The 71492-nt window shown below is 46.1% G+C and overlaps 1 protein-coding gene and 1 long non-coding RNA gene across 8 annotated transcripts; both read left to right on the plus strand.

Annotated features, from left to right (window-relative positions):
* The first annotated feature begins 8390 nt into the window (after nt 1-8390).
* Nucleotides 8391-14505, plus strand: LOC120847420. Of its 2 annotated transcripts, XR_005717369.3 has the most exons (5): nt 8391-8545; nt 9911-10014; nt 13559-13709; nt 13805-13905; nt 14446-14505. It is a non-coding gene; the product is annotated as an uncharacterized LOC120847420 (long non-coding RNA). The 2 variants fall into 2 exon arrangements; XR_006077954.1 differs by lacking the exons at nt 8391-8545; nt 9911-10014 and adding an exon at nt 12220-12298.
* A 3911-nt stretch (nt 14506-18416) lies between these two features.
* On the plus strand, nt 18417-54881 carry LOC8026275 (serine/arginine repetitive matrix protein 1). Of its 6 annotated transcripts, none has more exons than XM_029981567.4 (16): nt 18417-18480; nt 19066-19155; nt 22167-22292; nt 24211-24381; nt 24934-25211; nt 31312-31434; nt 32549-32674; nt 34844-34952; nt 40874-41038; nt 44571-44662; nt 44752-44930; nt 45791-45995; nt 46951-47173; nt 51335-51520; nt 53456-53602; nt 54386-54881. In XM_029981567.4, the coding sequence occupies exons 1-16, from the start codon at nt 18457-18459 to the stop codon at nt 54506-54508; spliced, it is 2367 nt and encodes a 788-aa protein (XP_029837427.2). In that variant the 5' UTR covers nt 18417-18456; the 3' UTR covers nt 54509-54881. The 6 variants fall into 6 exon arrangements, with proteins under 6 accessions (XP_029837427.2, XP_029837428.2, XP_029837429.2 ...); XM_029981568.4 differs by having other exon boundaries at nt 18425-18480; nt 46954-47173; XM_029981569.4 differs by having other exon boundaries at nt 18426-18480; nt 54246-54881.
* The last annotated feature ends 16611 nt before the right edge of the window (nt 54882-71492 follow it).

A 71492-nucleotide genomic window follows, 5' to 3' on the forward strand; every position in this document is an offset into this window, starting at 1 on the left:
ATGCCAAGAAAAAGCTCAAGCTCAGTCAGCAACGAGAACGTCGACTGAAGAGGAGAGTAGAAACATTTAGTGAAATTATCGAAGACCTAAGAAAGAAACAGCTAATTTCAGAAGATGCTAGTGCAATGCTTGAGAGATGTTTCTCAGGAGTCTCCCTAGCAGTGATGCAGCGTTTGCTCAAACAAACTCCGGTCGGAAGTGACAAGCTGGCTAAGCTAAACCGAGAGAAATACTCGCCTGCACTACGTATGTTTGCGCTCACGCTGCAGTTTTATTCAACTAAAGCGTACAATTATGTAAGAGAGACTTTTGAATGTGCCTTGCCACATCCATCAACGTTGACCAAGTGGTACAGTTCTCTAAATGGAGAACCTGGTTTTACAGGTGAAGCTATGGATGCCATCCGGGCAAAAGCCAACGAAGTGAAGCAGAAAAACAAGGAGCTTCTTTGCAACCTTGTTGTTGACGAGATGGCGATCAGAAAACACATAGAATGGGATGGAAAAAAGTGCAGGGGCTATGTTGACATTGGTAACGAGCTTGATGATGACAGCAATGATGTCGCTACTGAAGCCCTCGTTTTTATGCTTGTATCACTGGATGCGCACTGGAAGATCCCCTGCGGATATTTTCTGATCAATGGACTTTCAGGAAAGGAACGCACAAACATAGTCAAACTGTGTCTGACAAAATTGCATGATGCAGGAGCATTTGTAACATCGCTGACATGTGACGGACTCCGTTGTAACTTTACAATGCTCAAGAATTCGGGGGCTTCACTTGAACACAGATCGATTATGGTGACATCATTCCCTCACCCTGTCACAGACGGGAGGGTATACTGTTTCCTGGATGCATGTCACATGATAAAGCTGGTGCGGAATGCTCTCTCTTCACTGAAGTGGCTCAGAGATTCAACCGGCTCATTGGTAGAATGGAACTACATCCGACAACTGTATGAGCTCCAGGAGAAAGAAGGCCTGCATGCTGCAACGAAGCTCCGTGCTGCACACATTGACTGGCAGAAGCAAAAAATGAAGGTTAATCTTGCTGCCCAGACCTTGAGCTCTAGTGTTGCAGATGCCATAGAGTTCTGCCGGGAAGATCTGAAATTCCCACAATTCAAGGGATCGGAAGCAACTGTGAAATTCATCCGGCTCTTTGATCGACTCTTTGATTGCTTAAACTCGCGTAACCCCCTCGCTAAGGGATTCAAGGCTCCTCTCCGACCTGGCAGCAGAGGCACTTGGATTTCTTTTCTTGAGAAAGCCAAGGATTACATAAGAGCACTCACTGATGCTGCAGAAAGACCTATCTTCGACACACCAAGGCAAACTGCTTTTCTTGGTTTCCTGATCACCATTGAAAGCACAATCGGCCTTGCATCCTCCCTCCTTTTTGGTGAAACCCCACCACTGCGCTACCTCCTGACCTACAAGCTTTCGCAGGACAACATTGAGCTTTTCTTTGGTGCCGTTCGTTCCAAGGGAGGCTGGAACAATAACCCTACGGCGCGTCAGTTCATAGCAGCGTACAAGCGACTGGTTGTCCACAATGAGGTAAAAGGTGGCCTGGGAAACTGTGCTTTACTAGATAAAACACGGATTTTGTATGTGAGCAGTCAGTTCTGCGCTCCTGATGAACTGGACATGACTACAGCAAAGCAAAATGATACAGAAGACCTTGTGCAAAGCGTAGACCTCCCTGACGAGAGTGAAATGGAAGGTGAACTTGAAAATCTTCCTCTGCTGTCACCCTACTTGGGAGATGTTGTAGGCTACATCGCAGGGTTTGTATGCCGAATGGTTGAAAAAAAGATACCTTGCTCAACTTGTCGCTCAGCATCTAAGGCTGAGGCGTGCTCGTCAGCACTTCTGAACAGAAAAAATTCTGGTGGCCTGACCAAGCCATCGCCTTCCACAACATACATCTGTCAGCTGGCGGAACGGGTAGTTCGACAGCAGGAGAAGGTGGATGGTGGCAGTTTTCCCAAGAAAGGGATGACTGCCGACACTCTGACAGCCAGAGTTATGAGGGAGCTTTCGGGGCAATTAAACATGCTCTATCCAGAGCTACATGAGCACATGTTCCAATCCGCAGTCGACTCAAATCATTTTGTTCGCCTCGTGAAATGTGTCATTGGATGCTACATAAAGATAAGGATGCACCATGCTGCAAAAAGAGCAACTATCAAGATCGCTGGTCCGAACATGCGTAAGCGCTTGACCAAACTGATTCTTTTCAACCACCAGTAAAAACCAAGCTGTCTGAAACTTGCTGACAAGCGTGTCAGTTTTGCACAAAATTAAGTTTTTTTTTTTTTTTTCTTTAAACCAGAATTTTATTTCCTTTTACATTTAGTATGCCCCCAGGGCCAGCAACCAGGTAATGGCCTTTGATGGGGCTCTTATATGGTGTCATTTCTAGTAATAGTATTATGGCCAGAGAATGCTAAACCTAAATCAACATTTATTTTTACAGTACTAAGGAAATCAGTTAAAATGATTGAGAAAGCTATTATACTTTATAATAATTGCAGGCTGCAGCATATGCTGCTCCCCACGCGAGGTAGCAGACTGGTTCCCTGTCTCTAAAAGCAGTTAAAGCTACTGGATACCGCGCAGACCACTTTACTGACAAAGTTGTTTTCTACGTTACGGGTGCGTGCAGCGACTTACGCCCGCGACTTGCCCGGACATTCCTACGAGTAGCTGGCACGCGGCGTACGAAGCCCAGGTATCTCGGTTGCATATCTACGCAACTGTCAAGTCCGAGCCAGCCCTTAGAGCCTTTAGGTATAGGCCCTGCTCATGAATGTAATCGTGCATGGCATTTCCTTCTACCCTGCTGGAAATGGCAGGCCTGTTCCAATTGAAATGCATAGCCAAAGCCTATGAGCATGAATGTGCAATTGGCGCCGATGAGAAAATCCGATGTTTTGCACATCGGTGCGACTGGAAATGCTGCAGAGAAGCCGCAGCACGGGGGAAGGCCAAAGAATCGGTTGAGGGAAAGTCAACTTTAGGGGCCAAGCGCCATGATGCCAATTGTGTCAATGTGCACGACACTCAGTTTGCTCATTACCGCTCATTGCAGCCAGTGGCGCTATGTGGCAGAGCCATTGTACGGGAGATAGCAAAGAGCCATGCACTGCAGAGAAGTGAACTCGGTGCAGTATGGCAGTGACAATGCTCAATCGCCAAATTAGCACACCCTTGCAAAAATTTTCTATGGGACCGATAGAGATTTTTATGCGATCAATAGGATTTCATCGTACCGATGGGCATTTCTACTGGGCCGATAACAAGTTATATCGTACCAATACAGACTTCTCTTGTACCATTAGGAACTTCTGTGGGACAAGCAGGAACTTCTATGGGACAAGTAGAAACTTCTATGGGAACAACACGAATGTTTTCTGGTCCGGAATACAAGTGCCTATTGGTCCTTCAATAGGATCAATAACAAGTTGTACTGGTTAAACTGAAAGCTTCATTGGTGAAATGGAATGCATTTCGGATCGAGAACTTTTAATGGTCGACTGGGAATACAGAACATAAAATCTATTAAGTGGGCATCTATCAGGTTAAACAGTATGCTTAGTGGAGAAATTAGAGTTGTTATATACTAAAGTTTTATGTTTTGAGCACAGGAAAATAATTTTTGCCGCAAATATACCCGATGGCAGGCACGCAGCCAGGATTTTGATGCGCCCATGACAAAATACCGTATGAGGGGGAGGGGGGAAAGGAGGCCCCACCAAATGAAAGGTTTGGGAGGAGGGGGGGGGGGGTCCCATGGTCCCCCCCCCCCCCCCCCCCGTGCAGATACGTGCGTGCCCGATGGGTTCCTCTCTGTCAAATAACCATTTTTTTTTTAGCTATATAATTTGGTTGGGCCATGTAGACACTAATTAAATAAAACATTCAGTTAATAAAGTGAATATGAACTCTTTTTTGTCACGTGTTTTAGAATTTCCTGATTACGTACTGTCCTCCTTCGTATTATAAAACATGCGGCTGCCAGTAAAACATAAAGAAAAGACTACGGGGAACGGGAACATTCTGTGTGCACATAGTATGCACAAGATTCATGAATAATTATATATAGGCAAGCCACGAAATTCAGGTATCATCGGAACTCTGCAGTTTTAGCGGTGTATTCTGTCCTCTTGTTTTCCAGGATGTCTCAGTAACAGTAATAGCGTAAACGATTGCACCAACTGGATTATGTATTCACATTAGACTTTGCTCCGTTTTATTCAGTTTTACCTGGTTTCGGAGTGGAACCTTCTCGTTTTTGTATAAATTTCGCTCCAGAACCGAGCAAATCAGTGTAAAACCGGGTCAAAAACAGAATAACACTGACTCGAAAATCCTATTATCATCTTTCACGATTGGTCCAAAGCTCTCCGACTTCCGACGTCGGGACTTTTAAAACTTTGGCGGGGTTGGCGAAAAAATGCGATACTTCAGGCTTCCATTTTGCCATGTGAACGTATCCTGTTTGAGCCCTAGTCGAGGCTACGCGCTCGTTCTGGGGCGGCAGATCACGTGCACATTCTATCGTGGGCATGCTTTTTATTAACAGAAAAAAAAAAGCCGGTAGTGCCGAATAACATCCAATAATTATTAACACCATAGAAGTCATTAAAAAAAAGCATATAAAATGCGCGCACACACACACACGAAATAAGGATGACCTTCCCGAAATTATGATTGCACCTTGTTTCACGCACAGTAAGTGTCAGGCAGCGCTTTCCACTTTGTAGTTGAGCAAGGAAGTTCCTTTTTGAAAGGCATTTTACGCGCTTGTTGGCAGTTTGGGCCTTTAGTTTGGCTTCTGGCTTCCCAATGTTGTAGTTTTCCTTGATGCCGGGAAGAGTGTACACTCCAGCAATGAAGTTTTCGAGATTCAAAAGCCCTTCATTTTGCGTCCAATTAAAATGAAGGCCAGCCGAAACAGGGTACGTCAGACTCGTTACATCCGTCTTTGGCAGTAGCCTTTTCGGAAACTTGGACAGGAAATTGGTCTTCAAATCTCCCGTCCCTTTCACAATTTTATCACTTGTGTCTTCACTAACTGGCCCAGTACTGTGACCGCTTCTGGTTTCTTTGTTACTACTTAGTTCACGGGGAGTTTTTGTCTCACTGTGTTCCGAGACAACCGAGCTTACAGAAACTGCTGTCGGCGACGTCGGTTCTGGTCCCTGGCCTGTTGTAGCATTTTTCAGGACACAACTTCGTCTCAGGACTGTTGCCCTTGGCAAGCTGGGTATACTTAGTGGCTCCAAGTATATTTTTTTGTTTGGGTTCATGGTCGCACAGCGCGACACCCTACGAGTCTCAAATCCAAATTTTAAAATTCGCACCGACGTCGTCCCGCAGCAAATGCAATTTTTTAATTAAAATGACAAATAAAAATTACTCCGTTATAAGTTTAATATATATTCAGTATTTACATTTGACAATTAAGTAATACCATAATTTTTAGAAACGTTTATTATTTTCTTAAGTGCATCAGTCACACTTGCGGGCTTGCGGGTTACACCACGTGACAATATAGAGTGAGCTGGAGTCAATAGAGTTAACAGTGGGGTCACCCGCATGCATAGCCCGCATGACATATAAAACCAAAATAAGTTTTCAAAGTGCAATTTATGCAAATGTTTTGCTAAATTAAGGTCAATAAGTAAATATTTTAAGTATTCGTTTACTTCAGCAAACAAAAACAAGAGTTAAAATACGAAGTATTATAGTCACGTGATACATCCCCTGCGTCAGGAAGTGGCCGGACGTGATAAACCGAACGGTCCGGCCGGAGGACAAGGAAGCGTGGAAGAAGAACCTAAGCTGCCGAAGCTAGAGCACTATATAGCTCCTTCGTAGGAGCTATATAGGGCTGTGCGGCTGAAGTTTCGCCGCGCATACGCAGCGCCACTCCTCCCCCTGGCGAGGCGCGCCGATACTTGTTAGAAGTACGAGGAGCAGACGACGCGGGAGGCTGGTGCGCTTGTCGGGCTGGATTCGCGCTTCGTTAAGTAATGTACCGGATGCAAAGGGTACCCACATGTCACAGCATCGTATTAAACAATCAACGAAAAGTTTTGTTTGGTTCCTGGGAGGTGATTCAAGAAAGATCGCCAGAAGCATGAATCGCCAGCTGTGCGAGGAACAGGTTTAATTATTGTTTCTCTACCTTGTCGCGTGATTCAGTAATGCAGCTACGCTTGCTTGTCACATTTAGGGACTTCTCTTTGGTCACACGCGAGAGCATGCAGGAGTTTTGCGTTGATTGGGGGCGGTATAGCTGGTGCTCGTGGGGCCCGGAATCCGACACTGACGTTCTACGATAAGTCCCTAATGTAATAACTATGATGGTTCCCCATGGCTGTCTACAAACGAAACTCGAATATGCAGTTATCGTTTTTTTATAAAAGACTTCAAATTTGATAACCAAGCTCACTTTGCTTACCCGTTCATTTTGTTCCCCGATGTTAATAAGAAAGCGAGTAAGCGGCAACAGGCTTGGGGAAAAATTAGGCAGATAATCATAGCCCCTATTGCGTACTGACTTGAACGCATAATTGAAAAAAGAAAATTGAGGGCTGTATTCTAGTTTTTTTTATATATTATTAAAATTATGTAGTTATTCCACAACAGGTATAATTACTTCCTAAGCGCCTCACAAAATTAAACACTAGAACATCCCTGGGTCGACCCATTTGAGAGTGTTAGCAATGTTAGGTATATATATGTTCCTAATGCAATAGGTAGGATGGTTCCCCGTGGGTGTCGACAAAATAAACCCGACTATGCAGTGACTATTGTTTAAACAAGTTTAAATTTGATAACCCAGCTCACCTTGTTTACTTGCCAATTTTTCATTTTGATGAATTAGTGGAGGCTGGGTCGAGAAAACTAGAAACATCAACCGTGGACAGAAGGAGGTATCTCTCATACACGGTTGATATTTTTAGTTTTTTCTCCACAGACTCGGGTAACTCATCCAAATGGTTAATATACACACCAGCTCGCCTGCGCTCTCACATAAATTTCAATCAATCTTGTTCCCTTATGCTTACAGCGAAAGACATGAGGGCCAATGAGGCAGATAATCATAGCCCGTATTGAGCACTGACTTGAGCGCATAGTTGAAAAGAGATTTACACTGACGGCTGTACTCTAGCTCTTTTTTATATTATTAAAATGATGTAGTTAACCTTCAAGAGGCATAAATACTTTCCAAGGAACTCTAAAACATCAAACCCGGAAATTCCTCGGTCAACCAATAAGGGTGTGTTGGCAATGTTAGATGTATAAATCGAAAGCACCACTAAGAGGACGAGGACAGGGCACATACTAAAGGCCAGTAACTAAACATTCATGACTGAAATTTAAAATTAAATAATCGTTTCTTACAGAGAAAGAGTGAAGGAATATTGACGAATCTGTCCTGGCACACAGACTCAAGATATTTCAAGTTTAATTGTACCTAAACAGCAAACAAAACAAAGAGTGACGCAAAATTTTTATTAGTTGTGAACCGGAACAGTGTTCGAAATTATCATTGTGCGGTCACATAAAAATAAGTTTAAAAAAGGACACGCTTTACAACGCAAATGCAAGTCGGTTGGAGATCCCTCCCTTCACTAAAACAATTAAAAGTGGGTTACTGACGCACGTGCGTGAATTACGAGTCTACCGTTTTGACGGCAGCGACAGATGCGCGCAAACACAGCAAGTGTTTTTTTTTTTTGGACCCGTTCAAAATAAAAGCGGCGGCCTTATTGACGTGCCGTTTCGTTTTTTTATTAGAACTTGACCCAGTGTTGCGATCAGGCTGTGCGTGCCTTGTCATTAACTTCATTCGGATGAATTAGAACAGGCGCGGCAAACTTCCAGCAGCCGGTAGCCTGAGTTCAAGGAGTGTATGCGACAGCGCATCCTCATCTTTATCCGAATAACCCTGACTTTGAAGAGCTAGCGAAACCATAAAGAAACAAAGTATTTATCTCGAGGCGGATGTTACAGTCGACGCTGTCTTGCACTTGCGAGACACACTTCGCAAACGACAAATATTCCTATGCCTGGATTATTTCCTCCACCCCGGAGACCTGACACACAGGCAACCTTTCCTTTTGTGGAGGTTCGCCTCCCTAAAAAAATTATCAGTTTTTTAGCGGACAGAAAGCTTCAACGCGGAGCCCTCCATTGCAACTGGCAGCGCGATGGGACGAGCGAACGGCTAAGTAGGGCGAATTTGGGCCACGGCGCGGCGCCACTCGTATCGCTCCGGCGCGCCCCCTGGCCCAGCCGAACGGTCCCATAGTGCTCTAGCCGAAGCAACGTTCGCGGGAAGTCTAACCGCTTGAAGCACGTTGCAGAGTCGAGACCAGTTGAGCGGCCTGAATTTTACGAACGATTATGCAAGCGTACGTCTTGAGGACGACCATGAGCCACATATCATCTCAAATTTCTGCCCGTCAAGCCTTGTGACGAAACGGAATCGGACTTCTTCAAGGCGCGGATCCTAAAGTTGTTTGGTAAGTTCTAGTCTCCACACGCGTTGTGCCCAGGGGTGCTATGTTGCGCTTTTTGGACTCCCAGGAGACTAGGAAGAGGGAAGTGACGTCAACGACACAGCAAACGCAGATTGGGTGTTGATTTCGTTTTCTTCTGTCAACATCCAATCTGTATTTGCTGAGTCGTTGACGTCACTTCCCTCTCCCTAGTCTCCTGGGAGTGCAAAAAGCGCAACATAGCCCCCCAGGGTAAGTCCTATACTCCCCATGCATTTGAGGCCATGTTGAGGAACATTTTTCTCGGTGACTATTAGGAGTATTCCTGTCATGTAAATATCACTTTGTTCGAAATATTGTGTTTTATCCACTGAACTAGAATTATTTGAACCAATCTAAAATAAGTTTTTTTTTTTTTTTTTTTTTATTCGAGTACTGAAATTTTAGTTGTTTTCACCTATTAAAAACTTCGTAACTCAAACACTGCTAGGTGCAGATTTTTAATTTTAGTTCAGTATTTTTGAACACCCATGTATGTGGTAGGAATAAAAAATCAACCCTCTATAATGTCAGGTTAAGGAAAAAATGGTACCTATGTACTAAAAAACACTGTTTTGAGATAATTGAGTTTAAAGTAAAAAAACTGGTGAATAACGAATTTCTATTGGCACCAACAGCCTCAGAGTCATTTTTTCAATAGCCGCCAGCTTGAAAGGCATTGCTAAAGTCATGTCTTCGCCTTCAGGCTTATCGCCTTGCTTGCCGGGCCTCTTTTGTGACCTGCCATGTCGCTTGGTCCGTAAAGTATATTAGAGTGACGTCAACTTCCCTCAGCCACTTGATGGCTTTCCAAACAGGGTTCCATCCACAAAACTTCAAAACATTGGATTGTGCAATGCTGCCACCATTGAATAAAGGAACAGCATTCAATGGCGCCATTTTGTCGTTACGAAAACACAAACGCTTGAATGTACACACGGTACACACCTGGAAAAAACGTGCACAACGTCTCGTGATTGTCTTGGTTGAAAAAAAGCTATGCAATAGTTGCAAAATAATTTTTTGAGATTATCTGTTACTGAACAAGCTTTTAGGTCTTGTGTTGATTTTGTTTTGTTGGAGAATTCATCGATAAACAGGGAGTGTATCCCAAAAGGAGGCGTGGTCACCTGCTACTTGCTTTCGGAAGAAGTGATTTTCAGCCCCAAATATAGCTTTCTAAAAACACTGGGACAATGGAAAATGTGCAGAAAGAACTAAACTTTTCAAATTGCGAAAAAAACTAAAATTGAATTTTTTTTCAATTTTACCTTACCCTGTGCCCTTAAGTTAAAAATTGCAGCTTTAAGCACAATATGTGGGAGTAACTCTCGGCGCCGGTTGTTTCAGGATCGCAGAGTGACGCGGAAACCCAGCGACAGTAAGCGGGTGCTAGTACCTCCGACGAGATGAGTGACTGCCCGGGAGGGCTGGAGGAAGCTTGTATGAGACAGGTAATTGTAATTTCATTTTCGCGCTTGCGAAGCAATTTATAAGACGTATTTTAAATTTGAGATTTTCTTTAGTTATGCCGCCACAAGTACAAGGAATTTCATTGATAGGGGTGCCGTGTGTTTGTTTTCATATGCCCAGAAACTAGGTAAAGGTTATGTGTTTTAACCATTTCGTCGTTTACCCTGAGACTGGGTTTTTTTTTTTTTTTTGAAGAGCAGAAGTAACAGAAAAAACAGACAGAAGACCTGTCTGTTTTTTCTGTTACTTCTGCTCTTCAAAAAAAAAAAACCCAGTCTCAGGGTAAACGACGAAATGGTTGACTTCCACCAGCTAGCCTGTACTTTGACTCTTTTCTCGTTAATGTGTTTTAACATTTTTTCTGTGCTGATAGGCTTAAGGTTAGAATGAATTATATCTGTCAAGGCGTGGCGCAGTCTGTGTCTATTTGGAGAAGAGGTATGTGTGTGTGTGCGTGCGTGCGTGTTCGTTTGTTTGTTAGTTTGTTGGGGAGAGAGAGAGGAGATGAAGAAGAGGAGAAGGGTGAGGGATCACGTCGAATCATTCAAATCGTTAACTCTGACAGTAATAAGGTAAGAAGGATACCTGCTAGTTACACCGGTTCGGTTTTGTGCCAAACTCAAATTGCGTTTTGCCGCGTAAATATTGCTACAATTTTTTTTTCATCAACAAAATTAATTTGGAGGCATGCCGTTGACAAATAGGACCCCTGTTTTCAATCCCAGTCCAGGTTATTCGCGACTCCAGCGAACTATAGATGGCGCACTGCTCAGGCAAAATTCGGACGAAAGAAGGTCGTTTTCGTTGTTCAGCATGCGGACCATCACAAATTCCTGCACTGCAGCGCAAAATCGGTGTTACATTTGAATGCAAAGCGATTTTTCGACCCTAGAAACGTTCGTCTACTCAGTGCGTAGGAAGGACCCGGTGGAATCATTAAAATAATTACTGGAAACAATGTTTGTTTTTATGCTGCCTACGAGAACCAAGCAGCGATAGCAGACGACAGAGTCAGGACAACCTCCTCTCCTGAGCTTCTCGGCGCTGCCGCTATGCGGCGTCGATTTCGCCGGAGTCACGAATATTGCGCTGGTAAATTTCCTGTACATAGTGCTGCTTCAAAGATGAACTGAAGTTTATGTCTTCTATGTGTGCATTGGCAATGGCATGTGGCTCAACAAGACTTCACACACGAAAGTTCTCAAATAGAAGAGGGAATCAATGTTCATCCGGTAAGGTTTGGTAATTATCTCCGCCACAGATGGCCTCCTTGGCGAATTGTAACCGGCAGACCTTCAAACCGCACAAAGGCTAAGCAAAGCCACAACTGGATGCAGCAAGACTAAAAGCTTTATAATATACTGTAAGGACTATGGCTTTATAATAAGCCTTCTATAGCAAAACATACTGATCTGAAAAGCGTTGTTTGTGGTTATTTTAAAGTGGTATACGGAAACTTCGTCGTATTGTATTAATTCTGGTTCACTGCACAGTTAAAAGGTTTGTCTTCGTTTGCTGCCAGAGAAATATAGCTTGCGATGAACTAAATCAAAGTTATGACTGCTGGTGTCATGTACATATTCAGAACTTTTTTTATTAAAATAATTGTAATCAAGTGTTTTTATGGGTTTTAGCACTGTGATTAAGATACGTCAATGTGTTTTCTAAGAAAGACTACTAATTTGCAGTTTGTATCTTCTCCTAAAATATTTTGTAGATCTGAGCATGTATTCATACCTGAATATGTGCCAGGCATTCCCCTCTATGTGTATAATTGTTTACTAGGCCTGTAAGCTTCCCCACTACATCATTGCCGCTATGTTAGCGCTTCCCAGCTATTATTCGAGAGAGATAAGTGTTTCTCATGATCAATTAGGTTGAGATTGTTTAGCGTTAATGTTTTTGAGTCCCCCATTTTTAATTCCTGACAGAGCGCTTCAATGTCCTTTTATTTTTAGTTTGCCGCTATTCATCACCAAAGGCAAAAACATCACGCCACTGGGATTAACCTGAAGCTCACCTCATGATTAACGACGCTGCCGTCCACTGTCTTAAGGTGGGCCTACGTTCATGGGTACTTGTCTAGTGGTTCTGGAGTTGATGTTGCTGAGATAACCGAGACGCCGATTTCTACGATGGCCTCTGTCAGCATCATGGTCAATTACAGCTGGCCCGAGCCCGAACCAGGCCAATCAACGTGCTGGCCCAAGCCCTGCCCGGGCCCACAGTCAAAAGTCCGAGCCCATCCCAGGCCTGGGCTTTCGGGTAAGCCCAAGCCCGTGCCCAGTGGTATAATCTTTAATCCAATCGCCATATTGAGATAAAGACGTCAAAATTCCTCAGTTTAAATGTCGGAAGTGCCTCAATAAGAGCAGGTATAAATATTAGTAGCAAATTTAATGATAAAAAAACTGCGCCGACTTTACTCAACAAGATTAACAATTTAATCAAGCGTTTCGTCTCCCATGCGGGGAACATCATCAGTGAAACCTTCAAGCAGGAATGAGCGAAAAAACTTCAACAATCTTATTTAAGCAGGTCCGCATAAACATCGGGGGAGGGGGCCGCGGTTGGAGTTGCAAGCTGATGAGTCACTTCAGATGAACCATGATTCCACCAACCTTCGTGGACCCCACCTTTGTTCACACGCCAGAGTGGACGCATTCTCAAAGTCGAAACTGTGACCCGTATTCCAACAATGGTCTACGAGTTCCGTCTTCGCTCTTGTCGCATGCGTGGCCTTTGCCATGTCCCTTTTGTGACTTTCATTTAGCTTTAAACAGCATTGAATCATCAATCCAATTCACACATGAAGTTGAACAGAACGGTGCAAAGCCTTTTCTGTATGTTAATGTGTTCCGAAATAGTACCGGTCACTTATATACAACAGTGTACCGCAAAGCTGTGATACAGGCAACCTCTTTAGCTTTAACTCGCATCATTCTGTCGAACATAAAAGGGCTGTCGTAAAAAACCTACTACACCGGTCCGAATGCATTTCTTCTAATCCTCAATTGCGCGCTTCTGAGAAAAAAGTCAAATTTGGGGGATTTACGTGCTAAACCAACGACGGGCATGCCCCAGCATGCCCGTCGTTGAGGATTAATTTGAGGCACGTGAACAAAGGTGGGGTCCAAGCAGGTTCGTAGGATCATGGTTCATCCGAAGTGACTCATCAGCTTGTAACTCCAGCTGCGGCCCCCTCCTCAATGTGTATGCGGACTTGCTTAAATAGGACCGTTGAAGTTTCTTTCGCTCATTCCTGCTTCAAGGTTTCACCGACGATGTTTCCCACATGGGAGACGAAACGTTTGATTAAATTGTTAATCTTGTTGAGTAAAGTCGGTGCAGTTTTTTTTATCATTATGATTCCCGGCTTTTGGAATATTTTTGCAGCACATTTAATGAAGAAATGGATGCCGATAAACACCTGCCAAGGTTGACTAAAAATAAACAGAAACATCCAATCAATAGTTATGATTGCACTAAGCGGTTGCTATGTGGATGTTTTTTTATGTTCGACAGCTCAGCAAAGTCTGCGGATCTGGTTATGCTTCCTGTACGAGACAGATCACGAAGCGGTTGCTGACTGACCAGTTGGGGCGAAAATTTTTGTGGGAAGGACGTGAGAGAAAGTTGACATTCAGGAACCTTCACCTTGCTGAGTGCATCATAAGTAAGTAATCTCTGGAACAGTAGTGCAGATCGCTTCACATGGAACCAGATTTATGGAATTGTTGGTGTCGTACTTCTGTTGCTTTCTTTTATCAGATGCAGTGCAGAGCTGCCATAAATGTGAAGACTTCAAGGTAGAAACCATGGTCACGGATTAACTTCGCCACGCACCTGCCTGACATCAGTCATCTCAAATGGTAAACTTGTCTTATTAAGCTGATGTTAGCACAAAAATCAAACTTTTCTAGAACAGTAAGTATGGTGTGCAATTTCTTCAAAGCATAATTTCTATATGAGAGTATTTGAATGCTTTAAATATTAAAGCCAGTGACACCTTTTTTGGTTTAATTTGAGAGCAAATACTACAGGTGTGAACAGTATTGAATAATTTTAAATAAAAAAAAATTTTCTTTGGAGTGTTTCTCTAAGAGGAAAAATTTCATTATGTAATAGTACCTTATTATGGATTAAAAAGAATGCATAGACAACGAATTTTAAGAACACTGATATTTGATGTAAATCTAACAAACAAAAGTTGGCAATACAGTACACACATCCAGCATGAATGTGCTTTAAAAACAACGCATAAAATACTTGTGATTTATTTACATCAGTTCCAATTCTTGCATATTTGAGTCACTTCACTTTGAACTTCACTGTTTTATTAGTTTTGTTTCAAAGAATGGTAAACCACTGCTCACATATCTTTAACGTAACATTTTTTCGTTGCTTTTCAGGAACATTCTGCACCACAGGAGAGAGAGATGTGAACTGCCTTAAGTGGGCCTTGAATGTGCTGAGCTTTTTATTATGTTTATCCGACATTTTTTTTAAGCAAAGTATCCTGCATGGTTCAGTAAGTATACTTTATTTTGAAAACCTAATGCTGTCTATGCAGCATTGTTCAAAAATTATACTTTATTTTAAAAGCATCAAGCACTGCTCGTCTGTCTAACAGTAGCAATAAAGAGTTAATGGCGATTTGTTTGGCACTGCAACTTTTTCTACAGAACGGATGTGCATGCCTGACAGGCTGGGCAGGAATTTAGTGCGCTACTCACGTTCAAAGTTACGCTGCAAGACTGCAGCGGCATCTTTTGCCATGCAGTCGGTGCTACAGCTCTCATGGAATTCTGGTGTCCTCGTCACTAGAGCACATGACTACTGAAGCCTTAGACTTCAGTAGTCAATTCCTCAGGGCCGTTCGTCATAGCTTATGACAATGTTTGTGTCCAGTATTTCAGTTCTCTCGCATGTGGCGAGGTCCACCTCACTAAAACGAGTCAGCATCAGTAGTGTCGCCTTCCTTGTCAGTGTCGTCTGCATTGATCCTGTGGTAAAGCTTCTGAGCTTGATGGTGAAAAAAAAACTTCAATATAAGGAATGTCTGCTGCGGGCCTGATTGCTACATTATACATCTGTAATGCGCCATTTGGGTATACATTGAGAGCATGCACGGGCCATACAGCAAATCTGCCCTCTGAGCTCTTGTTTTGTAAAGAATTGGACTCTTATCCGTTTAAATTTTTCTGTAGGACAGTTTACACGCTATATGCTAGCATAAAATGAAGGCTGCTTAGGCACTTCCTTGCCCTCCTGGCATAGGGCTGGTCCCTATACGAGGAAAGGTAATATTTCTGAGGTATGTACTTGGTACATCCACAGGATCAGGCTGAACATCCTACAATGGTCCTGAATGTCCAGCTGCATCAACCAGATTGTGTTAGTGGTACGTTTTCTGGGGAACCGTTTTGCACTGCACAGTAGATACTTTCAATGTTGGATGAATCGTAGCAGATATCCACTGGATATGTTAAATGTCCGAACAACACATCTCTCGGATGTTTAATAGACGGTTGCTGGTTGACTGGGTACCATCAAACCAATGTGCACCGGGGCACCTGTTGTCAATTGCCGCTCATTGGTTTTCGCCCCCTAAACGCCATCAACCCAATGTGCACAGGGGTGCCTGTCGTCAATTGCCGCTTATTGGTTTTTGCCCCATAAATACCACCAATCCAATGTGCACAGGGGGGCCTGTTGCCAATAGCCGCTCATTCGTTTTTGCCCCATAAATACCATCAACCCAATGTGCACAGGAGCACCTGTTGCCAATTGCTGCTCATTGGTTTTTGCCCCATAAATACCCTCAATGCAATGTGCACTGGGGTACCTGTTGCCAATTGCTGCTCATTGGTTTTCGTTTCATAAATGCAATCAGCCCAATGTGAATTCCCTAAAGGATTACCAATTCAGCCCAATGTGAATTCCCTAAAGGATTACCAATTGGTGCACATAGGTTTTTGTTTCATAAATGCATATTGCTCAATGTGTCTGGACCTACAGTTGCACAGTGGTTCAATGTGAATTTTGGCCTCATTTCACATCGCCCATTTCCAGCAGGGTAGCACATCTAAGAACATCACTTCATGGTGACTATACTTCGCGCGCGCACATTCAGTTACTGACATTACAGTTACTGACGTTTCGGGTTAGCCGTAAACCCGATATAGAAGGGCGGAACCCGTATAGTCTGATGTTACTAGCTGAGGAGCGGTCAATTCTTCTCTACTCTCCGGAGGCCAAAAAAGGCTGCGCAACACTGCCCCATTACGCTACCGTATACCGTACCCTCTGTCGACAGCCAAAAAAACAGCGGTGACAATTGTTTAAAATCATGGTAGCGCTTTTAGACCAGGACGAAGAAGAGACAAGACACACACGAGCGCTCGTGTGTGTCTTGTCTCTTATTCGTCTTCGTCTAAAAGCGCTACCATGATTTTGACATCCCAATACCAACTAGCCCAGCGTTCAGCTTTGACAATTGTTTCTTTGCAATTATTCAAACTTTCCTTCATTCGATTTAGATATTTTACATTCAAGTGTACTATTCTAACAGTACGATGCTAAAAATCACAATTAGACCTCAAGAAATCGCGGGCAAAAACAGCGACTTCATATGTTCAGAAGCTCAGAGAAGTGTAGCAGACGCTCGACTTCCGGGACAAGCACCAGAACTTCCGGTGGGGGTTGTGTGTGTGTTTATACAGCCTAGAACTTGGTCTGCCTCACAAGGGCGACGAGTCTCCCAGCTGTAGATGAGAAATTTAACCAGTGCGGTACAGCCGCTAGCCTGGGGTCTTTAACGTGTATCACGCAGTAGTGATACACGACCGCACGCCGGTACGATGCTCATCCAGATCGAAACGGGCAGGGGTGGGGCTCGAACCCAGGATCCCTGGGTTCTGCAGCGCGAGCTTTCGCTCCACGTGCTCCGAGCTGGTGTGCTGACGGGAGGCACTCACTTGATCGAATGACGTTTTAGCGAACGCCCACGTTTCATCGAATGACACTTCAGCGAATAGTCGGACGCCGCGAAGCGGCGTTTTCGGGTGGGCCAAGTGAGTTCATATTTTTGTAATGAGTTGCCGCAGACTGTCGCCGCGAAGCGGCGTAAAGCGCAGCGCGACGGATGGGTTAACGCGCGCCCCCGTTATTCGCTAAAACGACCATTCGCTCAAATGTCGCCGTTCGCTAAAATGTCATTCGCTCTTGTGATATGGACCCGCGCTAGACCACTCGGCCAACTCGGCCACCGATCCCGGTGGCTTCATGCGCGCCCGGCTCGAAGAGCGGCTAAGCCGGCTAAGCGCCATCCAGCCCCCTATAATAGAGATCAGTGGTCTGGCGTACTCTCTGGCTCTGCCCATATATACGGCTCTGGGTTAGGACAATACCACCTAGAACACAAGGCCTGCGCGTTTCCTCCTCTAAACGTCATCACTAGTAGATCCCCTCAGCGCCCCCTAGCTAGCCCGGATGAGCAACATCGTCTGCTACATCGTCTGCTCCATCGCCTCCTTCAGTGGTTTGTGTAACAGATAATGAAACAGATGCTCACGCCGAGTGTCTTTTGCAAAGAGCATACGATGAAGTTAGACGTTCACGTGGAGCGTCAAATGCATGAGCGAAATTGCCTTACTGCTGCGAGAAGGGCTGAAAAGCCCTTCGTTGGACGCTGGACGCTGACACTGTACGCCATTTTCGAGGGAGCTGCTTCGAAGCGTTCTGCCGCAGAACGAGCGCGCGCGCTAGAAATGCGCGTCTCAAAGCCAGGAGCGCGTGCTAGCTCGCGCTCCTGGCCGAGGGAGCGTTCGCGTGCACGTCGCACATGCACTGGAAGCTCGCTATCAGCTCGCGCTCAGCAGTCACGCACACAGCTGCGGCCGCAAGTGACTGCGACGTAGTTGCGACGCGGCCCCTACTCTCGTCAAGCTTCGGCGTGTTTGCCGCTTGGGGCGGGTCGGGGATCTACTAACGAAACGTCATGCGCAGGCCTTGTCTTCTAGGTGGTATTGGTTAGGACCCCTGCTCTAGAGTATTCAGTATTAAGTAGCATCAAAATTATTTTGCATCAGGGCGGTCGCTCCCAAAGGAACTCTGGCTAGGTGGGGCAAGCAGCCGCCCGATTCAAAGCGTTTAGACTCATTGGCTTTATTCATGGCTTTATTCATATTATTATTTTTTTTTTACACAGTTTTGTTTTCTGCAACGAGGTTGGGTCTCTGACATATTCACAAAGAATCAAAATAAACATCAAGATGAACTTTAGAGTCATAGTCAAAATAATACCAACTACATTTTTGGCGGATATCTTCGCTCCAATCTAGCGGAATCTGGATAAAACACGGATCGTGATCGCGACATCGCCTGACAACTATGTGCTGCACCCGTCTTCACTGAAAACAATGACTGATGCCGGGTTTTTTCGCGTAAGTTTTTCTTCCTTATTACTCAAATTACATTACTCTACTCAGAGGCACCGGCTACTGGAAGATTATTCAATATTCTGAATGCGTGCACAAAGCAATGTGCTAACAGTATAGATGTTAAAATTGTGTTTGTCCTGCTTGCCCTAAGCCTAACCAATGCGGCGATGCGCGCGATACGTGTTTACTACGTTTGTCTAATGTGCTTTTCGTGTCCTAATGTCGTGCATATATAACACGAGCGCTTAAGTAACCAAATATAGCGCAGCGTTACTTTCTTGCCGTTCTATTCGCGCGACAACTGACGTATTTAGATGTGAACGTTTTTGTGCTGACAGTGCCGGAAACATTCCCGGCATCTGCGATCGATTGGACTTTTTTAACGGACGTCACTGATATTACAATTTTGCTCTAGGGGTACGGCGCTCAACGTTTCTGTTGTACGTCATTCGTCTCGTCGCTACACACGTTTATGAGCGTATTTCGTCGGTTGCAACTTAGTTACACGTCGAGTGTTTGTTAATGTCTCGTCCACTTAGTGGTTTGGTAGGCGTGTTGACGAACGTGACGGCGTCTTTTTGTCGGCAGGGTACGAGTGCCGAGCAAGACAACAGGTTCACCGACAAGCAGAAGAAGCTTTTGAAGCAGCTAAAGTTCCATGATGTACTCAACAAAAGAGTAAGTAAAGTTGGGCCATGCGGATTCCGAGAACGGGCGCTTGATCGAAGTGAACGCCGCAGGGGTGCTCGATGGCCGAATATGTTAGCTCACGACAGTGGGGAGCAGGCTGCTGGGATGCCTGTTGAAGACTGCAGGCTACGAGTGGTACTGTGCTGGCAAAATTTCTTACCTATTAGTCCCGAGAAGATGGAGTGGCGCCACCTGATACCTCCGTGTGCGTCGTGACGTAGTAACCAGGATCACATGAGCGCTCGTGCGCTTCATTGGTCACATGTGTATCATTCATCACAACTCACGTTTAGTTCGTTAATATTAATTGAAAGTTTCGGGTTGTGTTTGGCCCAATTCGTTGTACTTCACGTCAAGATTAAACTCAAGCAGCGCGACGACAGTGCTGTCGTGGCCTACAGAACAGGACCCAGTAACCCTGCTTCGTGTTATTGTACGGACCGCGACCAAGTCGGTCATCGTTGTGGCTTCGGAGGCTTGTCAAGTGACCAAGTGGGTAGATTCTGGGACAGCATGGTTCCCGGGGGCTAGTTTTTTTATTTTTTTTATTTTGACAGCCTGTCAGGAACAGACTGAGGAAACGAATCAATCGCGGGAACGGTTTAGCAGGTGTCAAACTTGGCGTTCCGACTGCCGGTTTTTCCGCAGTTTGCTCGTGCAGCTTTGAGGCTGCTGTTGCCTGTGAGAGCTTATCGAGTGTTGAAATATCGCACATGCGGCGTCACCATAGATTTACTTCCTGCGGTAACATTTAGGGCTCTATACTGACGTGACGTTCGGCAAAGGAAGTGTCGGTCCGGTATCGCCTAACTACGTAGCTACCGAGGCATGTTCTAGTTCAATCCGTGTTGACGTTTGTACCATCGTAACATTAGAATATGAAACACACGAAAAACAAGCGTATTTACCGTATGATGCAAGGGTAATCCATACCGTGTTTATTAGAGCTGTACGTCAAAGAAAGCAACAGATAGAATCTCCAAGTGAGTCGTTGCGACGAGAGTGCCTGCCACCACCGCAGGACACTTGGGAAACTGCGAGGGACGACAAAGAGTTTCGACTGACCTTCTAATCGGAAGATCTAGGTCAAGGTTCAAGCTACTAATACAAAAAAGTCCACAAAGAAAAAGAAAAAGGGGTTGTGCGAACATGTCACATTTAACAAAACAGCTGAGGCCAGATTCAGGAAGAGTTTCTTAGTTCACGACAACTTACCTAAGAAGTTCGTAAGTTAAGAACATCATAAGAAGAGGAGAAATCGGTATTCACGATCGCGTTCTTAAGTGAAAGGAGCAAAGCGACGTTCTTGTAGGAAAAACTAGAAATTACCGGTGCTGTTGCTATGGCGACCGCATCTTCGGCAGCACGAACAACGAATCTGAGAGTTCGGCTTGGTTCGAAGCACCAAGCCGAGCTCCATTGACTGCTACGAACTCAATCGCTATGAAGTCAACCCATCTGTCATCGTTGGTAAAAGACGGCCCGTGTCAGTCGTTTGCAAAGCGACGTAGATGGAAGCAAATTGTTGCGGCGTTTTTCGCGGCCTCGGAGATGCAGCATTGAGCTGACGTTAAAAACGATATGTTTGAACTTCGACAGTGTCAGCAAGAGCCACGTAAATACCTGTTCGCACTCGGAGCGGATGCGCGCATTTGATCGAATTGCTGGATTTGCGCTCTTCGACTGCGAATTGGTGGGCGCTTCGGGACAATCTTTTGCAGTTGCAACTCGGTACTAATGTGACACTCTGCAAATAAAGGTTGGAGCGGCATTGCGGAGCTCCCACAAACTGTTATAGCTCGACAGTGACGTGCAGTCGTGTCAGAATAAAAATGGCATACTAATAACGAAGTGTACATACCGTGTTGGGAAGGTAATCTATACGGCGTTAATTTTAGCTCCATATCACACAAAACAAGGACATGAAATTGATGAGAGTCCCTTTTCGACGATAGCGTTCGTCACCGCTGCCTCGGAAAACAAGGACATGGAACCTCTTAATCTAAAATTGAGGTCAGCGATCAAACTATATAATACGGGAAGGGTCCACATGGGACGCGCGGGCATATTTCATGCAGCACGCCAGACGGTCTTGGCCAAGGATCGTCGGAACAACGCTGCGCCGAGTTGGAGTGCCGGTTTGGCCTATATTCTGCCGAGCTCGCTTGGTCGGGGTCGGTGGATTCGTGGCCGTTGTAGCTTTTCTCGGGTGTTTGTGGATCTAGCTTTCTTGTTCGTCGTGGCCTGTTTCAAGTACTTTTCACGTTTTCCTTGCCTTTTGAAGTCGGGACGCGCGAGAAGAACACATAAAAAAATAAACATTCGTTGGTCGTCGCGACCAAGTAACTGAGCGAAGCTGTCGGCCTAGCTGATTTGACCGTAAAAAGTGCGTAAGACAGCTCCAGAGCTGTCGTAGGATTTTGTCATAACCTGCGCAAAACTTACGATAATTTTGTTTTGTGAATACGAATTTGTTCTTACGTTTTGTCTTACGCACATTTTTGGCGTAAGATCGTTTCTTGAATCTGGCCTCTTGGCTGCGAGTGACGAGCGCCTTGCCTGCTATTACCACTACGGCTGCTCCAGGCGGTGGGATTGTTGTCTTTGTTTCCAGAATCGTAGCTCAAGCGGCCTTCACCGAGAATTGTAGTTTCGAGTACACACAAACGAGTCTTGGGGAGAGGGGAGTTCCTCCTTTCCCTCTTCTCTCGTGGTGGCCGGAGGCGAGACGGCTATCGTCACTACCTGTCAAGGTTCCTAGACGGGCATTACAAAGGAGGCATTAGCGGCATCAACCAGGTGCTCTTTGCTAATCATCTAATTCGTTTTGAAATTCCTTTTTGTGTTGTTTTCAACAAGAGATTGGTGTGTCTGATGTTATACTGCTCCCATGAACACGAATTGACCAAGAAATAAGTTCCTAAATTTCGTTGTAGTCTCCCTTTAAAGTAAACCGTTATACCTTATGCTTGCATCCATTTCGTTGCCTCTTTGTGCAGGTTGACATGAACAAGGTGAACCTGGACACAATCAAGCCATGGATCACCAGAAAGATCACCGACTTTCTTGGCATGGAAGATGAAGTCGTCGTGGAATTCGTCTTTAATCAGCTTGAAGCCGAAAAGGTAGGCCATCCAACTTTAAATAAACAAACAATATTTGTATTGTTTTTGCTTGTGTCTGCCAACAGTTGTTTTACTTCTGCATTTGCACGCTTCTGTTAAAGGGTAATTTATTCTTTTCTGCTTAGCTTCTTCCCGTTTTTGAATAGCAAAGTTCTAAGCTTTGGTACAAGATTCACATTGGCTATTTAGCGACTTGCGCGCATGTTGCCGAGACAACAGTTTTTAAGAACGTTTACGTCTCGGCATCTCCTAGCTCAGCAACCTAGAACATAATTTTTAGCTCTTCGCCGGAAGAGAAGTGTCTTTTGTGTTGCGGAGACGTCTAACTGAGGGACATTTTGGACCACGCCTCGAGCAGGCTGAATGTTGAGACTGTGGCTCCATCTGGTTTTCAAAGCCGCCGGAAATGAATTGGGGAAGCGACCCCTGCTCGACCAGAGTTGTTGGTGGGCCTGCACTAACGGGATGTGTTGAATCTTGCAGTCGTGACATTCTCAGCTAAGGACACCTTGCGCCCCAATCTCTAAGACCACTAAGGACCCGAGCGCCCACGTATGTACGTGTCACGTCTTGGGGGTGGCCGGCGAGAGCCTTGCCCTTAACCTGGCCTTTGTTCAGTCTTTTTAGGCTCTATGGGTCGAAGGGGCATCCCCTTGTTTCCGGACGCAGGTGCTGCTCTGCTGGGGCTGTCGAAAGGTTGCTATTTCCTGGTACACTTCTGCCCGGGCCGCGGTGCCCCCCTCGCCTCCTCATGGGAGGCAGCACCCGCTGCCACTCTTTTTTTTTTTGTTTTCTCTCTGCGACATTGTTTGGGGGGAGGCGACGATTGTCCGTCTTCCGGTGTTGGAGCTCTGTTCTCTTTGGTTTCAAGTACGCTTTGTAGGCGTTTGCCCCGCCTGGGACTCTTTTCTGTACAATAAGCGTTGGCAGTCTAAAAAGAAAATAAGAAAATTTCGGAACACTACACGGGCAAGGCCATAAGAGAGTTTGTGTGTGGGAGTGGGTGAAGCGGTCGAATTGGACGATTCCAAAGAGCTGCAATGGGGGTGTTAGACCAGGGAATTCGGGCTTGCTTTTTTGAAGGGGACCGGGCAATCGAGGCTCCTTCCCATGGAGGTGTGGAAAGGAGGCATCGCCGAGACTGTAGTCGCCAACAAGGAGAAAACTGCAGGGCATCTCCCTTGAACGCCCGACCGTTAACGTGTGCTCAGTGCCTTTCGCGACGCCTTGGCTGTGCGCGCATGCACGAGGCTCGCAAGAGTTTCCGAAGCGTGACGAAGGTGGGAAGCTTGCCGGTGCTGGGGCAGTTCAAACTCCTCCCTGCCGTTCTCATCTAGGCGACGACTAGAGCGTGCGGAGGCTGCACCCTCCACGTGGTGTTCCGCTCCCGCGACGGCCTCGGCGTTTCCTCCTTTCAAACCGTCTCGAGCAGGATTGTTTCCTTGTGCTCCTTTCCAGAAAGCCGGCCGTGGAGTTGTCACCATAGTTACGAGGGGAGTTCCTAAAGTACTGAGAGAGCGTTGGGACAGTTCTGTCAAAGAAAACATCTTTTATTGAAACTCAAGTAGGGAAGCACAGGCGCAATCAGCATCCTCCGAATTCGAGAAGATTTAAATTCCCATGTCCAGTCGAGGGCAGCACATAACTTCACTCCCGTTCTCGGTCCCCCGAAAACCGCGAGTGCGGGCTGACAATTTTTTCTCGGCTCGCACTCGTGGCTTTTATGGGGACGGCACGGCGAAGGGCGACGGACTGCGGCTTCCAAGTACCGGGGTCGGGCCCTTTGTAACGCTGCCAACGCCGTCGCGTCACCCCGGGGTTTCCGACTTTAGGTCGCATTTGACACGCGTGGTTTGTGGTCGAGCTCCTCGTTGCTCGGTCTGCCCTGACGCCCTGTGGGCACGCCTTGTCTGCTCAGCACCCGGACGGCCGGATGATGCAGATCAACCTGACGGGCTTCCTGAACGGCAAGAACGCCCGGGACTTCATGGGGGACCTCTGGGTGCTGCTGCTGAGCGCCCAGGAGAGCGTCGGGGGCATCCCCGCCGAGTTCCTCGAGCAGAAGAAGGAGGAGATCAAGAAGCGTCAGGTGGGGCTCGCACTTCCATCGGAAGCAAGACCGACCGTGCTGGGGGCGGGGTGTGGTGTGACCTTTCTCTCGAGCATGCGATGACGTAGCGAAAGGGGCCGTGAAAAGTACTGGGGCCTCAATATCTAGAAGTGTGGAGCAAGTGTGCTTGTGCATGCACTGGGACGGCGTGTAGGACGCGGGCAGGCGAGAAGGACGTGTTTCGGATGAAATGGGGAGACGCGAAGTAACGGGATCAAAGCTGGGTGTGCAAGCGTGACGGACCTAGACTGTCGGAGGTTTAAGCACTACGACGTTGACCACAAAATGGTTATGAGGTTCCTCTGTACAGCCTCGCTGTGAAGAAACGGGCAATATATTCTGCTTCTCGACTGCTTTAGGAGCAATGGTGCCAGAAAGGTTTGAACTCTTCTTTTTGGCAGCGCTGGATTGCTTCTCTCGTTAGATTTCCCCTATAATCTCTGTCTGGAGAGGTGTTCTCGTCTACCCCATGTGTCTCTCGTGGGTTATGCCGCTCACGTAACTCTGGTCTGTCGTTTTCTTGTTCGGCAGGAGGAGCAGGAGAGGATGCAGGAAAACGTAAGGCGCATGGAAGAGAAGGAGCGGGAGAAGATGGCAGAGCGGGTGCGGGAGTTGGCACCCCTGATTCGGGAGCGATCCCCGGAGCGCCCCAAGGAGCGCAACCACAGCGAGCACAAGTCGAGGGACAAGCCGTCTGACAAGGAGAACGAGCCGCTGCCGAAACCTTTGCCGCAGCCGCAGCCGGAGAAGGAAAGAGACGGCGAGGCCGGCCAGAAGGACGTGGCTGCAGAGCCCAAAGCCAAAGAAAAGTGAGTGGCTGCCGGCATCGCATTGTGGTTCTGCTAGTCATCCGGGTGGACGCGTGTCACGTTTGCTCGTATAAGTTGTGGCCTTCTTGAATGAGGCCTGCGCGTCTACCCGTACGCCGAGTGAAGGTATACAGTCGCCGACCGTTTTTTCGGACTCCGATAATTCGGACTTGTTCGATATTACGGACCTAAAGGCGGAACCATGACTCACCCCATAAAAATAGTGCATGTTCACGACCAATGTTTCGGACAGCTTGAAGTTTGAAAGTTAGATTATTCGGACAAAATCGTCGCAAGCGATCAGCGGAAAACCCCATCGAGAAGCGGCCATTTTGAATTCTATGTTAGCTGCCAATGGATTGGCTTGGTTTGGCAGCATTACTTGAGCACTCCTGAGTCCTACCGCTAGATGACGCTATGCTAGCCCCTTTTTTTTTCCATTTAGCTGCACGTCGTCATCATTATCATTTTCATTTTGCTTTGTTTTTCCATCCCTTCGTGCCTCCGCCCCACTTTCGCGTCGCCAGTTGCCATTTTGCGCTCGTGAGTTTGTGCCTCTCATCTAGTTCGGGCAACGCTGGCTTGGACCTCGTGGCCCCACCTGTTCTTCTGCCTCCACGATGTGTCATTAAGAAGCGGAGAAAGTACTCGACCGTATGCTAGAAAAGAAGGCAGCGGTTCTCCAGCTAACAGAAAGTTGCCGAACGCAAACGAGGCGTAACCTGAAGCAAGACACTATTTACGGCTTTTTTAAGGGGAGGCACTCCCTTGGAGGGTCTACTTTTTAAGTATTTGAGCCAGGTCAATGAAATTTTTAGGGTATTTTAAACGTCAAAATTTAGGAGGCTACACCAACTTTCAACCCAAAAGGTTTATTTTTTGCCAAGTTACAGCCTTATTCGTTGAAAAAAATGTACATGTAGCAGTACCAAAGGAAAAAAAAAACTATCGTTTCAAAATATGAATAAAAAGGCACAATTTCTTTGTTGGGATATAACGCTGAATGACTAAACTAATCGGTAGTAGGCTTGAAATAATTTTTAAGGCCATATTTCACGTAAAAATTAAATTTCAATAATGGTATGAATTTTTAATTTTTTTCTTGTTTCACAAACGTCAACATTTTTGTGTGAAGATATAACAATTTGCAAAAGGTAAGCGCATAGCCGAGTTCTCCAGTAAATTTCATGCCAAAAAAGCCATACATTAGACTTGAGGGCGCTTAAAACTCATCGAACGATAGTTTTAGAGCTGTGAAAAAATGGTGAAAACATGAAGCTGAGAAAAAAGGGTTTGAAAGTTCGAACAGTGTTTTAAATTAGATGGGGCTTGCCATTTCACCTAAAATGCTCCAGGGGCATATGTCACTCCTTCCTCTGCACGGTCCCTCTGTGCCTTGGCCACAGCTTCCATCTTCCTTTTTTTGTGGGACATCTTGGAGGACTCGAGCGCTTTCACTTGGGCCTTCGCAACCTTCATCTTGGTGGCCCTCTCTCCGTATGACGCTTGGTAGCTCCCTGGCTGTATGCCCATTTCCAACAGAGCTTCCCGATTCGCTAGGACGAGCCACGTCACATGGCTCGTCCTAGCGAATCAGAGCTCTTGTTTCGCCAACTTGACCAATAAGAGGGTGCACAGCTATGTTTTCTACGGGGTTTTACGGTCTGTGAGCACGATATCGCGAACAATGCTGCGAACAGAACGAAAGAGGGCGAGACGCTCATTCCAACGAGGGGGGCTTGTCCATGCTAGTCCTAAAAAACGCGGAGGGAGCGTGCTTTGAAAATGGCACATTTTCGTAATCGGCCGCGTCGTTTGCGCGCACGTGTAACCGCCAGCACTTCGAAAATAATTTATTTCGGGGTAAATACTTTACTTAGAGGAATAAAATTTTTGGACAGCATTCTTTATGAGTTGTAAAAGCTGGTCAGCCTATTTTCCAAAAATGTGACTTTTTTAAAAAAAATGCCGATTCCTAGGCCGTGCCTCCCCTTAAGCCCGCTGGGAAGTAGCAAAAAGGCAAGTTTTTCAATCTGCTGATTTTTCGGACGTTTTTTCGGTCCCTGCGAAGTCCGAATAATCGGTCGGCGACTGTAGCTACTTTGTGAAATTGAAGTAGTGTGTCACTTTTATTTTGAAGTGACTTTGTTTTGCATTGTTCCAGTGTCGGTATACGGTCAAAAGTCGCGCTTAAGGGGGGACATGGCCTGGGGGTATCAACTTTTGAACCCTTTATCGAAATTGATTGAAATTTGCAGGGTAAATGGAACACTGTGAGAGAAGATAACAAACAAACTTTCAGCATTGTAGCCCAATTGTGCAACATATTACATTTCTCAGGCTCCAGAAAAGAGGGCCCTCCCTAAGTAATGTATCAAAGAAAAATTTTAGTAGCAATTCATGAAATCTGTGCTTTAATGTTTAGTACAATACACATACTGCAACTTAAGGTAAAAATAAGTTCCGAAAAATGTAATTATAAAATAAAAAAACACAAATGAAAAAAAAAAATTTTTTTTCTTTTTTTTGTGTTTAAAGTTTTTTGGTTTTACTATGAAAGAATGAGTTTTTTTTCAGACTATAGGTACCTTAACTTGTTCGCTGGAAAATTTCAGTCTGGGAATACCCTTAATGATGCCTTTCCGTATTCAGGATGTGAAATGATACATTTCCTCGCACAACATTACCCGCCAAAAAGTGAAACCGAGATAAATGCATTTGAAGTTTCAGCTTGAAGCTTCTTTATTCTCGGTAGGTCCCAGGGGCTTAGAATGCACCTGGAGCATAGGTGGTACCCTCGGCTTCGAGGCTGTGCTGCTCCCGGACTATAGCCTCATGCTTGCGCCGCTTGTGAGCAAGCTTCGATGAGTGAAGTGCCCGGTCCTTTGCCTTCACGATCTTGCCCCGAGTCGCCTTGTAGGAGTGCTTCTCCTGGTGGCTTCCAGGGCTGATCTCCATCTGCAGGAGTGCCCTTTCGAAGCCTCTTGGACCAAGGTTAAACTCTAGCACTGCTAGAGCGACTGCAGTCTCTACAGTGCGCAGTGAGGCGAATTCTGTTTTAGGGCAACGCTTCCAGATGAGCGCGTTAAAACTCTCATTTGCATTTTGGGTCTTCATGCGTGAGCATCGAGTGAGCAAGTCCTGCTCTGCAAGCCGGTTATACAGCGGAACAAGTTCCTTTGCAACATCCTTAGAGAAGGCTGGTCGGTGTGGTTTTGCTGCCGTAGGCTTCCCTGCTGCTTTGAGAGCCTCGTGGCGGTTATGGTGGCACCACGATTCTTCGCCATCCGGACAGGCTAGGTGTCGGGGCTCCTGGTCTGTGGAGTAGGTATGAAGAAGGCTGGCAATGACAGCTCGCTGCATCTTCTTGACGTCAGGGGCGTTGTCCTTCAAGGCACATGCGTAGTAACTTGTGAGCTTCTTCATGACGACATTGGTAAGCTTTCCTTTTCCTCCGAGTCCTTTTTTGGCCTTTTTCAGCTTTTCCAATCCCGCGTACATCCTCTTTGCTACATGATTTACGCAATCTTCTTTCTGGATAGGCTTGTCGTAAAGCTCAAGGCTAGCGACGTGTGTGAAAGCCTTGCTGTCGCCATCACACAGGACAGCGACATACTGCATGTTATGCAGTTCGACGGAGCGGCTGAAGATGGTTGCAGCCGCCGCCACTTCCATCGCATTCGAAGATCCCTCGAAGTTTTTCTGGCAGGTTTCTGCATGACCTTGTGCCCACTCCTCAAATCCGTCACTTCCTTCCTTGGGGCCCAACTGGCACCCATGGCAGTACTTGCTTTTCACCGAAAAGTCGATAACAAAACCAGTCTCCAGTTCAATGGCAACGCCAACTCCAAACTGTGATGTGTGTCCGCGTTTATGCCATGTGCCATCAAAGGTTATGCAGATGTCTAGAAGATCGTTCTCGGCACTGGTTTCCGCGGCCAGTTGTCCTTTTCTGACAGCTTCTGCAGCTTCCTTCATTACTTCGCTCGCCGCCAGCATCGCTGCGTCGTGCACTTTAGCCGCGATCTTCTGATGAGACTTCAAATGCATAGGAGGCGGAGCATTTAGGCCACCGAAGAGATTCGTGAGCTTCGTAAAGCCAATTCCACAGTCTCTTCCTACAACGCCCAGACGCATCGCTAGTTCGCTTTGACGAGACTTGCCGATTGATGGTGAGTGCGGTGTGGCAACGATGTCTCCGCAAGACGCGCATCCAACAACAAATTGCAGATCGGCACCAGTCCCCGATTCCCGCAAACTGAGTTCCCCTCCATGGCACTTGGGGCAGTCCAAAGCGTCGATTAGCGCTTGCACGGCCGACACATTGAGAAGGCGATAGCCTTCCGGAGGTCCTTCAACAGGAGTGTCCGCCGTTTCTACGTCGTCCACATCGCACTCAAGAAGACCAAGCTTCCGCTCAAACGCTGTCAGGATATCCGATTCAGCGAAGGCTGGATGGTCCTCAGCATTTGATGTTGATGCAACAGGCTCCGATGTCAGCTGGGAACTGGAGGATCGCGACGCCGGCGATGAAGGTGGTGACGACGACGGCGGCGGCGACGACGGTACGGCGCCTCTTGCGGGGCGTCCTCCCGACCAACCTCTCTTTTTTCGAGACCGAGAACGTCGGCCAAAGCTACAACGAATGCTAGCTTTGATGGCAGGCATTCCTCGGCAGAACTACCAAGAACAATGAGGAAAACGAATCTAACGAGCTGCGATGTAGTGATACGATCCGGAGCGAAAGAGTCTGACGAAAACGCGCGATCGCCGTAAACAAAGCATGACATCACCAAGCACAGCCAATCGTAAGCGCGGTTTCGGTTTTCAACCAATGGGATCGCTCGTATCGCATTTGCCTCTTTTTTTGTGCTTGGATGCGCGGGGCTCTCCTGGGACGACGATACCCTCTAACGTGGGAAGCTTCTCGCGGCAAAAACTAGAAGAAACGGTGCTTCCAACGAGGCTAAAATGTCCCAGCTAAGCTGAACGGGCGCGGAGTAGTCCTAGTTTGAAAACGCCGATCTTCGCCGTTTGCTCGCTCGGCGGGACATCGCGTGCGGCCGCCAGCGCGCCGAAAATAATTTTTAGTTAAATAAATACTGCATATTTATCAATAAAACTTTCTGAAACTGTGCGTGGGAAGTTAGTAAACCCAAATATTCAATTTTTAAAAAATGCATTTTTTCGGAAAAAAATTGAATTTCGAGGCCGTGTCCCCCCTTAACGGGAGTATTGGCTTTAATTCTAATTCGGATGAAACTGAAGCCTAGCAGCACTCTGGGGATATCTATGTGGGCCAGATCTGTAGCACCCGTATGACGCAACGGAAAAAAGACATAACTTGACACCACCGTAAGAGTGTGTTCAGGTGCATAAAGAACTGAGTAGTCTTAGTATTTGCTCCAGTTAAATGCGATCGTAACTACACCTCCTTTTTCACGCAGGTTTCAGTTTGGCACAATGGCATTTGCATAAGGGGTCTCATTTAATTGGGCTTTACACTTGGTGGGGGTCGACGGTATTAGTGAGTAGGTATTCTATCACAAAAGTGCCGTTCATCCTATGGCAGTGACGGAAGTGCTTCAGGAGCCATTTGTTGCGCGTCGCAATTTCGGAAAAAGTCTCTCCTTGGACCTTTCATCCGGTTCTCTCTCTCTCCATCGATCGTAGCGGTGAAGTCTACTGTCTTTTGGGAGCGCAGCGTCTTTTTAAAGGGACGTTGCTTGAGGAGTTAAACTCAAGCAGAGCACAGTCTCTAGTCTCAAACAGAATGAGAACGGCAGGGTGCCCCTTTCCAACTCCCGACCTTTGGCTCGCGCTCGTTGCCTTTCGCCGTGCACACTCGACTCGTGAGACGGCGAAGCGTCCTCGAAGGTGAAAAGCTTGCACTGGAGGCGGGACAACTCCACCCTGCCGTCCTCGTCCTGTTAGTGACTTTAGCTGCCCTCACGAGCTGAAGACACAAGTGTAGAAACTCTAAAGCGAGCGGCAGAGTCTGCAGTGAGGGAGGGCAGGGTCGGCGTGTCCTGTCCCGTGACCCCGTGCATTTTTTCTTTCTTGAGTTTCCACTGCTTTTTTTTTTCTTGCCGCAATCCAGGGCCCAGTCTCCCCCTCCCGCCGAGGTGCGCAAGGACGTCGACAAGCACAGCGACAAGCGCGGCCGGGGCGAGAGCCCACGTCGGCGAGGCTCACCCCCTCGTAAGGACCGACGGCGCGGGAGGTATGCCCCCGTTTCTCGAGTCTGGCCGGACGGCGTTCCATGCGGCGGTGTTGGGCGAATGGTTCAACGGTGGCTCCGCAGGGATCGGATGCCTGTATTAGGACCCGTGGGGCTGCTCGTACTGTTTTCGATGTGCCGTACAGTGGATGGTAGCATTGAGTGTTCTTAGCCCACTGAGTGAGCACGGCTTTTTTTAGTGGCTCTAATCTCGACAGTTGAGGTTTTGCCATGCTCGTTCCTTTGGTAAGTTGAACCCACTTGAAAGGAATCCGAAAGTGCCGCAAAGTATCGAACTACAAATCCAAGTATGTTAAGCTCCGATGACGCGCTAAATGTTCCTTGCTCCAAGTATCTTTCTGTTGAGAGCTGCCAAAGAGATTTCTGTTGCGATGCCTCCAAAATGTTGTTTACCACTGGTGTCAACTGCGTTGGAGACGACCCACCGGCAGTTAAAACCGAAACTAGAAATGTCATTACGCAAGTTTTGAACTTGTTTAAAATAGTACAAGTTGTTAATGTTAACTCTACTAAAAAAAAAGAATAATATACGTAATTTAAAATTTAAATACAAACATTTGCTAGAAGTTTTTGTGACATGACCATGTTTTAGCTCATAAAGGAGAGAAATCTTTGGGCATGTCTGACAACTGCAAGTAAATGACAAATTATTTCCTGCTCGCAGAGACCTAGAAAACATTGGAAAATTGTATCATTCTGCAAGTTTGTCCAACATCTGTACCCAAGTTTAATGCCAACATACCGGCAGTATTAGCACTACCACAGAGAGTATCTACCTCTTCTTGTGTGTAAAGGCCATTAGCAAGTTGCTTTCCCAGAATTGCCATTTTAGGAGAAAGGGCATATACGACACCTTGTGGCACGACCTTTCTTTGTTCTTGGTGGGAGGTAGTTTCTACTAAAGGAGCTGGGGAGACCCACCTAACAGTGATGTAATAGGGACATTTTGTATACAGCTAACTAATGTTATCTCCTACACACAAATCGTGATGAGGCCCGGTTTGACCTTTGTGCACCCGGCGTATCTGAATCGCCGATGCATAAAAATTAGGTCATAGAGGGTCCAACGAGCGGATGTGGCATATCATCTCAACAGGTCGCGCAGTCCACGGCGGAGATCTCGGAGTCCGAGACGCCGCCCCAGTCCGGCGTTGCGTCGCCACTCGCCCCACCGCAGGAGTCCCGTCGCCAGGAGGGGCTCTCCACCCCACCGGAGGCCAGGGTGAGAGTGTGCCCACCGTGCCTGTACAACACCAGCCGCCGGCGGAGAAGTCTCGCGAGAAGCAAAAGTGTGCGGGCGAGCTGGTTAGGAAACATAGCCTAAACGCCCGAGACACTGAAAAATACGTCTTGTTTTTTCGGGTATTTTATTTCTCCGTCTCTCGGGGCTAAGATCACGAGTTCCTTTGGTTGTCCCGCCTCTAGTGCTGCGACCTTCCTGCCTTTTATTGTATATTGGTGGCACGTCTGCTTCTAGCATGCACATGCAGCCAAAGCAAGGCAAAAGGGCAGCGAGTGCAAGCTAGGGGCCAGGCACCCGAAAGAGACGCCCATTGTTCTCAACCTTGTCTATGACTAGCAGTATACAGTAAACTTTCGTTAATTCTACCTCGACAGGACCTTGAAATTTGGTTGAATTGTCCGAAGGATCTAATTAAAAAGGACCGAAAAACTGTTAAAATTAAACTTCCTTTTATTGTCCAAAGTACTCACGGATGGTGTGCTGCCGTCAGCGCTTAAAACACGTGCCTAAAAGCATGCTTCGGAGAGGAGCGTAACTAAACGTCGCTTCCCTGGCAAATCGCGCACTACAAAAAAAAGAAAAAAGTAAGTTTTATGAAGCCGACTTTGGTGCCAAACAACCAAATCGTCAACATCAAAAAAAAAAACAAAAAAAAAACAGCAGAAGGAAAAGAGAGTTTACGCTTTCTGGTGCACAAGATGGAGCGCACACGATGCTGCAGAAAAGCGCTGTGAGATTGTGCGCTGGCTCGTGCGTGCCCGACCACGTGCTATGTTCTCCGCGCTACTCCACGTCAGATTGGCTGCGCTGGCTCGTGCCCTTCGCAACAGTCCACCTCAATAACGTAGAGGAGCAGGCGCATATTTGCCGCATTCGGCTTCGCAGCAAAGTGCTCGTGTTTTGCCATATGTTGGTGGTTTTTCTGCCGTGGTGCCAGGGCAATGTGAGCCCGCGCGCATTCGTTGGACGAATTATCTGATGCGGAGTCTTCCCGAGTTCGAACTATCAAACTTTTCTTCCCATAGAAATGTATGGGCGCTCGCCGGGACTTTTGGACACGATCGAATTAAACGAAAAGTCGAACTAACGAAAGTTAACTGTAGTACTGATGACAACATCTCTTATAAGAGGCTGCAGTTACATCATACTACACCCGCAAAAGCACCAGCAAGTTTAGAATCAGCCTCACCGTGTGCAAATGTTTTTATTTCTCCTTTGTGCGGAGTACTGGAGTGGTTTATTTACTTGTTTATTCATCTCTTTTGCCCGAAAGCAGCCATAATCTAGATATTGGTAGACACACACGCTCACAAAAAACAAATGAAACGGAAAAGTGAAATGGTCCGGGCACTCAGTTATACTAGCCGGTTCTTTTCATGTCTTGTCTATGTGGCGTCATGAACATTGGATACCACGTAAATTCAGCTGTAGAAATGTATGCCTGGTTGTAGCGAGTTTTATAGGATTTTTCTGGGGGCATTCTAAGACGTAGCTCCGGTCCCACGAAGAACAAAATGCTCGAAAACCCGAGCGGAAGGTGCCGTGCAGATGTTGTCGGGTCAATGTTTGTGTTTGGTTCTCCTGTCAACGGGTGGCGCCACGGGTCGTCAAAGCGGAAGTCAGACAGCGCTGCAAGCGATGTGTGGTCGGTGTGTTAACGCAGCCACGTTTGACCTTAGTGCTTTTATTTCCAGCTTTGAGCTGACTGCGACCGTTTAAGTTCAGTTAGGGTGGAGGATTGACTACGTGAAGAATGCCCTTGATTTGATCGACTTTTTCCGATCTTGACGCGTAGCACCAACTTTTCATTGCAGAACCGAGGCTAAGTTTTTTTTAAATATTTCTGTTTCATCTGTCAGAGGACCCAAGCTCCTCTTGGAAGTTTGCGGCGTAAAACTGACCACATAAAACAATCTTTCAATTATATTTTCGACTCGCAGGTGCAGGGGCCGATTTTTCTGGCTCATTCTACACGGTGTCTGAGGTTCTGCGCTATCCCGTTGGGGAGTATCGATACCAGCCTGTATACATTAGGATTTGGTCATTAGTTCAGCCTGGGATGGCGTCTCCATAGAGACCCTCTGCAGGTGTCATAAGGTGCAGTCGCGCCGACGTAGCCTCAAGGGAAAAAAATGCTTTTTCATGCAGGCACCGGTCTGCATCCCCAATCGCATCACGCTCCAGTTCCAATTCGTCCGCCTCATCCAGCTCCAGCGAGGGCTCCGCAAAGAAAGGGAAGCCAGGCAAGCGCCAGGCGGTGAGTGCCACGCCAGCGGCGTAGGATTAATTAGCTAGCTTGCCTAGAACTGGTCCGGTGTTTAAGTTGGGGTTAGAACAACCAGCCTGGCGAAAGTCTCGAGACCCGTCCACTGAACCTGTGATGCGTGTGCGCCTCGTTTTCGATGATGGGTGTAATTTTTCTTGGCTGCATTTGGTCGCTTTAAAATGGTTATAAAGCATTGTCTTGCGGGTGAGGTCCGGTGACTTTCATTCTAAATCCTTCCCAAGTGCAACCCTATATTTCACATTGAACTGGGAAAGTAATTGGATATCTCAGTGTCTTCACGTAATGAAATTCCCCGACCGACTCCCCTTATGAGGGGGTGTCCAAACAGGACACTACAAAACGCACGACTCGGACAAATCGTGAAAATTAATGCGGACGTGCCCGCTTCAAGCCCGCTTCAATTTTCACGATTTGTCGGAGTCGTGCGTTTTGTAGTGTCCTGTTTGGACACCCCTTGAGTCGGTCGGGGAATTTTGATAAAATATTTGGGAAAACCTGCACTAGTCGGGCAATTGATAATTTTGGTAGATGCCTCGGAAGGACTTGGTGCCGGCAAATACTGTATTTGTTGAGGCAAAAGCCTTATCTGTCTCATCGTTCAGTCAACCTTCAAAGTCCTTAAGCGAAAAGTCGTTGAGACACGAAAGGTACGAAAACCGGCAACACGAAAAGTACCGATATCCATGGTTTGTTAGTGGACCACGGGATGGCGTTATTTGTGCCAAAATCGGCGGATGCGCTATATTCTTCCAGAAAGACTTTTTGCACTTGTGCCTCGGCTGGTGTCAAACCAGCGACCTTTCTTTCAGTAGTCAGACGTGGCGGTACCCCTCCACCCGTGGTGGTACCCCTCTGCCACGGGTGGAGGGGTACCGCCACATCGGTAAATCATGTGTCGGTCTTTGATGCATCGGCACTTGAGCTTTTGCCTTCTAGTCGTTTTAGGGATAACAAAAAAGACCCTGTGAATTTTTCTAATATAGGTAGGTCTACCTCTATGAACAATGCCTGCGCGTGTATTTCTCTGCAACGCTCAAGGTGAGCCAATCACTGAAATTCGTGGAAGATGCCTGACGAACGGCAAGGCACTCATGACGTCAAAACAAAATATGAGATCTGTGTGGATCACACTTTTTTTTTTATTCCAAACGTTACCTCTGCTTCGCCATTTGCCGGCTCCTCTCGTAAGTCTTAAATGATTGGTCTTCTCGAGTTCTGCGGGAAAGTAGACACGCGGGTCTCTTCGTAATAAGGTCAACCTATTTTGAAATAAATGTGGTACTACGGTCGCCGACCGATTTTTCGGACTTCGCTGGGACGGAAAAAATGGCCAAATAGTACGAAAAATTGGCAGATTAAAAAGCTTGCTTTTATTACAACTGAGCGGGCTTAAGGGGAGACCTGGGGCTTGAGCAAAAGTTGCTCAAGCGTTCTGGGTATAAAGGAATAACTTTCAGGCTACATGTAACTTGGTGCACTGACTTCGAATAAGCAATTAATTTTCTTCTAGACGAAGTAGGTCATGTTTTAGAGCCTTTCTCCAGTTGTGCAATTGTGAGAAGGCTAGGAAAGTACATGTAGCAGAGAAATGTCTGAAACATATATGTGCATGTTCTTGAATGTTCAAGGAGTGCAACAAGGGAGGTTTTACATTTTTATCTTTATTCTATCCAAAGTTATGGAAGTTTGAAGCCATGACTCAATAAGTGCTCATTCTTTATATTTTTGTTTTCTCAAATTTACAATATATTTTGGTACATAGAATCACAATGTTATACCCTTATTGCACTCCTTGCACAGCCAGCACCCAGTCAAAACAAAAATGATGAGAATCCAGTGAGTAGGAGAGAAGTTACGACTTGCACAAAACTTGCATGTAACAAAAACCTTTATCTGAGAAAAACACAAAAAACAAACGACCATAGACACATCAATGAATATAATGAAAAACACGCCCAGAAAACATGCAGGCAGCTCAGAATGCTCCTGGGGAGTAATCTCCGTGAGGCTTGCCTCGTTGCCTTCTTTTTGCTGCCGCTTGGAAAGCTGCCGAGGCTGCATGCACGCTTCCTTGCTGCCCTCACACTGCGGCGACAGTCCTTCTCCACTGCCCGCTGACCGCCCTTGCAGCTTTGGTCAAGTTGCAACTCTTGTAGGATGCTTGAGGTAGCTTGCTGCTTTCCGACATTGAAGCGCATGATGGCATCCGCGACTGCCGTCTCCACAGCAAACAGTGATGCATGCTTGTGTTTCGGCGTTAGGCTCCAGATGACGGAGTGCAGCGCTTCATTGGCATTCTGAGTTTTGCCTCTTCGGCATCTCCGCAGGAGCCTTTTGTCAGCAAGACGCTGATACACTGGAAGTAGTGCGTCGCTGACGTTGTCTGGTAGCTTGTACCTGTGCTTTGGTGGGGGCTCGTCCTTTGCAGTGGCGGCATTGTGCTTGCACCATGAATCCACACCACTCGGGCACAGACTGTGGTTTTTCTTCTCGTCAGTTGAAGTGATGTGGTAGTAGGTGGCCATCACTGCTGAGTGCATTCGGTCTACGTTGCCAGCATGCGACTTGAGCGCCCAGCCGTAATAGCTGGTCAACTTGCTGATAAGGTCTCCAGTGAGTCGTCCTTTGCCACTGATGCGCCCTCCGTCGTCCTGCTTGTGCTTTTGCACGAGATTGCGGAGTGCGGTTCCCATGCGCTTTTGCACATGGTTTGTGCAGTCCTCTTTCTCTACTTCAATATAACCATACACCTTGGCTTCCTCGATGGCATGGTAAGATCTGCTGTCGCCGTCGCAAAGCATTGTCGTATACCTTAGGCTGTGGAGGGAGAGCGAGCGCTGAAAAAGAATCAGTGCCGCCTCGACCTCCATCTGACCTGCCTTGCATGTCGTGTTTTTCTGGCACAAGTGCCGAGCCTTCCATTCATCGTACTCTGGGCTCCCTGGTTGTGGCCCACACTCGCAGCCAAGACAGAAATTCGACAACACAACATAGTCCAGAACATAGCCTGAGAAGAGCTCAATCACTGAGGCCACCCCTATGCGGGATGAGTGTCCTCTTGTGTGCCATGTCCCATCGAATGAAATGGCAATGTTCCCCGGATTTCCAAAGTTCAGTTCTTCATACACTTCCTTCACTGCAGTTGCACACTTGGTCAGAGTCTTCTTGCAGGCCTCTTTAGCTGCTGGGTGTAGCTTTGTCTTGAGGTAGTGTTGGAAGGTCTTATTATGGAGACCTCTGTGCGATATTCCCAGATCAGCGAAAATGTCGTTTAGTGCCGTTTGACCGTTTCCACTGCCCTGCATAGCACGCGCCGCGAGGAGGTTGATCGCGAAGGGGTTGCAGTTCGCTTCGCCCCCGACTCGTCGCGAGCTCCATTCGGATCCAATATCGCCACAGTTGCCGCAGTGCATTTTCAGTTTCACAGCTAGCCGGAAGTCATGCGTCTCCCTTTCAATGCTCACTGATCCGCGGCACACCCGGCACGCAGTAAGTTCCAGTAAACTGTTCACTGCGTCAAGATCGACGATCGTGTATGTCAGGGGTGATGAACTTGGAGCAGCATCACACTCAGTCGCGAGCATCTTCATCTTGCGATCTGTAGCAGAAGTCGACGAAAGTTCGGCGGTTTTTTTTTCTGCTTGGTGCTGGAGAACTTCGCGATCTTTACTTGTAAGGAACGTTGAGTCGATCCTCGTGCGTCTGCCTCCGCTGTCCGGAACGGGGGAGACGGGCGGTTCCGAAACCGCCGACGCGGCAGCCGTCTCACTCGCCGGCTCACGCTCTGTCGTCGGCAGGCTTTCCGTCATTGCGAGGGGATCTTTGATCGTCACCGTTGATTGCGACAACCCTTCCTGCCGACGCGTCACACATTTCTTGCGCTTTTTTCCGAACTTATGCACGGTTCGAAATTTTCGACGCGGGCTTGGTCTAGGGTTAGGCATAGCGACGATAGCGCGAAGCGACGGCTTTGACAAGATGGCGCGGCCCACTTTTGGACCGGAAGTCACCGGAAGTAGTCATGCTCCAACCAGAAGCAGCCATTTCGTCACGTGTCGGCTAAGGAAAAATAGCGTGGCTTTATTTGTTTTTGCGTTTTGCTTTGTATATTTTTTACTGCGCGGCGTAGGCCGCTCGTGTTTGGCGGGAAAGCAAGCCAAAGAGACGCTCTTTGAAACGAAACCAAGATGGCGGTGCTCTGCAGATTGGTTTCGAAATGACGGACGGTGCAATGTCAAGGAGTTTGGAGCATTTTTGGCGAGCGGGCCCCGCCTGTTCAGCTAATAAATAACCGTTTTTATATAAACCGACACATTTTTTGGACGTCAAGTTTGGTCAATATATGCAAGAGAGAATAAAGAATTCAAAAATAATAAAAATGAAAAATCGTTTTTTTGCAAATATTTCGGGCCCCAAGACCCGTGTCCCTCCTTAAGACCCGCTTAGTCGTAATCGCTTAGTCGATTGCTCGGACACTACCCAGAAAAGGAAATATCTGCAAAAAAAAAGTTGATTTTGAAAAATGACATATTTACATCCACCAACATCTAGAGAATATTACCAGAAAGTTTAGTTAGCTTACACTCCATAGTTAATTTTTTATAAAATATTTTCTGTCCACCAGAGCTAAAGACAAGGTAGGGTTCGGAGCACTTGAATGCATTTTTTTTCCGTTCCACCTTTTGGTATAAATTCCATTTTAGTCAATCAATCGTTTGATAATGGCAATACAGGGAAGGGTCATTCTACACTTTTCCTGGCTGAAATTTAATAAGAAATGAGGCTATGAAATTTTTTTGTCAGTTTACAGATTTCTTTTATAAAAAATGTTGACATTTTGTCGAAGACACAGGCGACAGAAACGATGACAAATTTTGCAGAAGAGAAAATTTATAGACATAAATGACTTTTTACAAAAAAAAAACTTTCATAGCCGCACCCCCTAGGCATTCTGCTACATATCTATCGAATAAAAATCTTGAATATTGGGATAAGTTTCCCGACGATAGATTAACTAAACAATGAAGGCGCATTGGTGATAGAAGCTGCTCTAATTTCCTTCACATTTAACCAACAGACTTGAAATTTTGTTATGCACCCTCTAGCATGACCACCAGCGTACCTTGTAAATTTAATTAATTTTATGTCAAGGGTTCAAAAGTTGACCCTCCCAGGGGGTGTGTCCCCTTAAAAAAGTCTTCAATAGTGTCTTGGTTCAGGTTACGCCTCCGCTTGCATTCGGCCGCTTTCTCTTAGCTTGAGAATTGCTGCCTTTTTTAGGATTATGGTAAAGTACTTTTCACACTTTTTGGCGACAGAAGAACAGATGGGGTCCACAACATCCAAGCCGGCGTAGTCTGAAAACACCATTCACCGAGACGAGATGAGATGTGCAAGTTCACGACTGCTGAATGGCGAATGAACAAGGCAAAATCGTAACAGTGATGATAATGACACGTAGCTAGAGGGGAAAAAAGGCTTAGCATAGCGTTACCTGGTGGTAGGACTTAGCAGTACTCAAGTAGCACTGCCAAACCAAACCAGTCCACCAATCCATGTGCAGACAACATGGGGCCTGAAAGGCCGGCTTCTCGGTGGCGTTTCCCACCGATCGCTCGCGACGATTTTGTCCGAAAAATTGAACATTCGGACTTCAAACTGTCTGAAACATTGGTCGGAAATGTGCACTATTTCTATCAGTGGAGTTCATGGTTCCTCTTTTAGGTCCGAAATATCAAACAAATCCGAATTATCGGCAAGTGAAAAATCGGTCTCTGACTGTACGTTCACTCGTGAAAAAGTATGTGGAACAACGGTTCAACCGTACGGTGAACCGTCGTCTGACACATGATGCACGACGACGGCATTGACGCTTGGCGGCCCGGTTGCAGGCATCTCCGCTGAAGGAGAAGCTGGGCCTGCGCAAGGACTCCGTGCAGCAGAAGCGCCATTACAGGTCTCACGGTGGCCACGAGGAGTCTGGCAGCGCTTCCGATGAAGCGCCCCCGGGCAGGCGGGCCGGCGGCGACAAGGGCCGGGGTGGAATGCGCAGGGGGGTGAGTGTCCTCTGGGGTCCCTTTTTGCAGCCGTGTTCTCGCTTACGCCATCGGTTTAGACCTCACGACTACGTTGCCCAGAAGTTTGTCCACAATGGGTCCTTCTACAATGTCTTTATTTCTGTCCCATGGTTTCCACGTCGTGACGTAATGCCTCGAAGCGCTGCAAAGGTCCTGGCCATGACATTGCCGTGGAGGCGGATGTTGGGGAGGAGATCAAACTATATTCTGGCTCGTCTTCCCCAGAGCTCTGTGTCTGCCCGACGCAAGACCCGTGGACTGGATTTATCGGCGTTCAGCTGGGAGTTGCGTTCAGTTGGTGCTTCACCAATCTACAATACTGAACACTTACGCAGAATTTGGCTGTGTCAGTGGGCACAGCATCTGAAACAGAAAAAATAATTGACGATAATTATGTCGTTGTTGCTTCCATGGGTGTAGTTCCCCTTGTTAAGGAAGTGACGGTTGGGTTTCCTCCCCTACGCAGCAGGCACCCGTTTCGCTCTAATGTGCTCCGCAGCCACATTGGTCGCGGACACTTAGGCAACTGCGAATTGGGTCACTGCAAGGACAGCGACATCTGTGTTTGCTTGTCTTCTACAATGGTGTCTAACGACGCTTCTACAGCCGCCATTCGACACCGGATCCTGTAACATATTTTTTGCCACCTTGGGACCCTAAACGAAATGGTTGAAGACACTTTCCGGTCACCATGCCAGTTTTACATCTCAGCAGGGTGTAATATAGCAGGTAGGGAAACGAAAGCTGATTGGGTGACCTGATTGTGTCCCCGCTTCAGGTAAGTTCGCGGCACTCTACATAGATGCCGCCACGAAGAGAATAAACGAAAAACAAAATATAATTTATTTTGCAGGCAATGTGACTCACTTGCAATTTATTTCATAAACTGTCCATGAACAGCACAAGTTTTATTGAGCAAACCAATAATTTATATTATATGGGTTCTGTTTTGCCTGAAGTTTTACATTATGAGCTAAAATAATTGAGCATATTCACACAATGTTTCAAACTTCTTGGCTCGCTGCACGCCAATTTGAATGCGAGCTGAAAAGTCTGCAAAGACCTGAGGCATGTCGTGAGTGCATTGACGCATCCAATTCCACTCTGCCTGCGGATATGTTCAGCGATCTAGCTTATACGTTTTCGCTGTTTATGTGCAAACAAGGTAAGTTTTAGTGCGACGTGGTTTGAAGCCAGCACTACGCTGTCACACTATATCCTGTATGAGAGTCACCTTAAAGGGCAACTCCGCTCAATTCCGGAAAATTTAGGCTTCCATATGATTCACATTCACAAAGCACTACTAAACAACTCTACATCTTCGGATTCGCGAAATGTGGAATATTATTTGTGTAATCCTAATTTAAGCATCAGCAGATAGGGAAACCGAAACTTCAGTTGCGTCAGGCAACATAGGTCTCGGGTCGCCAGAGTCATGGCCACGTCACGTCGAACCACGTGGTCTTGTGACGTTCGGGAGGGAGCGAGAAACAGGACACGCGACGCGGGCAGGTCTTCTTTTCTTTTTTTTTTTATTGGACGCGGGCAGGTCGCTTTGCAAGGCGTGGACGGTGATGACCCGGGGGAGAGGGGGAAGGGGAGAAGACGAAAGAGGAGAAGGGGAGCGGAGAAACCGACCGATAAGCGCGCAGGGCAGCGCAAACTAGCGCATCCGTGTTACGGTGATCACGTGAACGCCCGGTCAGCCAACACCGGGAGGAGAAACTCATGACGTCATCGTTCAATTTCGCTCTGAGAAGTAAAAACAAGCAAAACGTGAGAATGACGTAGTCATGCCTCTGACGTAGTGGTTCAACGTTGGCCGCTCCAACTCCGTGGCATTGACTGCGCTGATGATTGCGCCTCGTGCCGCACGCTAGAGTTGGCAGATTTCGGCGACTTGGCTCGCTTGAAGGTTTGCTGGCCAGTTTATTAAATATATAAATGGAATTAGATCATAATATTTGACATGGGGTCTTCCTATATGATACTGAAGAGGGCTACATAGTTTTCTAAATATCAAAAATGAAGCGGAGTTGCCCTTTAACTCAGCATCGCCCACGTTGAATATCGGCACTCTTCCTTTCTTCGGGCCATAACTCGACCGACAGTTTGGAATACAGCAGTAGCAGTGCATACCTAAAAAATCTTGGTCGTCCCCAGATGCCAAAACAGTGAGAGCCAAAACAGCGCATTTGGGAGCAATGCAAACGAAGCAAAGGGTACGCCGGACGCTTCGCAGATTTCATATTGCCAGCCTCTCGCGCGGCTTGGAGAGAACATTAAAGTTAAGAAAAATGGCTTAAATACCGTATTTGCACTAAAATAACGCAACCACGAATATAACGCGAGGGCAAGTTTTGATGCCCTCAAAAAGAAGAAATATTACTATTATAATGCGAGCCGAGGCCGCATACATTTCCCGCACTCGGGGGCATAGCAGAAGTCAAAAGGCAATGGATATAGAAGAAATATCAGTTTATGTTTCGACTGCACTCATCCTCACTGCTCAGGTCCTTCCTTTTACAATCCACTCGGGGACTACGCACATAAGCAGCAGCACAGAGCGGCTTGTCTGGTAGTCCCTTTTTCTTCAGGGTCAGCTACTCGGCAGCCCACAAGCAAAGCAAAGCATGAAGCAGAAGCACCAACGCACAAACACCAGACCACTCTGGAGCACAAACTAAAAAATGCGCAGGCAGAAAAAAGACTGCAGAACTTGATGCACGATCACACTTATTCTTGTTCTGGTCCCAACGCATAAACAAACACCTCGTGTTGCATGATTGCGTAACCGTAAACACGGTGGGTGGTCATGGCTTGGCTTGACTTGGCCTGGCTTGGCTTGAATTGGCCGGTGCCCACATTTCCGCATGGCGCCCCGCGTTTCTGCGACGTGCGTGTGTTTTACAAACACAGAAGCCATAAAAATGCTTTTTATGTTCTCTATTTGCCCCTTCACGTGGCCCAATAGCTAATAAATTCCCCCCACACCCCCACTTCTTTTCCCATGCGATCTCCTGCATTGAGCCGGAAGGATGGCTTTCTCCAGACTCGCGCGCCTCGTGGCTGAACTCAATTCCGAATTTAACGCGAGGTATGTTTTGGAGCACGTAATTCCGAAAAAAAACCAGCGTTATATTCGTGCAAATACGGTAATTACTTTGTATCTTTATTTTGCCAGGATTTAGTAAATGTTACTTTAAATTAAAGAATGTCGCTGACACGGTGCATTTTCTCGCGGAATTCCGTACAAACTTGAATCCATCGCCTTCCGTATGCCACCGCTTCATCTGTCGTAGGGCAGAGGTACCTGCCGAGTGGAAGCTGCCAGGAGGACAATCTGGTCGCACAGCCGCGGCAGGTTTCACCAGTCGTTTCCCCACCTGCCTATTTTACACCCTGCTTCTTGGCTCGTTTCTTGTCCCTCGTCCGGTGCTTGGTCGTGTCTGCAGCTCATGTGACATTTTCGGCAAGACTTTGGACTGACACTGAATTGATGTGTTCTCAGGCTGGCCGGCGCAGGGGATCGGCCTCTTCGTCTGGCTCGGCCGGTTCGGTGTCTCCCGGGCGACGCAGAGGTCGACAGAGTCCACACGGAAGGTGAGACGGCGTTTCTGTTTTATCCGTGGCCGGTATGGGATCTTCCGTACCGTCTGCACAGCCTTGACTCTCGCTCGCGCCGCTCACAGGATGCGCCGAAGTCCTTCCCCCAGACACCGGCACATGCGGAGGAGGAGCCTGACCCCCGAGAGACGGCGGCGGCCCTCCCCTCCCCCTCCCATGCGGGAGGAGAGGAGGAGGTTCACCTCGCCCTCGGAGCGCCGGCCGCCGCCACGCAACCAGAGCCCCGTGATGCAGCGGGAAATGCGTGAGTCTGCCCCATTCGTAGCTCCCCGCTTTTGGCGGTTGTTTGCTGTCGCTATTCACTTTTGCAGTGAAACTTGCTTGCTGTTGATTCTCCCGTTTTGATTGTGACCTTCTGGTCGGCAATGTTGTTGATGTGGGTTGAAGTACTAGAGTTGAAATTACGACTTAGCATTCTTCGTAGCCTTTCCTGTGCATCCCTCTATTAATCCAGAAAGAAAAAAATGACTACAAAATGCTTCGTCTAGCAAATTATAAGAAGTCAATGTGGCGAAAAGTGTGGGGTGTTTGCTGCGGGGACTTGTAATCTCTTCTAAGCAGTCGAGGTTGGAGGTAAGCTTGCTGCTAACCTGAACCCCCAAGATTTGCTCGGTCATTCAATAATTTGTTTGATTGTGCTAGTGAGTAGCCAATGTCTTAAGCTTGTGGAACCTCCATCCCGGTTGAACCTGAGAGGAACCGTCAGAGCCAGAGATATTTGTATGTTTTGCTAGGTGCTACAAAATAGCCACGTCGGAAACCCCAAGGTTGAGGGAATGAACCAAAAACGAGACCTGCGGCAATACCAGGTTGAGGCAAGCTTTAACATACAACAGTTATGACTCCTTTCTAAGAAACGTGATGTAACCCTCTCCTGCTAGGATGGTGAAAAACCGTCTGCAGTATTTCTTGAATAAAGTTAAACCAAAGAAGTTCTAGCATTCACTGTTGGCCCACTTCATATATTCAAAGTGAAAGTTCATCAGCACACCTCTCTATCACCTTTTTAGCATATCCTTGAAATATTGTTCTTTGGTATCTCATTCTTTTCTCTTCGACAATTCTTTAATCGGCCAGTGTCCTCTGCTTCTGTCTATCCGTCAGGTCGGGGCGGGGGAGGCAGCCCTGAACCGCGGCGGGAAATGGACCTGCGCCAGCAGCGCCCCGTGCCGCCGCCCAACATGGGTCCCGTGTCCCCGCCCTCGAGGGGCCAGGCTAGGAGGTCCCACACCCCCGCAGAAGCCCAGGAGGCAGCCTTGGCAAGGCACCACGCAATGGCCATGGCGCGGCAGCAGAACAGCCACCATGCGTGAGTGCCTTTTTTTGGCCTTCGGGCTGTCTTCCACAGGCACTAGCTACCGTATTTATTCGAATATAAGGCGGTCACGTTTATAAGGTGAGGGGGCAGTTGAAGGACCCAAGAAAAAGAAAAAAAATCCTCATATTGCTATACTGAGCTTCGAATATAAGGTGGGGTATGACTTTGAGATTACGGATTTTGGAAAAAAACCTCGCCTTATATTCAAATAAATACGGTATGTTCGATTCACCGGCACGAGCTGTGCTGGTTGCACACAGTGTTATTCGAGTTGCGAGTGTAGCCTGTTGCTGCTTATTTCGGTAAAAAATGTTTATTTTAGTGTCAATTTTCGCCGTCTCACCCTAGAAGATAGTAGTACACCCTAAATTTTTTCCCATCTTTCTTTTCACTGTGGACCTGGGTTTATTTGATACCTTACGAAAGGTCTCGTAGAAAACCGTTGGCTGCCTCAATGAGGTCTCTAGGAGTTTATTTTTTGAGTTCCTCCCCCAACTTACCGTAGCATCCCGAGAGATAGCCCACCTAAAAGCAAAAGCAATCGGGTGAAAATATGGAGTGAACTAACTTTCGATGGTGCAGTCGAAAGATGTTAAAAAAATGGTAGTTTTAGATTCTGTGACCAGGGAAACCCATGGTTGCGGGAAAAGGCGATGAACCAAAGACCACTGCCCTTCCCAATCAGCATTGTTTGCTTGTCTCCCGTCGTGGCTAAGTAACACCGTTCCTGCCGAGGTTGCCTTCTGCCAAGTCTCTGCAATTACTTGAAGTGGGCAGTCTTTCTGTGTTTCTGAAAATAGCAAATCCTACCAAAAGTAGGGGTGGGGCATCTCTTGGGGTATTACGAAATACATGTGATCTGTTTTCATAAATGCAGTATTTTAGTAAATTCTCTGTTAGCGTTGCAGATGCCAGTTGTTTGAGTATCACGGTGTTTTGCATGTAGCAGACGAGAGCTGTCGCCATCCATGGAGCTGCGGCATGACGGCAGGAGAGCTGCCAACAGGAAGCAGGCGCCGCCTGCCCCGTCTGGCTCTTCGTCTTCATCGTCGGAGGAGGAAGAAGAGGGTCCTCCGCCAGAAAAAATGCGCAAGAAGGCGCCTCCCGAGGAATCGGAGTCGTCGTCATCTTCCAGTTCGGGCTCGCCGTCTCCCGAGAGGCCGCCACCCGTGAGTTGCCATTCCCTCTTTGTCGAATCGTGTCGGCAGTTTCCACATGGTGTTGAGTTGCCACGAGGTGACATGTCCGTGTTTACCGTAATACCTCGAGTCATTGGCCCACCTTCCTGCCGCCTGCAACTCGTAAAAAAAAGTGGCGTAAGCCATGTCTCGGTGGGTAGGCAAAAAAAGTTTAGATAAAGCTGGAAAAACATACATTTTTCAGTGTGTATTTAGTGTGGCTGTGCAAGAGATACACTGAGCTAAAAGTTCAAATTAGTTTCATTGTTTTATGCATCAAATGCTAAGAAAAAAGTGTTTTATTATCGCCAAGTCTGTCGCTTGCATATGCGTGATCGGCATACAGCACAAAACGTTTGTTCCGTGAAAGCATGCTTTTAACATGCTATGATCTCTTTGTTAGCAGAACAAAGAAAAAAAAAAGTCAAGAAGAGAACAGAAATACCAACCAGGTGCAACGAGCGAGCGAGCAGACAAAAGAAGCGACGAAGAACGATACTGGGGAAGCGGGAAAGCTGGTGATTCCATTGGCAAATACTTCTGCATCAGGCCAAGTCGGGTGCCTTGTCAATCGCAAGGAGTAGGCTCTTGCGCAACTTTATTGTTAGGTGCATGCATGCGTGGGTCCGTGCGCACTGTGCTATGAACACGGGCTGAGGCAACGTTGCTGCGTAGCGTGGACGGCACCCTGATCACGGAGCCGTTACAGTAAATATTTATTTACCCGTTGGTTTTGAAACATTGCACAACCTTACCAGCCGCGACGTTCCGGTAGAAGGAGCAGGTTTGCAGTGACCTTAGTTTGGTGGATACAAACTTTTACCTTGCTCTCCACAGTTACATTCCGGGATATGGGCCGTTTGCTGACCTAGCAATCCCTGAAGGGGTCACTGCTTGTGCTTTCTTCTAAACCTTTTTTTTTTTTTTTTTTGTCTGAACAAATTGTTTTGTAAGCAATACAGTTTTATTCTGTTACCTCCTTCGTTTTGGTTTCGCACGCATATACTACGACTTTGGGGTCGCTGAAACCGGGAAGGAAATGCGTGAACATAGAGAAGTGTCTTTCCTCCTTCGTTTTACTTTGTCACAGATGTCCTCCAACCGCAAGATCTTCAGTCGTGTTATTCAGGTAGAATAAATGTTTGCGAATCGCGGAGTCTGCATTGGGGTATTTGTAGGGGTGGGCAGTCACTCTGTGTTTTTTTGGAAATCGAGATTTGCCCAAAAAGTGGGGTGGGCAATGACTCGGGATATTACGGTATGTGCAGGAAAGACGTGATCTGTCAGTTGTATCGTCATAGTTGCACCTTGAGTGAAATTTCTTCTTACATTCTGCTACAATCTCTATATAAGGGACTTGAAGTTCTTTTAAATAAATAGGAAGAGGTGCTTTGCATATATGGGTAAATGCAGTAATTGTCTGACATTGCCAGCATTGATGACAAGGCACCCACATATTAAAGATGCGACATCAAAGTGACTTTTGGCAAAATATTGATGGTCATCTATATTTATAAAAGTTTTACCATGCTCTAAATATCCCCCCCTGAGTATGTCTGCGAAATATCTCATTAAAATACTTCGAGAAAATTAATTTGGAAGTTTACGCGTATGGCTCTGAATTAGTGGCTGCCGCTCTGCTGGCAACAACGAGCAGGGTCAACGCTGGGATCGCTCGTGACATCAACAGTCGAATCCGAAAGCAGATGCTCCCTTCTCCTGGGCGTTGTGCGTTTTAGTAACAGTGAGTGTCTGTGGTTTGGCAGCTTGTGTCTGGATTAGGCTATTTTCAGCATGCAGTAGAGGTTGGGGAGGGTGGTGGGGGGGGGGGGGGGGGGATTTGTAATATGCTGTGGGGTGCAATAACACCATATTGTAATGCAGTAGAGTGACATCTCATTGTTTTCTTACCGGGAACCCTCTGGAAAGGAAGTGAGACTGAGCAGTCCTACACAGATGCTGACTCTTGGTGTTCGCACCATGTTATAACGCAGTTCACACCACACTAGCAAACAAAACCTTTCATACCATTCTGCTTCTAAAGCGGCATCTGGGTCCATATGTCGATGAATCACAAATGCCGCCTGCCACTGCGGATCAAATGCGAGCAGCGAATTGTCCGAAAATCTTGAAACATTTGCTGGTCGTTGCTTGACTAGGATGAGCTCGACGAGTCGTAGTCAGTTATTGCCTGCGGGCGATTGTGACGGCCTTCTAACTGCTTCGGACGCTGTGGGAAACGGGTTCGAGCTGCCGATATACAGATATTTATACATCTGAGATTGCGACAAGATGGCAGCTCAGTAAAGTTGCAAGTTAGTTTTGGTTTTGGTTTTACTCTAGTTCTTTCGTTAAAATTATTTAAGATGTTATGGGGGAATTTTTTTGATAGGGGTGTGCGAATACTTGAATATACGAATTCAAATCAAATAGAAAGTTCCCGAGTAATTCGATTCACGAATCGAATTCCTAGTATTCGGTCACTCGAATATTCAATATATTCGGCCAAAGACGCGCGGTCGGCGTGGTGCTGACAAAAGAGCCGTTTTTTCTCCCGATGTAAGTGCAGTGATGTTAGACAGACCTTGCAAAAAACAGCTCTTGGTCCTACCATTCCACAAAAATCTAACGCACAGGTTAGAAAACAGAAAAGCGACAAACGCCACAAACTTTATAGCACGCAGATTTACTCACGATCATGACACAACCTACCCTTGAATCACAACCGAAACATCCCGTTTGCGCCACTTCCAGAGAGGAATTGTTGGGAGGCCGGAATCCCGCGCCATGCCTAATTCTTTTCACGAGTAAAGCCCCTCGTTTCAAATTGAAGCACCGATGTAAAACACACTTGGCCGCACTCCCAAGAAATCGGCGACTGCACGATCACAGAAAGAAAACCACGTTAACCACACCGATGAAACCAGCCGAGTTATCGTTATCGTCGTCGTTCTTTTGGAACCGCAAGCCGCAAATTCTCATTCGGAACGAAACGGAACGGAAAAATAGTGTGCCTAGATTTCAGAGGGTTTCCAACCATTCGATAGCTCCGTTTGAATTACGAACTGCGAGAAGGTGACGAAAGCGTCTATCGGGATCGGGCAGGCAGGGCAGGAAGGGTAGGCATCGTTGCCTTTCTGTTTGCTTGCCTTTTTCCACGCGACAACACAACACATGCGCACTTACGACCAATCTGCGCTGGAGCCGTCTCCGTGGTTTCAGTTTCCCTTGCTCCCTCTTTTAAATCAAGGCTCTCTAAAACAAAATGGATGGACGGAAAAATGTATGCACAGCGCCAGTTGGACGGTGTCTTGCGCCACCTAACCACATTTTTTTTTGTTACTTCAGATTATATTGTTTAGCCTGTTCACTCAAATTTAACACCTATCTGTTTATTTATGTGAAAGAAAATCCCGGGTGCCCTTTTTATTCCATAAAATGGAAATGAAACATTGCAAAATGCCCCTTTTCTGAGATATACAGATATGTATAAAAAAAACTCGCAGTGTTAGGTTGTGCTTTTAACAAGAAAAAAAGGCTTGCCTGGCTGTAACTTTGGTTTTTTTATGACGTTTAGGGTGGATATATTATATTTGTGCCATAAAATTGGATCTTTAATGCCCAACAGCAACTGCTTTTATTTTTTTTTCACCAGAATTTTTTTTTACATTTTAGCTTTTGTTCCGTAAAAGATGCATATTCTGCAACAGGCGCATACTCTGCACATATAATAATCTCAATCGCAGCACACTTTGAAAAATTCCTACAAATAAATTCACTATTCGATATTCGATTTGATATTCTACTTTTTTTTTTCTTGATTCGATTCGGTATTCGATTCAAAAACTACTATTCGGTATTCGCACACCCCTAATTTTTGTCGCTATAGAATCGATTCAGCGTGCTCTTTCAGTAAATGCTTTGAGTAGGAAATGGTCCAATTCACACCATAGAAAGCAAGAATTGGACACATTGAACGAAACATGCTTCTGTGGGATTTGTCGTCCGAGATTCTGCCAAAATGGGACATCCGTGGGAGCAGAAAGGGGTGTCTGCTGCATTACCGTAGCTCGATTTCGTACCGATTGAGCAACGGCTACTCACAAATTCCGATTCCTTCTAGCATTGATGTCGTTTTCAAATGCCTCGCAGGACAAAGTTGCCACAGCGACCAAGCGACTCCCTACCAAGCCGACGGCTCCCGTTCCAGCAAAGTCCGAGTCCGAGTCAGAATCTGAGTACGAAGAGGTCGAGGTGACGGCAAAGACGGCCGCAGCAACGGACAAGTCCTCCAGAAAGACCAAGAAGAAGAGGAGGAAGGAGTCGGAAAGCAGCGATGTGAGCAGCACTCCTCCTTTATTAATCTTTCTTTGCATGAAATACAAGGCGCAAGCACTCAAACTCGGGAGCTGGCAAGCTGTGTCGCCAGTCACTTACATGTCAGGAAAAAAAGAGAGGCACTACAAATGCGTATTGGTGCGTAGGGCACTATGTTTGTTTTTCTTTTCACAGCAAATTGCTTGGCTCATGTGAAGCATTGCTTTTGTCTTAGAGTGAAACAGATTTTTTTTTTTTTATGGTGGAGCTGTTAAGGTCTAGTTTCCCCAGGTTCATGTCTGCCAGCAAACAAATGCGGGGATGGAACTGCTTCACCAATTACGCCACTGTGCACCTAATGACTTTTCATGCGCCACACTGATACAAAAGTATAAATAAGAACAAAATTGTGCCAAGGTGCTCCCAAACCGATTTTATAAACGAGCCTCGTAGAAATTAGCCGCCGCGCAGTTTCTGTTGGCAACATTGTCACTGGATCTTCTAGTCCTAATGGGACGCGAGTGGATCAGAATCCAAAAATCTGCATCTGAAAGTTGCTGCTGCCAACGTTAGCTGCCGTTGCTGCATGCTCACTGTGCTCTTCTGAAGTCATGGAGTCGCTTAGTCTGAAGATCTGAGTAGTGGAGTAAACGTGTGCCGCGGCCCCGCACAGGAAACTTGGGAACAAAGGCGAGCAAGCTGTGAGGCATATGATGGAGCAAGATACAAGCTGCCAGATGGTGATTTCGCATTGAAGCGATTAGGCAGTGATGTCACAAAAGTACTTTTGACAGCAGACTTCCTGCAAAGCTTACACAGAAAGACTTGAGGTCGAAAAGCAAGACGACGAGTGGCGTAAGAGGAAGAACAGCGATGCGAGGGAAGCGAGTACAAAGAGAGCTTGTCTTCAGGAAGAAGAGCAACAACTTGAATAGCGGAAAAAGGAGGTGGAGAAGATTGAGTCTGGACAAGTGCTGTCTGAGGAGTCTAAAGTGAAATTGGCTTAAGTATTTAGAAAACGTGAAGTGTATCTGTGAGCAATCGACAGTGTCCCAATAGATTTGTATGTACAAGGGCATTTATTGTGGTATTCTAGTCACTGAAAAATGACAGGCCATTTTTGTACCTCCATTTTTATTTTTCGGTACACCTTACGAGTCAATGCTGAGCAATGAAAGCTATTTGTACCTGTTTATATTTACCGCTTTACAAGTCGGTTTTATCACGTGCCGCACTGTCATGCACAGTTTTGCTTCATATGTTTTGTGTAATTTCCACGTAATTTTGTGAAAAATATTTGCAACTAAAACGTTTATTGAAGCTACTGTTAAGTTCACATGGAATTACCTGCATGCCATATTTTCTTTAGTTTTGAAAACCAGTTGACATTTAGCCTCTATATTAACATTCTTAAAACTTGTATGCTGCTCCCAACTTTCTCCAAGACCTTGTTTTTGCTGCTCCCAGCCTGCTCCAAACTGTAGTTATTGCCGCTCCCAAGATTGCTCCAAAGCTGCTTTGCCCAGTTCCATTCCTCAAATCATGACACAAAACCCTAGACAGCTACCACCATCTATGAGCGACAGCGGCAACCTTTCCAGCCTTTCGACTCTGGCTTGCCGACTTGCGGCCAGCCATTACTTTATTCCCACCATAGTACAGCTTTGCTGGTCTTTCTTCTTCGCCAAAGTGGAAAGGCTGAAAGTTTTTTTTTACATGCTTGGTGTTGATGCTGAGTGTCACGGCATGAGTTTGTTGCAGATGCTTGACTAATTAGAGCAGCCGTTGTCTGGGATTCGTGACTCACTTTTTCTGGCAAAGAGCGCAGAAGAAGGAGGCATTTGCATTGAGCGACTGCTTCCCCTTGGGCATTGGAATGTGCAAGAAATGTGAAGGAGAACAAGCGCATCTTGGAAGTTAGCTGGTGTGATGTAAAGCTCTTAATTTTCTCTGCAGTCTGAAGACGATAGTTCCAAGAAGAAGAGGAAGAAGCACAAGAAACACAAGAAGCACAGGAAGCACAGGAAACACAAGAGGGCCAAGAAGGGAGAAGAGGAGGACGACGAGGAAGAGGAGGAGGACGAAAGGGCGCAGACTGCTGAGGTACGTTCAACACGCGCAGCGTCTGTCAGCGTTTCTTCGGAAGTGGCTACTGCGTCTCAAAGGCCGTATGCAGCACCACTGAAACCAAAAGCACATAATAAAACCGCCGAATTCATTTTATTTACGAGCATTCCCACTAAACAAGGCACATCCTAAAAGCATGCGCTCAAGCCAATATGGCGGTCGATGCTGCACAGGGCTTTTGAGGCAGAGTAATTGTTGGGGCGCTGGAGTGTAACCGACTTTATCAGTCATGCAGTGAATGTTCTATCTAGGCATTGTGGTTGGTCACGTTTCTTAGTTTCATTTATTTGTAATTAAAAGGGCTTTGATAGGGACATTCAATATTGTCTGACATTGGAAATTTTCTGACTCGTTTTACATTCCTAATGGTTTGGATAAGAAAGTGGAGCCAATGAAATGCAGAAAAAGTCATTATTTGTAAGCAAGAGTGGTTGCGTATTCAACGCTTTGCAGACGTAAAGTGTCCATTCAGAGCCATAGTTAGCCATAGTGAGAAATAATTTGTTTTGTGGCGCCTTAATTTTATTTTCTTACCCACCTTGCTAGCGCTTTGTGTGTTTTGTTGCTGCCTGTGGCGAGCAGGCTGGGAGGCATGCTGAAGCGTTCTTGTCTTCCCCAGGTGACTGTTCGTGGTTAGTCGTTTAGCGGGCGCACAGAGAGGAAGGGTAGTTGGAGGGGAGAGAGGTGTGTGTGGAGAGAGGAGGAAGAGGAGGAGGATGCCGTCCAGGGTGTCTCACAAGGGGCTGCACTTCCTTCCAGAGGTCAGAAGAGGAACCCGTTCCCGAGGAACTGGAACGCAAATTGCGCGAGAAGGCCCTGCGATCGCTGAATAAGGTGCGGGGCAGCACGGAAGAGAGCGCCGCGACCCTCTATGTCAATTAAGGGTGTCGCATTGATAGTCTCCCGCCTGCCGGCGCCGGTCCCTCGAAGTTTCCAAAGAGGGGGGCGAGGAGCCGACGACGTGTCTTAAGGTGTTGAGTCGGCTACGGCTACAGTTCAGCGTTTGAGTCTCGTCTCGGCTTTGAGGGACCGTAGCCGGCACTCTGTCGCGTCTTCGAGACAGAGGCGTGGGAGGGACAATTGTCTGTAAAGAGTCCCCAAAAGAATGAGGTGAATGATGCCACGAGACTTTTCAAGGGGGTCAACTTTCCCCGTCATCTCTTGACCAGTCACCTGTAGACCTCCACCTTTCCCCCTTGTAAGGAGGTGACTAAAAGTGACTCAACAAAATAAAAATGCCCATGTTTTTGCTGTATTCTTTCATTTCATTTCATTTATTGAACCTTAAGGGCCCGTGAGGGCATTACATAAGGGGGGGGATCATTCATATTATACATTGGAAAAACAGACAAAAAATAATACATTCAGGAAAAGGTTGGTAAACAGTTAACAACATAAAAAGTGCGATTGAAGACTTGATTTAAAGGCGTTTGGTTCTACGATGGTGACGATGGAGGATGGGAGGCTGTTCCAGTCTTTGATAGCTTGTGGGAGAAAAGATCGGTTGAAAGCGTTTGTTGAGCCAGAGATCCTTTTGATGGTACAGTCATTGTTGAGGCGAGATGATGTTCGATCGGGAGGTGATAATAATGCTGTTTTAAGTTCAAGACAGTCATAATAAATTTTGTGAAGGAGGCAAAGCTGAGAGATGTTCCTACGAAGCTGCAAAGAAGAAAGGTTGAGTTGACTTTTTAGGGAAGAGACACTGATGGAGTTATCGTACGTGGAGAGGATGAAACGAGTGGCCCTGTTTTGAATTGCTTCCAGATGATTGATAAGGTAGCCTTGATGGGGGTTCCAGATGGAGGCAGCATATTCTAATTTAGGTCGGATAAGTGTGTCGTAGGCCAGTTTGCGGACAGTTGGTGGAGCAGGTCGAAGGTTACGTCGGAGTACTCCCAGGGTCCTGGAGGTGTCTGCGGAGATGGCTTCAATGTGATTATTCCATGAAAGGTCTGATGTTAATTTTACACCAAGATATTTGTACGAAGGAACGGTCTCAATTAAATCGGAGCCCAAGTAATATTGGTAGGACAAAACAGTTTTTTTTCTAGTGAAACAGATTAGTTTACATTTAGATTTGTTTAATGGCATCAGCCACTGTTCGCACCATTTATTAATTTTTACTAAATCATCTTGAAGTTGAATGTTGTCATGCAAACTTGTTACTTTGTTATATACGACACAGTCATCTGCAAACAGGCGAATATTAGATAAAATGGTGGCCGGAAGGTCATTTATGAATATTAAAAAAAGTAGGGGACCCAGTACGGACCCTTGAGGAACACCAGATGAAACGTTTGTTAGGGCAGACTCATGGTAATTAGTAACGGTGTATTGCACGCGGTAAGAAAGAAAGTCACGTATCCATGAGAAGATTAGCGGGTCAAGACGTAGTGAAGCCAGTTTGGATAGTAGTCGTTGATGGGGAACATGATCAAAAGCTTTCGAAAAATCCAGAAAGATGGCGTCAGTCTGAGCCCGACACTCGAGATTAGTATGTAGGTCATGGATGAAGTCGCAAAGCTGCGTCTCACAGGAGAATCCCTTTCTAAATCCATGCTGCTTTTTGAAAAAAAATTTATTAGTTGTTAGGTGACTCATAATTTGCGAATATAGTATATGCTCAAGAAGTTTAGATGCGATTGAAGTTAAAGATATAGGACGATAGTTTGAAACCAAACAGCGACTTCCCAGTTTGAAAACTGGGACGATCCTGCCAACCTTCCAGTCAGAAGGGAGGGAGCTTTCAGATAGTGACTGGTCAAATATTAATTTTAAGAACTCACTTGAGATACTGGTAGTATTTTTTAGAATTTTGGAATTGATGTTGTCGGAACCGGCGGACGATGAGAGTTTTAATTTGGCAATGAGGTCTTGAATACCGGCTGCGCTTACACTGATTGGAGGCATGGTTTCGTAAGGTTGCTCGGGGAGGCTGGGAACAGTGTTCAAACACTCGTTAGTAAAAATGGAAGAAAAATATTCGTTAAACACTGTAGCAATGTCTCTCTCTGGAATGGGATCGCCGTTGTCGGTACGTAGTTGGATGGCAGAGTTGTTGTTCTTCGGTGAAACCAGATTCCAAAACTTTCTCGGGTTACTCCTCAAAATGGACAGTAAGTCATTAAAAAAGAATTTATTCTTGGCTTGTTTTATGCTCCTGGTGTAGTTTTTTAATGCAGAATTGTAGATATCCCAAGACTGGCTGGTATCTAACCGTTTGGCCTTTGCAAAAAGTCTTTTTTTCTTGTTTCGCAAAGAAAGCAAGGTTTTTGTAAACCATGGATTACCTAAATCGGTGCGTACACGAACTGTAGGAACAAACATTTTTACTAGATGATTCATTTTAGTTTTAAATAATGTCCAGTTTTCTTCTACAGATCTAAGATGAAAATGAACGACGTAATTGTCAAAGAAGTTTGCCAACTCGCGGTTTATCAAGATATAATCAGCTTTGTTATAATTGTGAATAGTTTTGGAAATGGGATGCTTGGTGAGAGTGGGGAGTGACAAATCAACATGCAGCAGCCTGTGATCACTGAGCCCGTCACAGTACTGGATACACTTGACAAGATCCGGTGACGTAGTTAGTATTAAATCGAGAATATTTCCCAAACGAGTTGGTTTATCAACAAGCTGTGTAAGGTTCAGAGTAAGACACATGTCTAGAAAGTGTGCGGATGTGGCCGAACCTACGGATGAAAGGTTTGACCAATCGATTTGTGGAAAATTAAAATCGCCAAATAACAACATATCAGCCTTTGGAAATCGATCTCGTATGTCAAGTAAGACAGAGCATAGATCAGTATGAAATGATGAAGCACAATTTGGTGGCCTATAACATACGCCCACAATGACCTTATTTGATGGCGTACAAACACATATGCAAGTAAATTCCAAGTCATGGTTCGCTAAACAGATATCAAAAGAAGATATAAAACTCTTTATTGCGATAAGCACACCGCCGCCCCTCTGGCCATGCCGGTCGTGGCGGAAGACTTTGTAATCTAAGTTTCGCGGAAAAAGCTCCTTATCTTCGATTTCAGGGTTTAACCAAGTTTCTGTCAAAATGACTAAATCTGATGAGCTGTCCTCCAATACACTGTGAAACTCGTCGCGTTTTGGCATGAAGCTGCGAATATTAGTGAAAAGAACAGAAAGGCTTTTGCTTTTATCGCGCAAGGCGGCATAAGGGGATGGCGGTAACGCTTTGTTTTTGCCAGAAGCATGTAGCTATGAAAATTCAACAACTGTTTGAGATTCCGAGTTAAAAACAAAACGCTTGTTGTCCGCATGCAGTTTGTTAAAACGCACTTTAAACGGTACGTTCATACTCCTACCATACTCAAAAAGTTTGGCACGGGCAACTCGCACAGACGCAGAAAAATCTTCGCGTACAGCGTAATGGGTGCCTTTCAGTTTGAACCCACAGGCCAGGATGCTCTCTTTGTCTTTAAATCGGGCAAACTTGACTATTATTGGCCTAGCTTTCTGGGGCTCGAATTTCCCTAGGCGGTGTGATCTTTCTAAATTTGCGGGATCCAGCTGGATTCCCAGCTTGCTCGAACAAAACTCGATAATTTTTTGTTCCGACTGCCCCCATGTTTCGGTGCTGTTATCTGGGCAGCCAAAGAACAACAGATTTGACCTCCGAAGCCTATTTTCGTTGTCATCGCACTGCTTCTGAATATTCGCTAGGTCAACAGGAAGATTTTCATCATGGGGGGTTAGAGATGCAGAGTTCCTATCAGCCAACCTCGCTTCAACAGCACTCATCCTTGAAAACAATTGTTGGACAGATATCTCGGTAGCCTTTTGTCCGCTCTCCAATGACGAGACTGTTGCCAGCAAATTTGTCTGAGCAGCCTCGATTCTCTGGACAGCTGCAAGAATACTTGTGATTTGCTCACTATCGGTTAGTGGTCCTGGGTTTGCCTCCACGTCTCCGGACATTAACAAAAGGAGCCGAGAAACATAAAAAATGTACGAGTACTGCAAACAGTAAAAACACAGCCACTTTCGCCAGAAAAGGTCGTTGGGGCACGACATCGCAATAAAATTCGGATTTCTACTTCGAGAACAAACTGCATTCGGAAGGTAACCAACCTGAAGAAGGGAGAGGTTTTGCATCGCTGTTTGTCTGGCGACGCCGTGCCCCAACTGGCCATCCATCCCGGTCGGCTTATGTAGCCACCCGTCGGGGTAGGAACCATGTGATGTTACAGTGCCCCAACTTTACAGTGCTTTTGTTGGTCTTTGTGTGACGTTTTTGTGTCGTTGAGTTTCTGGAGACAACTTTTCTATACTCCATTCACCCCTAAGCTGAGACTCCAGTGGAAGCTATGTCGTCGTCAGTCCAATCATAAGCTTCTCTTTTGCCTTGTCATCATGCTCCTGACGATATCCATGCACAGAGAGCCAGGTCAGGTGATGTGAGGGAGGTGGCTGATTGGTCCGGCGGGCACTTAGCTCCCACCATAGTCTCAGCTTAACGGTGAATGGGGTATAGGTGATAGTGCGTGTTTGTTAAAGGGGCACTCAAGTAAAATCTGAGATTGTCTATATGGTGATAACTCAATCTACAGGTTCGAAGCAATCTAAAAACCCGAAATTACACTTGTGGGCAGCCTATTTCCCTATTAAAAATAGAATAAAAGACTGTTACACACCCCTTTCTGTGCCTTGGAGCAGACACCAGGGGGCATCGGACGGCATTCTTAAAGGAGCTGTGCAACAATTTTAGTGCTTTGCTTAATTAGGGAGTTGGTGTCTAGACCTTTCTGAAGTAAAGAGCAAAAAAAAAAAAGAAACGCTTTTGCCTGCATGTTTTAGCTTTATTTTTTTTTATTTTTTTTTTTTTAAAGGGACAAAGATTAAAGTTTTCGGCCCCTCGCAACCCTTCATCTTCCTAGTCACGTGCGCTGCAACGTCAATGGGGGTCGCACGGTGTTCCGGTGAAACTCTCTAGAGCCATCAGTGGGCAGTGAAAACTCACCCGCTCGCGACCACGTGCTGGTGCAGCTCGAACCATATCGTGAAAGGAGGAAAGTCTCATCCGGGTCCGGCCATCCCCGTCCCCCTCCGGCTTCTGGCGGCTGTTCGCGGTAGCAGACGGCGCTGACAGTTTTGTGGACCTCGGATAGATGGTGCCACTAAACTCCGTATAATAAAAGTTTTGTCGATAATACCAGGTTTTTGACGCCTTTATGTTTACGTTGGAACGTCAAGATTTATAGAAAACTTACCTTTTATCGAGCAGGTATTCGCACAACTTGCTATCTTCCTACAATACCCCCATTGACATGCCGCTTGGTTCTTATGGCCGCCACTCGCGGCTGCAGGTCGGAATATTCTAATCTTTTGCCTCGCGATTATGCGACGGACTCGCAATATTTCGAAGGAAGGAGGTGTGTTTTCTGGCCTTTTTGACAAGATGAACAATGTCAAAAGTAGATGCCAATTCTTTCAACATTAAAATCGTTGCACAGCTTTAAACAATAATAGCTGTATTACGTCTCCTATGCCCAATGATTTGACGGTTGTCAAAATATAATGTACAATGCACCTAAAATGTGCAATAATAGTAATGTTCATAATCTCCACACAATTAACAATTTTCATTGGTCGAATTTTATGAAAGTAGTGAGTACCCAAGGACGGCCCCCTCCTTTCCGAGAAAATGCCGTGTATCAGTGTTGCGGAGTTGCCACTCCGGTATTGGAATGATTCCGGAATCATTCCACGCTTTCGCGACACTGGAATGGAATGGCGGCAGCGCTGGGAGAATGGAACGGGCTTGATTCTTATGCACGCTGTGTTGATTTTTATTTAGGGCCTACGGGCTAATGGCGCGATTCGTTACAGCGTGGTAAGTGGCTCTTGAAACAGCATCATTGCACTGGAGGTGTCTTTAGCTTGAATGTCTCACTGGTGTACGCTCCGTCGAAGATGAAAATGGCACCTTCAGTGAAGCAACCAAAAGCGAATAGTTGTAGATGGACAAGGTGTGTTTCCAGGCATCACGAAGTGCGGCTGTTGTAATCATGCGCGATCAGCATGTGGCTGTTACCCAGTTTGTCGTGCCGAACCGAAAACGGAACAAAGCTATTTTTAACTGAACCAGAACAAAAGTAATGGAAATTGATATTGATTTGATATTGAACCCAAACTGGAACGGAATAGTAATCTCGTGGTGGTTACTGATTCACTGGAAACTGTTCCGTGTAATGAAATATGTGCTGCGCCTTGTGGGTGGCGGTGCGAAGTAAATATTCGCGACGGAGGCGCGAGCGGATCAGTTTTGACTAAACAAACGGCAGCGTCGACAGGGGGACAGTTCAATAATAATGTTGCAAATAAGTATATTTTATGTCTATGTAATTACACTTATAATGTGCATAAAGCTATATATAGTACCCGTTACGAGTAAAAAAAACCGCTAATTTCTATTATTCCCTGGCGAAGAGGAAAATATCGCATACTTTTTACCATAGGAATACGCAAGAAGACTGAAAAGTAGACTGCTTGCTGTCTGCTTCAATGTGCAACCGGAAGTCCCGTAGACACTAGCGCCAGCTGAGCCCATGAGCGTACCAACCGGGGGGGGGGGGGGCAAGGGGGGCGTTTGCCCCCCCCCCCCTTAAAACAGTCACCACTGGGCAGCGCAAATACTGGACGGCGGCGCCCAAGGTATACACCAACTCATGTTTACAAACAAACCGGAGCGCCCCTAGCGGACGCCACCGGCGCTGCGCACGCGCGGTGGATGGTGGGCAAGAAGCCTGCTGCCGCCCATAAACAAACCATTGAATTGCATTGTTGTCGGCGTCGGTGGGAGTCCCCGTGCTCTTTTTCGCGTTGGAATTGCTGATTCTACGTCCTCCTAACAATGTCTGACTACTTGAGCGGCTTCAGCAAAATTAACGAGGCAAAACTTAGCGTGAATAATGTGACGTGCGGCGATTCATTTCACGTGGACGCCGCAGAATGGGCGCTAAAGCCTGACTCTCACGATGAGATTCTGCTCGCTATTTTCAGTCGCGACGTCGCTCGGGCTGCAGAAGCGTGGACCGTAGCCGAGATGGTGGACGTCGATACTGAAAACCGCAAGTAGAATCGGGCATTACAAGTCGGTGATGGCCACTGGTAAAAATGATCCACATCCTCGTGTATCTGTTTACACTTAGCCTACTTACCCGAACCAACCTTCAAAAGTGTTTTGAGGCCTGCACTTAGTTCTTATCGCAATTACCGGGTTTTTGTTTTCGGGCCGCTGTCATTTGAACGAGCTGTCGATAAAAAGCAGGCAAGTTTGAAAGAGCAGACGACAGTTCGAACGCATGCGCAGAGGAGTACGGGCAAGCAGCACCGCGTCAACAAACCATTGGAATGTCACGTTGTCGGCGTCTGTGTGAGTCTGCATACTCTTTTTCGCGTTGGAATTGTCGATTCTACGTCCTCATCACAATGTCTTACCACTTTGATCGCCTGCACGAAATTATCAAGGCTCACTACGCCGCTAAACTTTGCTTAATTAATTTGATGTGCGGCGATTCATTCGCATGAACGCCGCAGAATGGACGCAAAAACCATGATGGGAGCTATTTTCGGTCGCGACGTCGCTCGGGCTTCAAAAGTGTTGAAGGTAGCGGCGATGACCGACGTCGATACTGAAAATCGGAAGCGGGAACAGATCAAGCGTAACAAGTCGGTGATGGCCACCGGTACCAATGATCAACATTTTGTATCTACTGTTTACACCAAGCCTACTTAAGTCTTTTGAGGCCTGCAATTACTTCTAATTGCAATAACCGGGTCAAAGTTTGGTCTACGGGCCGCTTTTGTTTGAACGAGCAGTCAACAAAAAGCAGAGAAGTTTGAAAGAGCAGACGGCAGTTCGAACGATCAGGCGGCCATGTGAATTTGAAGATGCACCGAACCCGTGGGTGGTCCGGACAACTTGGCGGTTTTCTCTCGTTCATGTTGGAACAAAGAAAATACATCTGGCGAACAGAAAGTGCTGCCCGCACAAGCAATCGTAGTTTGACAGCGTCGGGTTTACCCTTTTCACGGCTACTATCCACGTTCTCGGACGAACGGAGGGGGCAGAAACACATGAAAACTGATCTTCAAACCTCTCCAGACTCTCTAGGTTCAGCCCCCGTCGCAGCATTTTGACGAGAAGGCAGGTTTTTTGTCTGGTTTCTTCCAAAGGAACACAGGAATGCATGTCTCACACGGCGACTGCTGCCCACCGCCCCAGACCGGAAGTGCGCCCGACGCGCCACCACCGCGGCGTGACGTAGGGGGGGGGGGGGGGGAGAGGGAGGGGTCCTGGTTTGCCCCCCCCCCCTTCACTCAAAAGCAAGTTGCCACTGGCTGAGCCTCTAGCGTTTATTGTAGTAACTTTAGGCTAAAGTCAGGGCGGCTTCGAGCATGGACCGAACGCTTGGTGAGATCGGTCTATTAAAAATTCGCCACGTAGTGTTGCTGTAGCTCAAGATATACCCTATGTCTTTTTCCGTTTTCTTTTTTTCCCGTCAAAATTGGTTTACTTTCAAGAACGGTTGGGCAAGGAAAGCTCGTTCTGAAGCTATATACTATGCATTCGGCCCGCCACACCGCTGCAGGGAACTCGAAGTGTAGTAGCGTCGTAAAGGCCAAAAGCGCGTAGTCTTACAGCAAACACCGATAGGAGGGTCGGGTGTGAATGCGAAGCATCATAGCTTGTACGTAGGTACTTGTAGTCGGAGTCGCTTTCTCGAGTAGGAAATCGTTCGTGCAACATATAAACGTACATACAGCACTTGCAAATAACGCTTATCATACAGACGTGCAGCGCATACAAATAATAGGGCGTTCACTCGCGCCCTCACGCATAGCCGTCAATCGCGAAAGTCGGAAAGCGTGTGACTACGTCTGGAATCGGCAGTGGCGATCAAGAACTCGGCTAAACGCAAGCGACTAGCAGCGTAACCGCGCTGTGCCGCGCCAGTGCCGTAACTCGACAAAAACATTGGCGGTATCGGTCTGTACGGCTGGCATTATGTCATTAAGTGATGAGAAAAAATATATACGTACACCGCAAAATAATTTCGGCGCTCCACTGTGCGTCTGCTAAGCCTAAGTCAGCGAGCAGCTATGTGCTCTGCCTAGGTCCCTAGTTGCCCATTTGGATCCACGGGCGTGTTATCTGCTGTGAGACTGTTGATCTCACTTCTAAATTTAGCAGTTTTCTGGAATACACACTCGCGCGTACCCACCTTTGGCGTCGGCTTTACATCTGGATGGACCGCTGAAACATGTTAACCTAAGCCCCCTCCCCTTCCCTTTCTCGCCCGTAAACACTGAAAAGCAATAACATTTCTTCTAGGAGCTGTTTTTGTGGATGTTGTTTTAGCGACTGCGTCGAATTATTATTAGCTGTAGCAATGCCTTTTAGCATGCGCGTACCAACCGAAAGCGCCCCCCCCCCCGCACCCCCCAGTTCTCAGAGTAAAAGGGGGGGGGGGGGCAAGGTATGTGTTTTGCCCCCCCCTCCCCGAAACAGCCGCTACTGGCCAGCGGCGCCCGAGGGATACCAAGGGCACCGGCCCCCGGCCCTATGGGGGGTTCTGGTTTGCCTTCCCCCACTCAAAAACAAGTTGGTACGCCACTGCCTTTTAGTAAGAGATAAAGACCACGAACTTCGAAATACTGTTTTCCCTTTGACAGACTCTTGAGAACGTGATCGGACACTTGGAAGCTAAATAAGTGCCGAGGTGGTCTCCGGCCGAATGATTACCTTCAATGTCTAAGCGCTTGGCGCATTATAGCCCTCGTTGCTGCTGCGCCAATAAACTCCTAATCATCATCACATTCAATATGTAGGGTGTTTAAGGCTCTGGAGCAGTCAACGGGACTGTGATTCCGGTGCTGAGTGCTTCATGGGGTTTGTGTTCGTTTCTAATGTGTATTTGTATACACATTAGAAACACATTTCATAAAAAGAGACGCATTTCATAATATGTATATATATATATATATATATATATATATATATATATGGGCGTTTTCATCTCAAATCGGGCAGGCTAAAAGGGTCTAATTTTTAATTTTCACGAAAGAAAAAAAATGTTTTGGGGGCATTTCTCAAATGAAGGAGGGCACAAACTGCATGTTCCCCAGATTTTTTAGAAACTAGTGTTTTTGCCTGCCGTCGCAGGTCGCGTGTTTGACACCCTCTGCTGGCGCTAGTATTTTTTTCTACACCCTTTTAACTCTTTCGCCTCATTTAATAGGTATTATAAAGATACCTTGACGGTATTCAAATATTTTTAGGAATTTGATTGTTTTCTAAAATACGTGTAAAACTCGTCACTCCGGTCGCTTTTTGGTCAACTTTGACAGGTCATTACTTTGTCTGTACTTAAGGTAAATTTTCTCTCTTTGGCTCTACAGAAAGCCCAAAGCAAGCCCATTATAGACATAATAATATTATGATTAGGGGTGTCGCGAACCGGCCGCGGTTCGAGTTCGACCAGGTTCGACTTTTTCGACCTTTTAGTGGAAAGTTCGACGAACCTTGTATTGAGGTTCGACTCGTGTGCGCATGCGCGTCAGGCTGGCTCGTTGGCTTCGGATTGGATGGTAATGGCTAAGAGATGAATTAAGTGCAGAGCTGATTGGCTATTTCAGTTAATACAGTACTAAAAATTAAGTTATTAACTTCTTCAGTGATTATTAACTTCTTCAGTGAAACATGTTAATCTATTTTGTGACACCCTGTACATCTTAATTTGGTGCTTTATGCGCAAAAGTAGTGGTGTGCGAAAATGAAAAAGATGCAAACGGGTAGTTTGACGTTGTATAAAATATTGTGTAAGCACGCACATGGTACGCTGATTAAGAATGAAACAGCTCTACATTTTACACTAGCGGTGAGCGTATCGAAAGTTAAGGGTGCATCAAAAGCTGAAGCATGTACACATATACTGCTCAGGCCATTATGTTTGAATGCTCATAGTACTTTATTACCCTCAGATTTGGTATAAGTTGTGTCCTGATTGCTTACAAGAGAAAGGAGGAAACATTCTAACTCTGGGTTGATAGAAAAACTCCACCTTCTGACAGCCACCAATCATCTCGGCGACGATTATCAGTATTCACTGCATGCCAACGGTCGCGTGCTAAGAACGAGTTTTTCCCATGTTATTTCACACAATCGCAATTGTTCTTGACAAATAACTATATCAACTCAGGCAAGCGGTCAGATGTGAAGCTTAGAATATCTTGTATTGATTGTGGCACACATGGCAAGTTGCATAAGTTTTTTTTTTTTTTTTACTATTCGCGAAATAGATTGCTTCTGAATTACCTTGGTCTCTAGCGTAGCACACAGAAGAGCACGAACTGAACCGCAGTGGGAAACGAAAACAATAATGAAAAACAAGCATTTAATCACGCGAAAACTGAGGGCACTGCACATGTACAGAAGGTAAGCTTTGTTTCACTAAATACATTACCAGTAAAGCATTGGGTTTTATCCCGCGAGCGGAGCGGAACATACAAGTGCGAGCATACTGCCCTAAACTACACTCCCAGTGAACAAGCGCACCATCCAAGGCATCGAGCTCGCTTTTATAGCTTTTGGTATGCTGAAACCTTTCAAGACACAATTAAAATCAATTCTATTATTTCCATTATTTTTATTAGGTGCGCCTATATCTCTGTGTGTGTGTGCGTGTGTGTGTGTGTGTGTGTGTTTGTGCGTTTTGTCTTTTGCGTTCACGTGCCATTTTCTTAGTTATATAACATTTTTCCAGAAGTCCGACAACTACAGTCTGTTTCATCATAAGTAAGAGCCGCATAATCAAAGATGTAGACAAAAAAAAAAAAAAAAAAGAAACGCGAACACACAATAAAAATGCAATGTAACGGCGCATTCAAAATTAGTCGTTAGTTTCTTAGAAAGCAGCAGTTTTGTAGGGCGACATTGTTACCCGTTGAAGGTTACGTGCAGTACAACTGTTAGCTCGGGGTCTTTAACGTGCATTACGCAGTATATGTGGTACACGATCGCACGACAGTAGGATGCAGACGGGCGACTGAACCCAGAGTTCTTGCTAATGCCCCTTGATAAAGGCGTTTTTTTACAAGTTTCGCCAACCATTGTTGTGGAAACGCTCAAGACACGTGCCACGAGCGGGTGGTCCGCCGCCATTGGCTTTCAAGGGCTAGTCATTTTAGTGCTTCGCCGCCTTTTGCCTCCAAGGGCCGCTCGAGATACGTTCCTCGTGCACTGGCACCTTTGAGGTTATTTGAAAAACCAACGCGAACAGATCGAGGGGATTCGGTCCCTACAGGCTCTGCAGCGTGAGTTCCGTGCTTTGAACGGAGCTCGCGCTCGAGCATTTCTCCACGTGCTCTGATCTGTGGTGCCACAACACACTCGGCCAAAGATCCCTCACCGCACTTGATTTAGCTTGTGAGCTAAACCAAATCAGCTACGCTTAGAGTATCGGCGCTTTTCCTTCCGATATTGTTGGAGGCGCCGCCATCTTGATGGTTAGGAACGAATCAAACGCAACTGCCGATCGTCACGATTCGAAACTGCGACTTCCTGAGCATTAGTTTCGGTGTCAGAAAGCTCACGTAATATTGCTCTGCTTTGTCGCGAACTGTTTAAACATTTGTGGAGGACGGAAAAGCGCTTCCTGTGATTTCAAATAAAGCTTCAGATAACTGACAACCATCGTTTTAAGCACCAAGATGTGTATGAAGCGTAGCTTATTGAGTGGCTCTAGTTTAGCCCGACCGCAAAGGCACAGAAAGAGAACGAACAGCTGGACCTCGCGCTCTTGGCGCTGCTTCAGTGGTTTCATCAGCCTGTAGCGTTGGCGGTGCTCCGAACTAAGGTAAAGCAAAGCAAATACACAGACCTTAGGGTTTCACAAGGCAACCCAACAAAAATCACTTAACACGCCCAATAAAAAAGAAATTGCGGATTCATTTTGACTAACTGGAGTTCTCTTGACGTGCATCCGAAATCTCAGATTGGCCTCCGTCGGATTGCGGGCATCTCGGCCGATATTTAAACCCGACAAATATGGATTCCAGGGCCAGCGCGTTAGCTCAGAGACACTGAGACGATTTAATGTTTTGTGTTTAGTTTTAATATTATTGCCACTTGAAAGCCACCGAGGTGGTTTTTAAACAAAATATAGTGAAACCATTCCGACAAGCATAGTTTGATATCGTAAATGATTTATGCAAGTGATAAAAACATTAAAATGTTTTTGCATACGTGGCGGAATCTGAAATGGCAGAATGCATTTCAAGGCGCCCATTTCATTTGGATCACGTCGGGCGTGCGTACCGACGCACAGTAGAACGCGCGCAAAACTAGCTGTGGTGCACCCGCAGCGTCGCGCTTGTTGTTCTGAGATCTCTGGCTCGCTCACTGCTGTCATCCAAGCATCTGACATCCCGACATCTGGAGCTTTTTCTGTCTTTCACGTGGCGTTCCAAGCGGCACATGACGGAAAATGTACATCAAGCTGTTCTTGAACACGTTTCGCCATCTGTACTTTATATAAAAAAAACTACAATTTGTCGTAACTGAATGGGGAAAAGTTTGAGGTCTTATAACATCCTTAACGTGTAATATATCAATATGGAAGTTCTGGAAAATGTAATATCGAAGCATGCTTCATAATTTAATGTCTCGTTATTTTGATTAGTTGACGTGATTCCGTTTTTAGAGTGGCATAAAATAATACCATTTTAAACTTTATTTTTTATTTTAAAATATACATTATTTGTAGAGATTATTGCTTACTTTTTTTAATTTATTGCATCCAACCGAACGCTCACGTAAAATATCGTGGACGATGGGCCGTTGAAACTCGAGAAATAGTTTTTTCAATATTAGAGACTGTGGTCTATTAAAAGGTGAATAAGTAACTAATAACTAAAAGTAATCGTAATGTCGAGACATTAAAGCATTGTTGAAAAACAGCTCTTTAATTTGACATCCACTTTATGATTGTAAGATATATAGAAAGAAAGTTATAAGCCGTCAAAAAAGCACCAAAACGTCATGCACGGTGGGGTTGCACCTTAAGTACAGACCAAGTAATGACCTGTCAAAGTTGACTAAAAATCGACCTGAGTGACGAGTTTGATATTTTTTTTAGAAAACAGTCACACCATTAGAGATATTTGAACTCGTGAAGGTATTTCTATAGTATATATTAAACGAGGAGGAAAAGTTAAAATGGTGTAGAAAATACACTAGCGCCAGCAGAGGTGTCAAACACGCGACCTGCGACGGGAGGCAAAAACACTAGTTTCTGCCACTGCGGCTGCTACGCTTCGTAACTCGAGAACGAAAAATCTGGAGAACATGCGGTTTGCGCTTTCATTCATTTGAGAAAAGCCCCTAAAACATTTTTTTTTTTCGTAAAAATTAAACACTGGATCCTTTCAGCCTGCCCGATATGGGGGCTTTCATCTCAAATCGTGCAGACTAACAAAGTCTGATTTTTAATTTTCACGAAAAAAAATATATGTTTTGGGGGCATTTCTCAAATGAAGGAAAGCGCAAACCGCATGTTCCCCAGATTTTTTGTTCTTCAGTTACGAAGCGTAGAAGCCGCAGTGACAGAAACTATACTCTGCGACAACTTTTCTTGGCAATGCAGTGGAACGTACATACAGGCCCGCGTCCCCTCTCCCATTTTGAGTGTACGCAGGCTCTCCTCCTCTCCTCATTTCCGGGGAGAGGAGGAGAGCCCGCGCACACTCAAAATGGGAGAGGGGACGCGGGTCTGTACCTTCCGCTGCATTGCCAAGAAAAGTTGTTGTAGACCTTTTCATCCTCCTCCGCATGGGCGCTGCCATCTTGAAGTCACGTGACGCGGCAGCCATAAAGCGCGAAACACATGTACGACGAAACCTTCCGATCCGACGTGCGGACTGCCGGAATGACCTTGGGGGGAGAGGGTTTCCGTAGCACCGGAGAGCGTTGAAAACCCTCGCCTCCGACCGTCGTATTGCGCGGTCGGACGTCGGATCAGACGGTTTCGTCGTACATGTGTTTCGCGCTTTAGGTTGCTTGAACTTGCTGCTCCGCTCTCCCCTCGCGCTTTGGTGGATGCGTTGTATTCGTGTACTTCTTCGCGTTTCACCGCGCTTTCTTGCCTTACTTCGGAAACTAGTCTGATACGTCTAGTCGACGACTAAAACATCACGAGGGTTCAAGTGTCCTTATGACAACTGAGCTTTTTTTTTTTTTTACTAATAGTGGCGGAACACTCTCAGTAAGAAGCGCATATATTTATGTCGCGCATTTAGGATCGGAAGGCGTCAAGAATAGTTACCGCAAAGAGATACGTCTGTATTTCGTGGAAGTATCGTTCTTTGTATTCATAATATATCGAAAACAGTTTCTTTTGATTATGTGAGGAAACTCGAGGAGGAAATAGACGACGAACGTTTAACTTGTATTTTATCTGAGGCTAGAAGTAATGGTACGTCAACATCAGGCGATTTGTTTTTTCTTAATATCACACCTACATGGTGTATGTTTTGCGACGTAAACATTCGGTTGGTCGCTTTACTTATGAAGTTTAAGAAATTGTATACCGTGCTCGCTCCCATTTCGACAGTCATTTAAGTGATTTATGCATTACATTTAGATAACCAGTGCCATCCACTTAATTTATTTTAACACAAAGGTTGGAACTTCCCGCCTAAGAAACTGCCACAAACACTTTACAGTTGAGAGTTTTAGAATAGCGGCGCAACCGCAAAAATAACGACGTTTTTTTCTTTTTGCGTATGCTGTTTTAATTTTTGTTAGTTATCTATTATCCGCAATATTTGACACACACACACACACACACACACAAAAAAAAGAGCTGTCTGCATAACAATTATTTGAGTCCAGGATTGTCGATGGCGAATAGAGGTTTACTTTTGGTGGCTGGCGACACCGAAATTTACAAAACGAATCTGTTCAAACAAATAAACATTTGTTCACACAGGTCCGTGAAGTGGTGCCTAGCGCTTGAATTCAGCCAAACTTTCCGAGGTATTTCTCCTCCTGCGCCCTTTAATTTTATTTGGCCAATTTTACGGAAGACAAAGGCCAGATTTAATTTGACGGGCCTGTCACTTATATCTTGAGTAAGCAAATGTTCATATAAAACTAATTTACTTGATAGGGCAAATATCGCAAAATGCTGTTTATGAGTACTTTAGCAGGGTTCTAATTTAAGAAATTTCCTACTCGGCCTGTCAAAACATGCTCGAGTACTGAATTAAAAATAATAATAAAACAGGCCGAGACGATACTACTTGTTTATATCAAATATCTATGTCATTACACGGTACATTTTTAGTCTTTGAAGCTTACTAAAAGTTGGGTGCCCACGAACACCAAACAGCGAGTAGTAAACTCGCGAGTTCATCTGTTCTGATTGATTCAGCACATTGCTAATCAAGCTGTCGATATGCTTCTTTACATTCGCGTGTTAGTTTCTTCATTAGTTTGTTTTTCGGGAAACTAATGTCATCGGGTACGGCCGCAGACGATGGTAATCATCCCTGTGCATCAGACAAGCGTTTTGCAACTGACCATAATCAGATACATCAAAGGAGTTGGTAAAAAAAAAGCCCGCAATTTATGCTAAAATACACATCTTAGTCCTCAAAGTGGCTCAATACCACTGTTTCATTGGTTGTGTGCTACAAGGAAAATAATCGTATCACAAAATTAAGCAAAAACAACGTAAAACAGCAACATATCCGCGTTCATGTTGAAATTGAAACCAACCAAATTGAAGCAACCTAATGGCGCCGAAAGCGTCAGCGCCCTCTA

This window comes from Ixodes scapularis, unplaced genomic scaffold (assembly GCF_016920785.2).
Source record: "Ixodes scapularis isolate PalLabHiFi unplaced genomic scaffold, ASM1692078v2 PGA_scaffold2__306_contigs__length_199485367, whole genome shotgun sequence".
Lineage (NCBI taxonomy): Eukaryota > Metazoa > Arthropoda > Arachnida > Ixodida > Ixodidae > Ixodes > Ixodes scapularis.

Bases quoted from the DNA above. Each gene is read 5' to 3' on its own strand.
- LOC8026275 (XM_029981567.4), top strand. From the start codon at position 18,457: ATGACTGATGCCGGGTTTTTTCGC. The intron at 31,435-32,548 runs GTATGCCCCCGT...TCATCTCAACAG, and splicing joins AAGGACCGACGGCGCGGGAG to GTCGCGCAGTCCACGGCGGA. The intron at 34,953-40,873 runs GTGAGTGCCACG...GCCCGGTTGCAG, and splicing joins AGCCAGGCAAGCGCCAGGCG to GCATCTCCGCTGAAGGAGAA.